The sequence below is a fragment of the Apodemus sylvaticus genome, chromosome X, assembly GCF_947179515.1.
Source record: "Apodemus sylvaticus chromosome X, mApoSyl1.1, whole genome shotgun sequence".
Classification (NCBI taxonomy): domain Eukaryota; kingdom Metazoa; phylum Chordata; class Mammalia; order Rodentia; family Muridae; genus Apodemus; species Apodemus sylvaticus.
In genome coordinates, this window is record NC_067495.1 from 20,914,632 (window position 1) to 20,986,720 (window position 72,089).

Sequence of the window (72,089 nt, forward strand, 5' to 3'; positions counted from 1 at the left end):
AAGGTCCCGCAGCAGCATAGACCATCAACACTCACTGAATGAGCAAACGGGCACCACCTGGTTCACACAGACAACCTGGGGCAAGGCACACTAGGGCTGAAAGGGCACCTAAGAGGAGGTCAACACATTAGCAATCTGTAACAGGGCAAACCCTGCCATCCAGTGTTGCAGAAATAGCCATATAGCCTCACAGGAGGCACAAATACCAGCCAGAGACAAGACCAAGTAATGCCAGAAATAACAAGATGGCAAAGGGCAAATGCAGGAATGCTACTAACAGAAACCTAGGCAATATGGCAGCATCTGAACCAAACTCTCCAACATCAGCAAGTCCTGATTACACAAACACACCAGAAAAACAAGATTTGGATTTAAAATCACTGGTCATGATGCTGCTAGAAGAACACAAAAAGGACATAAATGAATCTCTTAAAGAAATACAGGGGAACATGAATAAGCTAGAAACCCGTATAATGGAAACACAAAAAACATTTAAAGAAATTCAGGAGAATAAGGCTCAAGAGATAGAAGCCAATAAAGAAGAAACACACACACACACACACACACACACACACACACACACAAACATTAAAGAAATGCAGGAGAAAGTGAGTCAAACAGCAGAAGTCATTAAAGAGGAAATACAAAAATCTCTTAAAAAATTACAGGAAAACACAAACAACAAGTGAAGGAGCTAAGCAAAACCATCCAGGATCTAAAATCAGAAGTAGAAACAACTAAGAAATCACAAAGGGAGACAACTTTGGAGATAGAAAACCTTGAGAAGAAATCAGGGCCATAGATGCAAATATCAACAACAGAATACAAGAGATGGAAGAAAGAATCTCAGATGCTGAAGATACCATAGAAACCCTTGACTCAAAAGTCAAAGAAAATGCAAAACGCTTGTATCCCAGAACATCCAGGAAATCCAGGAAAAATGAGAATACCAAACCTAAAGATTATAGGTATAGATGAGAGTGAAGATTTACAACATAAAGGGCCAGCAAATATCTTCAACAAAATTATGGAAGAAAACATTCCCAACTTAAAGGGAGAGATGCCCATGATTATAAAGAAGACTACAGAACTCCAAACAGACTGGACCTGAGCAGAAATACATCCCATCACATAATAATCAAAACCCCAAATGTACTTAACAAAGAAAGAATATTAAAGGCAGCAAGAGAAAAAGGCCAAGTAACATATAAAGGAAGACCTATCAGAATCACACCAGACTTCTCACCAGAGACCATGAAAGCTAGAAGATCCTGGGCAGATCTCATGCAGACCCTAAGAGGAGACAAATGTCAGCCAAGACTACTATACCCAGAAAAACTCTCAATCACAATAGTTGGAGAAACCAAGATATGCCATGACAAAACTAAATTTACACCATATCTTTCAACAAACCCAGCTCTGCAAAGAATAATAGGACGAAAACTGAAATACAAGGAGGGAAACGACACCCTGGAAAAAGCAAGGTAGTTACCTTCCTTCATCAAAACCAAAAGAAGATAACCACTCAAATATAAAAATAACATTGAAAATGACAGGAAGTAATAATCACTATTCTTTAATATCTCTTAACATCAATGGGCTCAACTCCCCAATAAAAAGACATAGACTAACAGACTGGATAAAGAAACAGGACCCTACATTTTGCTGCATACAGGAAACACAGCTCAATGTCAAAGACAAAAATTAAGTTAGAGTAAAAGGCTGGAAAACAATTTTACAAGCCAATGATCTAGGGAAACAAGCTGGAGTCGCCATTCTAATATCAGATAAAACTGACTTTCAACCTAAAGTCATTAAAAGAGACACAGAAAGACACTTCTTGCAGGTCAAAGGAAAAATCCACCAAGAAGAACTGTCAATTCTGAACATCTATGCACCAAATGCAAGGGCACCCTCATTCGTAAAAGAAACTTTACTAAAGCTCAAAGCACACATTGCACCTAACACAATAATTGTGGGGGACTTTAACACTCCACTCTTCTCAATGGACCGATCAGGAAAACAGAAACTAAACAGGGACACAATAAAACTAATTGAAGCTTTGGACCAATTAGACTTGACTGATAGTTACAGAACATTTCACCCTAAAACAACAGAATATACCTTTTTCTCAGCACCTCATGGTACCTTCTCTGAAATTGACCATATAATTGGTCAGAAGACAGGCCTCAACAAATATAAGAAGACTGAACTAATCCCATGCCTCCTATCAGATCACTATGGAGTAAGAGTGGTTTTCAATGGCAACAAAGACAACAGAAAGCCCACAAACACATGGAGGCTGAACAATAATCTACTCAGTGACAACTTGGCCAAAGAAGAAATAAAGAAAGAAATCAGAGACTTGTTATAATTTAATGAAAATGAAGGCACAACATACCCAAATTTTTGGGACACATTGAAAGCACTGCTAAGAGGAAATCTCATAGCCCTGAGTGCCTCCAAAAAGAGAATGGCGAGTGCATACACTAGCAGCTTAATGACACACCTGAAAGCCCTAGAACAAAAAGAAGCCCTTACACCAGTCAGAATGGCTAAGATTAAAAATTCAGGAGACAGCAGATGTTGGCGAGGATGTGGAGAAAGGGGAGCACTTCTCCACTGCTGGTGGGGTTGCAAATTGGTATAACCACTCTGGAAATCAGTCTGGCAGTTCCTCCGAAAACTGGGGATCTCACTTCCAGAAGATCCTGCTATACCACTCCTGGGCATATACCCAGAAGATTCCCCAGCATGTAATAAGGATACATGTTCCACTATGTTCATAGCAACCCTATTTATAATTGCCAGAAGCTGGAAAGAACCCAGATATCCCTCAACAGAAGAGTGGATGCCAAAAATTTGGTATATATACACAATGGAGTACAATGAATTCATGAAAATCTTAGGCAAATGGATGGAGGTGGAGAACATCATACTAAGTGAGGTAACCCAGACTCAAAAGATGAATCATGGTATGCACTCACTAATAAGTGGGTGTTAACCTAGAAAACTGGAATACCCAAAACATAATCCACACATCAAATGAGGTACAAGAATAATGGAGGAGTGGCCCCTTGTTCTGGAAAGACTCAGTGAAGCAGTATAGGGCAAAACCAAAACAGGGAAATGGGAAGGGCTAGGTGAGAAAACAGGGGGAGGGATGGGGGCTGATGGGACTTTCAGGGAGTGGGGGTCCAGAAAAGGGGAAATCATTTGAAATGTAAATAAAAAATATATCTAATAAAAAAAAAGAAGCCAATTCACCCAGGAGGAGTAAAAGACAGGAAATCATCAAACTCAAGGCTCAAATCAGTCAAGTGGAAAGAAAGACAAGCATACAAAGAATCAAAGAATCAACGAATCCAGGAGCTGTTTTTTTTTTTTTTTTTTGAGAAAATCAACAAGATAAATAGACCCTTAGCCAGTCTGACCAAAGGGCAAAGAGAAAGTATCCAAATTAACAAAATTAGAAATGAAAGGGAGATGTAACAACAGAAACTGAGGAAATTCAAAAAAAATCATCATATCCTACTACAAAAGCCTATACTCAACACAACCGGAGAAGCTGGAGGAAATGGACAATTTCCTAGACAGATGCCAAATACCAAAATTAAATCAGGACCAAATAGATCATCTAAACAGTCCCATAACCCCTAATGAAATAGAAGGGGTCATAGAAAGCCTTCCAACCAAAAAATGCCCAGGACCATATAGTTTCAGTGCACAATTCTATCAGACCTTCAAAGAAGACCTAACACCAATACTCTTCAAACTATTCCACAAAATATAAACAGAAGGAATACTACCCAATTCCTTCTACGAAGCCACAATTACACTGATACCAAAACCACACAAAGATCCAACAAAGAAAGAAAACTTCAGACCAATTTTCCTTATGAACATCAATACAAAAATAGTCAATAAAATTCTTGCCAGTGACACAGGCAGCTTGCTCTAACTAGGGCCTCAGGAGTCCCAGCCTAAACAGAGTCAGCACTTCCTGCCTCTCAAGAGGCCTGCTTTAATTCAGGTCACACAGTTTTGACTGCCTCCAAAGAGGCCTACACCAGTCGGAGACACCCACGCCAATTAACACCAGAGATAACTAGAGGACAAAAGGAAGCCCAAGAACATATGCAACAGAATCCACTGTAATTTTACACAATCAGAACACAGTTATTCTACCAAAACAAACCCTGGTTATCCTATCACATCTAAATAACAAGATTCTGACCTAAAATCCCATCTCATTAAGATGATAGAGGGATTTAAGGAGGATATAAATAACTCCCTTAAAGAAATACAGGAGAATACAGGCAAACAGACAGACGCCTTTAAAGAAGAAACAAATAAATCCCTTAAAGAAATACAGGAAAATACAGTGAACAGGTGAAAGAATTGAACATAATGGACCAACACCTAAAATTGGTAATAGAAACAATTAAGAAATTGCAGATGGAAGCAACCTTGGAGATAGAAAACCTAGGAAAGAGATCAGGAGCTACAGATGCAAGCATCACCAACAGAAAGGAAGAAATGGTAGAGATAATCACAGGCATAGAAGATACCATAGAAGGTATTGACACACCAGTAAAAGAAAATAAAAATATAAAAGTTCCTCACCCAAAACTTCCAAGAAAATTGGGATACAATGAAAAGACCAGGGCAGTGGCAGTGCAGCAGTGGCTGGTCCAGCTGAAGGGCCATCAGCTGTGCAACCAAGGTGACACAGGGTCCAGTTAGGCCCTGCGCCCATGACCACTGACCTTCGCTGGCAAGCTGGGCTGCAAGCAGCAGCAGATTTACGGTGCCTTTCACCACACAGAAGCCACTTCAGAACTCTGCCTCCCGCCAGTCACTAGAGACTCGCCTCCATCTTGGTTCTCAGACTCCAGAGAGATCAGACAGACTGAGGTATGCAAACATAAACCGAGGCCAATATCGCTGGGGTCTAAGCCCGACAGGCATTGGCCTGCACCCAGGCCCTGGGCTATTCGGGGGGCCATCGGGGTGCCAACCCAGCCAGGAGGTTTTTTTGCCCAGGCTCGACACGCACGCGGCCATTTTGCCTACAGGACACCAGAGAGCTCTAGCAGGCAAAGCCAGCTAACAGGCATAGCCCGAGGATAACATAGCAGGGGTCTAGGCCCCAACATCCGTGGACTGACCCCAAGAACTGGGCTGCCCGGTGGGCCATCTGTGTGTCAACCCGCCCAGGAGGTTGTTAGCCCAGCAGAATCTCTCGGCACTTTCAGGGAGCATGGGCACACGCCCGCCATCCTGGCCACCTGACAGACCCAATTAACAGTCATAGTCCAAGGGGAACTTTGCTCTGACCTTGGCCTCCCAGGATTTTGCCTAGACTCAGGGCCTGAGCAACCAGGCTAGCCTTGTGTGCACCAACCTGGTTGGGATATCAGCTGCCCAGCAGAGTGATCAGCGCACAGAAAAGTTCCAGGCATCATACACCCTTCGGCACTCCCTGAAGGTGCAAATGGGCACCATCTGGTTCACAGTCACAATTTGGGGCAAAGCACACCAGGGTTGAAATGTCACCCAAGAGGAGGACAGCACATCAGCAATCTGCTACAGGGGAAACCCAGCCATATAGTATTGTAGTAATAGCCCCAGAGCCTCTCAGGAGGCCAAAACACCAGCCAGAGACAAGACCAACTAAGTCCAGAGAACAAGATGGTAAAGGGCAAAGGCAGGAATGCTACTAACAGAAATCTAGGCAATATGGCAGCATCTGAACCAAACTCTCCAACATCAGCAAGTCCTGGTTATGCCAACACACCAGAGAAACAAGATTTGGATTTAAAATCACTGGTCATAATGCTGCTAGAAGAACACAAAAAAGACATAAATGAATCTCTTAAAGAAATACAGGGGAACATGAATAAGCTAGAAACCCGTATAATGGAAACACAAAAATCACGTAAAGAAATGCAGGATAATAAAGCCCAAGAGATAGAAGCCAATAAAGAAGAAACACACACACACACAAACCTTAAAGAAATGCAGGAGAACTTGAGTCAAGAGGCAGAAGTCATGAAAGAGGAAACACAAAAATCTCTTAAAGAATTACAGGAAAACACAAACAAACAAATGATGGAACTGAGGAAAACCATCCTGGATCTAAAAACAGAAGTAGAAACAACTAAGAAATCACAAAGGGAGACAACTTTGGAGATAGAAAACCTTGAGAAGAAATCAGGGGCCATAGATGCAAATATAAACAACAGAATACAAGAGATAGAAGAAAGAATTTCAGATGCCGAAGATACCATAGAAACCATTGACTCAACAGTTAAAGAAAATGCAGAATGCAAAAAGCTTATATCCCAGAACATCCAGGAAAATCAGGATACAATGAGAAGACCAAACCTAAGGATTATAGGTATAGAGGAGAGTGAAGATTTACAACTGAAAGGGCCAGCAAATATCTTCAAAATTATGGAAGAAAACTTCCCAACTTAAAGAGAGAGATGCCTATGAATATACAAAAAGCCTACAGAACGCCAAAAAGACTGGATCTGAGCAGAAATACCTCTCACCACATAATAATTAAAACCCCAAATGCACTAAACAAAGAAAGAATATTAATGGCAGTAAGAGAAAAAGGGCAAGTAACATATAAAGGAAGACCTATCAGAATCACACCAGACTTCTCACCAGAGACCATGAAAGCTAGAAGATCTGGGCAGATCTCATGCAGACTCTAAGAGAACACAAATGTCAGCCAAGACTACTATACCCAGCAAAACTCTCATTCACCATAGATGGAGAAACCAAGACATTCCATGACAAAACCAAATTTACACAATATCTTTCCACAAACCCAGCTCTTCCAAGAATAATAGGAGGAAAACTCCAATACAAGGAGGGAAACTACACCCTGGGAAAAGCAAGATAGTAACCTTCCTTCATCAAACCCAAAAGAAGATAATCACTCAAATATAAAAATAACATCAAAAGTGACAGGAAGTAAAATATCACTATTCCTTATTATCTCTTAACATCAATGGACTCAATTCCCCAACAAAAAGATATAGACTAACAGACTGGATAAGGAAACAGGACCCTACATTTTGCTGCATACAGGAAACACACCTCAGTGACAAAGACAAAAACTACCTTAGAGTAAAAGGCTGGAAGATAATTTTACAAGCCAATGGTCTCGGGAAATGAGCCGACGTAGCCATTCTAATATCAGATAAAATTGACTTTCAACCTAAAGTCATCCAAGAGACACTGAGGGACACTTCTTGCAGGTCAAAGGAAAAATCCACCAAGAAGAACTTTCAATTCTGAACATGTATGCACCAAATGCAAGGGCAACCTCATTCATAAAAGAAACTTTACTAAAGCTCAAAGCACACATTGCACCTAACACAATAATTGTGGGGGACTTCAACACTCCACTCTCCTCAATGGACCGATCAGGAAAACAGAAACTAAACAGAGACACAGTAAAACTAATTAAAGCTTTGGACCAATTGGATTTAACTGATATTTATAGAACATTTCACCCTAAAGCAAAAGAATATACCTTTTCCTCAGCACCTCATGGTATTTTCTCCAAAATTGATCATATAATTGGTCACAAGACAGACCTCAACAAATACAAGAAAATTGAACTAATCCCATGCCTCCTATCAGATCACTATGGTGTAAGAGTGGTTTTCAATAACAACAAAAACAACAGAAAGCCCATATACACATGGCGACTGAACAATACTCTTCTCAATGACACCTTGGCCAAAAAATAAATAAAGAAATAAATCAGAGACTTTTTAGAATTTAATGAAAATGAAGGCACACATACATACACAAATCTTTGGGACACAATGAAAGCAGTGCTAAGAGGAAATCTCATAGCCCTGAGTGTCTCCAAAAAGAAAATGGAGAGAGCATACACTAGCAGCTTAACGACACACCTGAAAGCCCTGGAACAAAAAGAAGCTATTTCATCTAGGAGGAGTAGAAGTCAGGAAATCATCAAACTCAGGGCTGAAATCAATCAAGTGGAAACAAAGAGTACCATAGATAGAATTAACGAAGCCCCAGGAGCTGTTTCTTTGAGAAAAATCAACAGGATAGATAAACCCTTAGCCAGACTGACCAAAGCACACAGAGAAAGTATCCAAATTAACAAAATTAGAAATGTAAAGGGGGATATAACAACAGAAACTGAGGAAATCCAAAAAATCATCAGATCCTACTACAAAAGCCTATACTCAACACAACTGTAGAAACTGGAGGAAATGGACAATTTCCTTGACAGATACCAAATACCAAAATTAAATCAGGACCAAATAGATCATCTAAACAGTCCCATAACCCCTAAAGAAATAGAAGGAGTCATAGAAATTCTTCCAACCAAAAAAGCACAGGACCAGATGGTTTCAGTGCAGAATTCTATCAGACCTTCAAAGAAGACCTAACACCAATACTCTTCAAACTATTCCACAAAATAGAAACAAAAGGAACACTATCCAATTACTTCACCGAAGCCAAAATTATGCTGATACCAAAACCACACAAAGATCCAACAAAGAAAGAAAACTTCAGACCAATTTCCCTTATGAACATCGATGCAAAAATAGTCAATAAAATTCTTGCCAACCGAATCCAAGAACACATTAAAACGATCATCCACCATGATCAAGTAGGCTCTATCCCAGGGATGCAGGGTTGGGTCAATATAAGGAAATCCATCAATGCAATCCACTACATAAACAAACTCAAAGAAAAAAACCACATGGTCATTTCATTGGATGCTGAAAAAGCATTTGACAAAATTTAGCATCCTTTCATGCTTAAAGTCTTGGAAAGAACAGGAATTCAAGGCCCACACCTAAACATCGTTAAAGCAATATACAGCAAACTGGTAGCCAGCATCAAACTAAATGGAGAGAAACTTGAAGCAATCCCACTAAAATCAGGGACTAGACAGGGCTGCTTCCTTTCTCCTTATCTTTTCAATATTGTACTTGAGGTACTAGCTTGGGCAATTAGACAACATAAGGAGGTCAAAGGGATACAAATTGGAAAGGAATAAGTCAAACTATCATTATATGCAGAAGATATGATAGTCTTCCTAAGTGACCCAAAAAACTCCACTAGGGAACTCGTACAGCTGATAACCAACTTCAGCAAAGTGGCAGGTTATAAAATCAACTCAAGCAAATCAGTAGCCATCCTATACTCAAAGGATAAGTAGGCTGAGAAAAAAATAGGGAAATGACCCCCTTCACAATAGCCACAAACAGTATAAAGTACCTTGGGGTGACTATTACCAAACATGTGAAAGATCTGTATGACAAGAACTTCAAATCTATTAAGAAGGAAATGGAAGAAGACGTCAAAAAATGGGAAAACCTCCCATGCTCATGGATTGGCAGGATTAATATAGTTAAAATGGCCATTTTGCCAAAAGAAATATGCAGATTTAACGCAATACCCATCAAAATCCCAACTCAATTCTTCACTGAGTTAGAAAGAGCAATCCTCAAATTCATCTGGAATAACAAAAAACCCAGGATAGCTAAAACTATTCTCAACAATAAAAGAAATTCTGGGGGTATCAGTATCCTTGACCTCAAGCAATACTACAGAGCAATAGTGTTAAAAACTGCATGGTGTTGGTACAGTGACAGGCAGGCGGATCAATGGAACAGGATTGAAGATCCAAAAATGAACCCACACACCTATGGCCACTTGATCCTCGACAAAGGGGCGGAATACATCCAATGGAAAAAAGATAGAGTTTTCAACAAATGGTGCTGGTTCAACTGTAGGTTAGCATGCAGGAGAATGCGAATTGATTCATCCTTGTCTCCTTGTACTAAGCTCAAATCCAAATGGATCAAGGACCGCCCCATAAATCCAGACACTCTGAACCTTATAGAAAAGAAACTGGGGAAGACCCTTGAGGACATCGGTACAGGGGGAAAGTTACTGATCAGAACACCAATAGCTTATGCTCTAAGATCAAGAATTGACAAATGGGACCTCATAAAATTACAAAGTTTCTGTAAGGCAAAGGAGACCATCAAAAGGGCAAATTGGCAACCAACAAATTGGGAAAAGATCTTCACCAACCCTACATCAGATAGAGGGCTAATACCCAATATATATAAAGAGTTCAAGAAGTTAGACTCCAGAAAAGTAAATAACCTTATTAAAAAAATGGAGTACAGAGTTAAAGAATTTTCACCTGAAGAACTTCTGATGGCGGAGAAGCATCTTAAAAAATGCTCAACTTCATTAGTTATTAGGGATATGCAAATCAAAACAACCCTGAGATTTCACATTACACCAGTCAGAATGGCTAAGATTAAAAATTCAGGAGACAACAGATGTTGGTGAGGATGTGGAGAAAGAGGAACACTCCTCCACTGCTGGTGGGGTTGCAAATTGGTACAACCACTCTGGAAATCAGTCTGGCGGTTCCTCAGAAAACTGGGCATGTTACTTCCGAAAGATCCTGGTATACCACTCCTGGGCATATACCCAGAGGATTCCCCAGCATGTAATAAGGATACATGAGCCACTATGTTCATAACAGCCCTATTTCTAATAGCCAGAAGCTGGAAAGAACCCAGGTATCCCTCAACAGATGAGTGGATGCAAAAAATGTGGTATAGTTACACAATGGAGTACTATTCAGCCATTATAAACAATGAATTCATGAAATTCTTAGGCAAATGGGTGGAGCTGGAGAACATCATACTAAATGAGGTAACCCAGACTCAAAAGATGAATCATGGTATGCACTAACTAATAAGTGGTTGTTATCCTAGAAAACTGGAATACCCAAAACATAATCCACACATCAAATGAGGTACAAGAAGAATGGAGGAGTGGCCTCTTGTTCTGGAAAGACTCAGTGAAGCAGTATAGGGCAAAACCAGAACAGGGAAGTGAGAAGGGTTGGGTGGGAAAACAAGAGGAGGGAAGGGGGCTGATGGGACTTTCGGGGAGTGGGGGTCCAGAAAAGGGAAAATCATTTGAAATGTAAGTAAAAAGTATATCAATAAAAATAAAACAGTTAAAAAAAAAGAAAAGACCAGAACTAAGAATAATAGGAATTAAAGAAAATGAAGATTCCCAGTTCAAAGGGCCAGAAAACATCTTCAGCAAAATCATAGAAGAAAAACTTCCCTAACTTAAAGAGATTGCCATAAATATACAAGTAGTCTACAGAACACCAAATAGATTGGGCCAGAAAAGAAAATCCTCCTGCCATATAATAATCAAAACACTAAATGTACAGAACAAAGAAAGAATATTTAAAACTGTAAGGGAAAAAGCCATGTAACATATCAGACCTATCATAATTACTTACTTCTCAAGGGAGACACTAAAATTACAAAGATCTTGGATCGATGTCATTCAAACCCCAAGGGACCACCCAATAGCACAACAATAATAGTTGAATGGGACTCTGCCCTAAAATTATGATTTCTACCATACTTAGGCTATGCTTGCTATGTCACAGGGTGACCTTGAACACAGGAGACTGCTGTCCTTTGTATGTTCCTGCTTCTGTCAAGCTGGATTATTAATAAATCTGCCTTTGTTCATTTAGATTTGTAGAAACTCCTCACAATTTATATTGCATCCCTATATTTCACATAGTTGAGAAATTATATGTTTTTGATCTTATGTATCTAGAGCTCTTTCCTAAAGAATTAAGGGCAGTCCAAAGGTCTCAGCATTAACTATTTTTCTGAGATACTAGCCAAACCTTCACCTCCTGAACTTTTGCTGTTTCTAAGTCTCCTAATTCCTCATTAATATTAAGAAGGAGAACATTTGTAGGAAGAATGTGAAAATATGTACATAATTACACAAATAAGCCATTTTCCAACAGCAGTCATCAACACTCATGATGGCTCACAGGTAGACCCTGTCCTAGGGACAGAGACCATGTACCTTTTTCTACAAGAGGGCCACACCAGGCTCCATAGCTCTTGGAGGCTCACATCTGGGAACTTTCCCAGGTGCAGGCACCATGTTATGTCTCCACCAGGGGCAACAAAGGGTTAGCACTATACATAAGTGACCCCAATAATTCTTAAAGAGAAATCCTACAGCTGATAAACAACTTTATCAAAGTGGAAGGATATAAAATTAACTGAAACAAATCAGCAGCCTTCCTTTATAAAACTGATAAATTGGATGAGAAAGAAATTAGGGAAACAACACCCTTTACAATAGAAAGAAATAATATATGCTATCTTGGTGTAACTCTAACCAAGCAAGTGAAAGAAATGTATAACAGAGTCTTAAAGAAATTGAAGAAGACCTCAGAGGATGGAAAGATATCCCATGCTCATTGATTGGTATTATTAATATAGTGAAAATGGCTATCTTAACAGAAGCAATCCACAAATTCAATGCAATCCCCATCAACGTTCCAAAAACAATTCTTCACAAAGATGGAAAGAGCAATTCTCAACTTCATATGGAAAAACAAAAAACCCAGGATAGCAAAAAATTTCTGAAAAAGAAAAGAATTTCTGGAAGAATCACTGTTCCTTACCTTAAGCTGTACTATAGAGCAGTGATTATGAAAACACATGATATTGGTACAGAGACAAATAAGTATATCAATAGAATAACATGAAAGACCCAGAAATAAACCCACACACTTGTGTACATTTGATCTGTGATAAAAAAAAAAAGCCAAAACTATACAGTGGAAAAAAGAAAAGCATCTCCAACAAGTGGTGGTTGTCTATCTAGACATCTACATGTCAAAGAATGCAAATTCTTTCATATTTTGATCTTATATTAAGCACAAGTCCAAGTGGATCAGGGACCTCAACATGAACCCTGAGATACTAAATATAATAGAAGAGAACATATGAAATAGCCTTTGGCACAGGGGAAAATTTTTTGAAGAGCATACCAATGGGTCAGTCTCTAAGATAAAAAGCTCCCAAATGGGTCCTCATGAAAAGCTTCTGTAAGGCAAAGGTCACTGTCAATAAGACAAGAAAGCAACCTGCTGATTGAGAAAAGATATTGGGTAACACTGTATCAGACAGAGGGATAATATCCATAATATATAAAGAAACAAACAAGTAAGAATCCAGAAAGCCAAATAACAATTTAAAATGAGGTACAGAGCTAAACAGAGAATTCGCAAGAGAGGAATCTTGAATGGCAGGAAGTGCCTAAAGAAATGGACCACATCTTATACCATTAGAGAAATACAAATCATAAACGACACTGAGATTCCACATTACACCAATTAGAATGGTTAAGATCACAAAACTCCGGTGATAGTGCCTGCTGGCAATGATCTGGAGAAAGAGGAGCACCCCTCCATTGCTGGTGGGATTGCAAAATGGTACAATATTTATGGAAATCAATCTGGTGGTTTCTCATAAAATTGAAAATATTTCTAATAGAAGACGCAGTTACACAGCCCCTGAACATATAACAAAAAGATGCTCCACGATACCACAAGGACACATGTTCCACTATGTTCATAGCAGTATTTTTCAGAAAAGTCAGAAACTGTAAACAACCACAGATGTCCCTCAACAGAAAAATGGATACAAAAGTGTGGTTCATTTGCACAATGAAATACTATTCATCTATTAAAAAAGGACATTATAAATTTTGTAGGCAAATGGATGGAACTAGAAAACATCATTCTGAGTTCAGTAACCCAGACCAAAAGTGACATGCATGGTATGTACTCACTGATAAGTGAATATTAGACAAAATGTACAGAATACCCATGATACAAACACTATTTAAAAAAAAAAAGATAAGAAAAAGCAAGACCCACAAGAAGATGTTTCAATCCCAATTAGAAGGCAGGACAATATAATCATGGGAGGTAGAGAGATGGAGAGACATGGATAGGAGAGAGGAGGTATAGAAGAAGAGGGGGCAGGATCAGGTATGCAGGGAAACAGAAGAGCTGCTCAGAGGGCCAGGAGGTCGAATAGAAATATACATCTGCATGGGTTGGGAGCAAGGTTAATATATAGGTGGTCCCAGACACATGAGATGGGAGAGGTTCCCAGGGCTCAGTGGTGTATCATTAGGGAGTCCCAGGCACTTGGGATTGGAGAGGTTTACAGGACTCAATGGTAGATCTTAGCTCTCCATTTTCAGTGACGATTTTGTGTTCCTAAATTCTTTTGTCTAAGTGCTGTGACTTTATACTTGTTCAATATAATTTTCAGATTTCCCAGTGTGAAGGAGTACATCTACAATCTGAATGACCTCCTTAGCAGCTTATCAGATTTCCTGTTTGAAATACTCATTGCAAGCATCTTATGCTGGTTGTTCCTGTGGGAATTTGATAACAATTTTATGCAGTTTGTGCACTTTGGAGTGTGATACGTGTATTATCTTCAACAGTTTAACATCTCTGGGACACTAACCAAGATGCTGGCTTACAGTCTTATTGATTCAACTTGGAACATTTCAACTGAATTTTTGTATGCACAGAACCTGATAGTGTGGGAAATTTTTATGAAGCCCTTGGTTCTGGTTTTCAGTACAATGACCATTAAATTCACCTGTATGAAAGACCCACTTGTGGAGATACAGATATGTTGCTACAAGAACTCTGCCTTAATTTTGTCTGTTAGCATGTTCACATCTGTTTTTGTGACCTGGAACTACATGGCAGATCTTCAAGACTAAACCACTTTTGATTTTTCACCTGATTTTCTGTTAAGAAAGAAGTATTCAGATGGCGGAGAAGCATCTTTAAAAATGCTCAACTTCATTAGTCATTAGGGAAATGCAAATCAAAACAACCCTGAGATTTCACCTTACACCAGTCATAATGGCTAAGATTAAAAATTCAGGAGACATCAGTTGTTTGTGAGGATGTGGAGAAAGAGGAACACTCCTCCACGGCTGGTGGGGTTGGGATTTTGATGGGGATTGTGTTGAATCTGTATATTGCTTTTGGCAAGATGGCTATTTTAACTATATTAATCCTGCCAATCTATGAGCATGGAAATTTTTTCCATTTTCTGAGGTGTTCTTCAATTTCCTTCTTCAGAGATCTGAAGTTCTTGGCGTATAGTTCTTTCACGTGTTTGGTTAGAGACACCCCAAGATACATTATGCTGTTTGTGGCTATTGTGAAGGGTGTCATTTATGTAATTTCTTTCTCAGTCTGCTTATCCTTTGAGTATAGAAAGTCTAGTGATTTGCTTGAGTTGATTTTGTAACCACTAGATTTGCTGAAGCTGTTTATCAGCTGTAAGAGTTCTCTGGTAGAGGATTTTTTTTTTTTTTGGTCACTTAAGTATACTATCATATCATCTGCAAATAGTGATAGTTTGACTTCTTCCTTTTCAATTTCTATCCCTTTGACCTCCTTATGTTGTCTAATTGCTCTACCTAGGACTTCAAGAACTTTATTGAAAAGATATGGAGAGAGGGGGCAGCCTTGTCTAGTCCCTGATTTTAGTGAGATTGCTTCAAGTTTCTCTCCATTTATTTGATATTAGCTACCAGTTTGCTGTATATTGCTTTTACTATGTTTAGGTATGGGCCTTGAATTCCTGTTCTTTCCAAGACTTTTAGCATGAAAGGATGCTGAATGAAAGGATGTTTTTTCAGCATCTAATGAAATAATCATGTTTTTTTTTCTTTGAGTTTGTTTATGTAATGGATTGCATTGATGGATTTCCATTTATTGAGCCATACCTGCATCTCTGGGATGAAGCCTACTTGATCATGGTGGATGATCATTTTGATGTGTTCTTGGATTCGGTGGGCAAGAATTTATTGAGAATTTTTGCATCGATATTCATAAGTGAAATTGGCCTGAAGTTCTCTTTCTTTGTTGGATTATTGTGTGGTTTTGTCATCAGCATAATTGTGGCTTTCTAGAACGAGTTGCGTAGTGTTCCTTCTGTTTCGATTTTGTGGAATAATTTGAACTGTATTGGTGTTAAGTCTTTGAAGGTCGGATAGAATTCTGCACTAAAACCCTCTGGTCCTGTGCTTTTTTTGGTTGGAAGGCTTTCTATGACCCCGTCTATTTCTTTAGGTGTTATGAGACTGTTTAGATGATCTATTTGATCCTGATTTAATTTTGGTATTCGGGAACCTGTCTAAGAAATTGTCCATTTCATTCAGATTCTCCAGTTGTGTTGAGTACAGGCTTTTGTAGTAGGTTCTGATAATTTTTTTCTTCAGTTTCTGTTGTTATATCTCCCTTTTCATTTCTATTTTTTTTAATTTGGATACTGTCTCTGTGCCCTTTGGTCAGTCTGTCTAAGGGTTCATCTATCTTGTTGATTTTTTTCAACGAACCAGCTCCTGGTTTTGTTTATTCTTTGTATGGTTCTCTTTGTTTCTACTTGGTTGATTTCAGCCCTGAATTTGATGATTTTCTGTCTTCCTCTCCTCCTGGGTGAATTAGCCTCTTTTGGTTCCAGGTCTTTCAGTTGTGCCTTTAAGATTCTTTTTGTTTTTTTTTTTTATTCGATATATTTTTTATTTACATTTCAAATGATTTCAGCTTTTCTAGCCCCCCACTCCCCGAAAGTCCCATAAGCCCCCTTTTCTCCCCCTGTCCTCCCACCCACCCCTTCCCACTTCCCCGTTCTGGTTTTGCCCTATACTACTTCACTGAGTCTTTCCAGAACAAGGGGACACTCCTCCTTTCTTCTTGTACCTCATTTGATGTATGGATTATGTTTGGGGTATTCCAGTTTTCAATATAGTTAAAATGGCCATTTTGCCAAAAGCAATATACAGATTCAATGCAATACCCATCAAAATCCCAACTCAATTCTTCACAGAGTTAGAAAAAGCAATTAACAAATTCATCTGGAATAACAAAAAACCCAGGAGAGCTAAAACTATTCTCAGCAACAAAAGAAATTCTGGGGGAATCAGTACCCCTGACCTCAAGCAATACTACAGAGCAATAGTGTTAAAAACTGCATGGTATTGGTACAGTCACAGGCAGGAGGATCAATGGAACAGGATTGAAGATCCAGAAATGAACCCACACACCTATGGCCACTTGATCCTCGACAAAGGGGCTGAAAACATCCAATGGAAAAAAGATAGAGTTTTCAACAAATGGTGCTGGTTCAACTGGAGGTCAGCATGCAGAAGAATGCGAATTGATCCATCTTAATGGATCAAGGACCTCCACATAAAGCCAGACACTCTGAAGCTAATAGAAAAGAAACTGGGGAAGACCCTTGAGGACATTGGTACAGGGAGAAAATTTCTGAACATAACACCAATAGCGTATGCTCTAAGATCAAGAATTGACAAATGGGACCTCATAAAATTACAAAGTTTCTGTATGGCAAAGGACACCATCAAAAGGACAAATCGGCAACCAACAAATTGGGAAAAGATCTTCACCAATCCTACATCAGATAGAGGGCTAATATCCAATATATATAAAGAACTTAAGAAGTTAGACTCCAGAAAACCAAACAACCCTATTAAAAATGGGGTACAGAGTTAAACAGGGAATTCTCACCTGAAGAAATTCAGATGGCGGAGAAGCATCTTAAAAAATGCTCAACTTCATTAGTCATTAGGGAAATGCAAATCAAAACAACCCTGAGATTTCACCTTACACCAGTCAGAATGGCTAAGATTAAAAATTCAGGAGACAGCAGGTGTTGGAGAGGATGTGGAGAAAGAGGAACACTCCTCCACTGCTGGTGGGGTTGCAAATTGATACAACCACTCTGGAAATCAGTCTGGTGGTTCCTCCGAAAACTGGGCACCTCACTTCCAGAAGATCCTGCTATACCACTCCTGGGCATATACCCAGAGGATTCCCCACCATGTAATAAGGATACATGCTCTACTATGTTCATAGCAGCCCTATTTATAATTGCCAGATGCTGGAAAGAACCCAGGTATCCCTCAACAGAAGAGTGGATGCAAAAAATGTGGTATATCTACACAATGGAGTACTATTCAGCCATTAGAAACAATGAATTCCTGAAATTCTTAGGCAAATGGATGGAGCTAGAAAACATCATACTAAGTGAGGTAAACCAGACTCAAAAGGTGACTCATGGTATGCTTTAAGATTCTAATGTATGCTCTCTCCATTTTCTTTTTGGGGGTACTCAGGGCTATGTGTTTTCCTCTTAGCACTGCTTTCATTGTGGCCCATTGATTTGGATATGTTGTGCCTTCATTTTCATTAATTTCTAAAAAGTCTTTGATTTCTTTCTTTATTTCTTCCCTGACCAAGCTACCATTGGGTAGAGTATTGTTCAGTTTCCATGTGTATGTGGGCTTTCTGTTGTTGTTTTTTATCTTGAAGACCTTTTTACTCCATAGTGATCTGATAGGAGGCATGGGATTATTTTGATCTTCTTATATTTGTTGAGGTCTGTCTGGTGACCAATTATATGATTGATTTTGGAGAAGGTACCATGAGGTGCTGAGAAAAAAAAAGTATATTCTTTTGCTTTGGGAAGAAATGTTCTATATATATCTGGTAAATCCAATTGGTCCAAAGCTTCAATTAGTTTCACTGTGTCCCTGTTTAGTTTCTGTTTTCCTGATTGGTCCATTGAGGAGAGTCGTGTGTTGAAGTCACCCACAATTATTGTGTTAGGTGCAATGTGTGCTTTGAGCTTTAGTAAAGTCTCTTTTATGAATGAGGGTGCCCTTGCATTTGGAGCATCGATGTTCAGGATTAAGAGTTCTTCTTGGTGTACTTTTGCTTTGACCAGCAAGAAGTGTCCTTCCATGTCTCGTTTGATGACTTTACATTGAATGTGAATTTTATCTGATATTAGAATGCCAACTCTGCTGGCTTGTTTCCTGAGACCATTTGCTTGTAGAATTGTCTTCCAGCCTTTTACCCTAAGGTAGTATTTGTCTTTGACACTGAGGTGTGTTTCCTGTGTGCAGCAAAATGTAGTGTCCTTTTTACATATCCAGTCTGTTAGTCTATGTCTTTTTATTAGGGAATTGAGTCCATTGATGTTAAGAGATATTAAGGAATAGTGATTATTGCTTCCTATCATTTTTAATGTTAATTTTATATTTGAATGGTTATCTTCTTTTTGGTTTGATGAAAGAAGGTTATTATCCTGCTTTTTCAGGGTCTAGTTTCCATCCTTTTATTGGTGTTTTCCCCCTATTATCCTTTGTAGGGCTGGGTTTGTGGAAAGATATTGTGTAATTTTGGCTTTGTCATGGAATATCTTGGTTTCTCCATCTATAGTGAGAGTTTTGTTGGGTGTAGGTATCTTGGCTGGCATTTGTGTTCTCTTAGAGTCTGCATGAGATATGCCCAGGATCTTCTAGCTTTCATGGTCTCTTGTAAGAAGTCTGGTGTAATTCTGATAGGTCTTCCTTTACATGTTACTTGGCCTTTTTCTCTTTCTGCCTTTAGTATTCTTTCTTTGTTTAGTACATTTGGGCTTTTGATTATTATGTGACAGAAGGTATTTCTGTTTTGGTCCAGTCGGTTTGGAGTTCTGTATACTTCTTGTATATTCATGGGCATCTCTCTCTTTTGGTTAGGGACATTTTCTTTCATAATTTTTTGAAGATACTTGCTGGCCCTTTAAGTTGTAAGTCTTCATTCTCATCTTTGCCTATAGTCCTTATGCTTGGTCTTCTCATTGTGTCCTGGATTTCCTGGATGTTTTAGGTTACAACCTTTATGCATTTTGCATTTTCTTTGAGTCCATGTTTTTTCCGGTATCTTTGGCATCTGAGATTCTTTCTTGTATCTCTTGTATTCTGTTGTTGTTATTTGCATCTATAGCCCCTGATTTCTTCCCAAGGTTTTCTAACTCCAAAGTTGTCTCCCTTTGTGATTTTTTGTTTCTAGTTCTGTTTTTAGATCCTGTAGGTTTTTTTTTCTCTGCTGCTTCACTTGTTTGTTTGTGTTTTCCTGTAAATCCTTAAGAGATTTTTGTGCTTCCTCTTTCATGACTTCTGCCTGTTGGCCAAGGTTCTCCTGTATTTCTTTAAGTGATTTTTGCCTTTCCTCCTTTTTGGCTTCTATCTTTTGACCCATATTCTCCTGAATTTCTTTAAGTGATTTTTTTTTGTTTCCTTTGTGTGAGCTTCTAACTTTTGATCTTTTTTCTCCTGAATTTCTTTAAGAGATTTATTTATGTCCATCATGTGTTCCTCTAACAGCATCATGACCAGTGATTTTAAATCCAAATCTTGTTTTTCTGGTGTGTTGGGGTATACAGGACTTGCTGTTGTTGGAGAATTGGGTTCAGATGCTGTCATATTGCCTTGGTTCCTGCTAGTAACATTCCTAGGCTTGCCTTTAGCCATCTAGTTCTCACTGGTGTTTGTTGTTGTTGTTGTCACTGTCTGGTGCTTCAACCTCCTGTTAGCCTGTAAGGCTATTTCTGTGACACTGGATGACTGGGTTTCCTCTGGCACAGATTGCTGACATGCTGCCTTCCTCTTGTGTGCTGTTGGAGCCCTGCTGTGTTTTGATACAAGCAGTATTATACTTGGGTTGTCTCAGTGAACCTCATGCTGCCTGACTGCTGTCATGGAGCAAAGTTGGTGGCAGGGAGTCCCACCAAATGCTGATCATTCCGTAGGGCACAGGACCCATGACAAGTTGGCACAGAGATGAACAGCTGATCTGCCCAGGTCCTGGGCACAGGCAGACCTCCAGCGCTTTGTGCCCACAGAGATCTTAAACTCAGGATATCTTAGTACTTGGTGCTGCCCTTCTGCTTTGTGAGGGAGCAAAGATGGTTGGATGGAGTCACTCCCTGTGCTGATCCCCATGTAGGACACAGGCCCCACAACAGGCTGGCATACAGACGAACCGCCTATCTTCCCAGGTCCTGGGTGTAGGCAGACCCCTGGCGGTTTGCACCCCCAGAGATCTTAAACTCGGAATATCTCAGTACCTGTTGCTGCCTTTCACCAAAGTGAACATTTAATGGCTATGTTGCCAGTAGGTCTTCTGATATCCACCATGTCACCCTTTGGTGTGATCATGTTTGTCTTTGAGATATGCTTTTTAAAATTACAGAGTGCTGTGAAGGCCAAGTATGCTTCCAAAGGGCCTTTCTTGAAGCCTAATGTGAGGCCTTCTGCACTTGTAACATCTGTGACAATGTTCCCTGAGACTTTTCTTATTCCTACAGGTGACTCATGTTGTCCTCAACTCATTCTAAATAAATTTGTTCTACATCAAGTATCAATTGATTCTCAGAGTATGTTTAAGCTTACTTCATTCTCTGTATCACTTAACTCCTTCTTTTCTTTAAATATTTTTCATATCCAAATGCTGAGGCCTATGATAATGTGTTGCAAACAAACAATATTAGGCAACTGCACTTCTGAAGTGAAATGTATGTTTCAAAAATAAACCAAGTGAGTGCCAAGAGACTTCTTTTCATAAGGAAATTGACACCTAAGCAAATGGTACCCACATACCTGTGTGGAGAACACCAGGTGTAAACAACAGCAAAGGCCTTGTTAAAAACCTTTGGAAATCCAATAATGTAGAACGTTCATAAATATGTACATATTTGCAAGGAATTAAAACACTGTCACAACATTATGGGTGTGATACTTCCCAAATTAGACATATTATTCCTCAATTAAAACCCCAGTAAGCAGGAATGGTTTGCATTATTTTGAGCCATTGGTGAACAAGATTCCCTAAACAGTATGCTTCCTGAAACAAAAAATAAAGAGAGATACATAATATGATATTTCAATGCCATTAATGATTGTTCACAATTTGATGTTTTGGCCCTCTTGCAATATTGCTTTTTCCCTGAACATGAACACATAGATCTCATGCCAGATACAAGCCTTACACACCCTACTGATTTATATGCATGTTAATGAAAGTTAGACTAGTTCCTATTGTCAATATAAAACAGGTGCACATCCTGAGAACTACAGTAGTGATCTGCTTGGAGATGTATTGTTATGATAACGTCACAAATTTTATGTTAGTTACCACCATAATTTAAATGTATTTAAGACTCATCCCATGAGATGTCACTTATAGAATATATACTTAAGTGAAAGAAGCCTGATATTAAATAGATATAGAAAACCCCTAATATTCTGCTCAAGGATGATTGGAATAAAATGAATTTTAAAGAAATACTGATATACACATAGAATAGGGCCATACACATGAAACATCATAGCAGAGTGTTAATTAAGGTTAAATAAAAAAATATTACCAAGGCCAAGTCAGTGTATCATCATCTACGTATCTACATGTAGGTTTGAAAGTAAGGGGAAGACTCTAGTAAGTATGGTACAGAGTTCAGCAGAGAACATCAGCATGTTATTTTTGCACAAAACTCAAGTCTATACAAGTTCCATCTGGTGCAGATGAGCTAAGTTTTGATCAAATTCACAAGGAATATATGATACATGTGGCACATGCATGCATAGAACTATGCATTCTGTTACAAAAATGACACACTTTGTTTAATTAGAAAACATAGCTGAGAATTGTGCTACAAGACTTCATGACTGAAGCTCTTGTTTGGTAGAGTGACAGTGGCTAAAGAAATTGATATTTCCATTGTAGATCCATATTTTTAGGACCTGAACTGGAGAGACAGGCCATCTATATGTGCACCTGGGGTTAATGGCAAGAAAATAGGGAACACAACAAGACCTGGAACTATGTGAATAATTCTGGCGCTTATCCTTCCAGCTCATCACATGAATCTGTAAACAATGTGTGCCTGAACAGTAATGTCTCAGAGTGACCTTAGATCAAGGCCACTTGAGAACTGCTTAGTGCTGAAACTGAGTTAAGGGGCAGTGTCACCAGAGGAAGGTGAGGAAAAATTTTGCATGTCTCCATCAGCAAAATATCTGGAGAGCATTATGAAGAAATTTAATACCTTATCTTTTCCCCTAGGGATAGGAAATGCGTTTGTGGAGATTATACAGGCAGGGTTTGGATTCAGTAATCACATGGGATGGTGGTGAAGAGCTGTCTTATCAAGAAGACTAGATTTGTGAAGGTATCGATGGCTCTGGCTCTGGTGAGTAAATTCATGTTCAGTTAGTTGCAATTCATGATCAAATCTAATACATGATCTCTTCCTCCATAGTGAGGACAGGGCATGTACACATGATACAAGCAGGCCTATTTTCATGGGGTATCATGGCCATCCAGCTAGGAAGTTACAAGATAGGAGCTAGGAAACTGGCAGTGGAGCTGGCATTAATGGTTCCCTGGGCATTAATGGTTCACACAGGAAGATCTATCAATGTAATTGATCATATAAACAATCTGAAAGGGAAAAAAACTTACAATCCTCTACGTGCTGAAAAAGATTCTATCAAAATCCAAAATTCCTTCATAATAAACATCTTGGAGAGATGAGGAATACTGTTGTGGTTTTTCCAGATGGTGTTTATAGTCTGATGTTAATTCTGCTTCCTCAAGAGTGGTTGTCCTTGAAGGGCATTCCATCAGGTACTGAGGTGATATCATGTGAACCTTCTCCCCATTTTAAGTGGTCAATAAAGGCTAGAGCCTGTCTTTAGGTAGTCGAGGGGATAGGTGTGACTAGAGGTTTGAGAGAGGGGCAGGTAGAGAGGAGAAGAGGATGAGAAGGATAGAAATTCAGAAACAAACTGGCCTGCCTCCATATGGCTCAGAACCCATCTAACCTGAGAAAAACAATCACCCATCCCAATATGAACAACTCGGGCTGTTGTCTAAAGCTTCGGCAGGGTGGAAATACAGCCCTGGCTGGGGTCAAAGGGTACTACAGAGAACTAATGGAGAAGCTCCCTCCTAAAGCCCCAAGAAAACCTAGGCAACCAGAGGTCACACCCCAGCTCCGAGATGGGACTTATGCAGAACCAGGGTCATTGCATGGTTAAGCTTCCCTGAGCTGAAACAAGGACCATGGAGCTTGGTGTGTGAATGCCAGTGAAGCAGTCTTCACAGCTGAGGAGATACAACTGAACAAAATGGCAGCTAACTTTCAAATCCTTTTCACGGGCACCAAGTCTGTTCCAGGGTTCTCTGCCCAATCCAGCCTTTCAGTGCTCACTTTCCCATATTTTTTCTGTCTAAAAAGGACATAGGGTTGCCAGACCTGATTTACCAACTGCTTGCACTGCAGGCTTCCTGAGATTAGCACACAACTCAAATGAAGGGAGAGACAATTCAGAATCATAGAACCCTAAGGAAAATACTCAGGTGGAGACAGAAGATAAAATTAGAGAAAGCCAACCAAAGGTTGTTAGAAGACAAACTTTAGTTTATCTGGTTAGTATACAGTAAATATTAGCAGAGGATGAAACTCCACAGAGTTATCAAGAATTCAAATGACAACCCATAGATGTATTAGAACTAAGAAAATTTAAGGAAAGAGTCACTAATTTTAGAATGTATTGACCATTAGTAAAACAAATCCTGATGTCTTTGGATATTAAAAATAAAATAATTCCCCATGACTGGAAGGATACACCAAACACAATATTAGAAATGGGATCACATTTACAATGGTTCTCATGGTAGAGAGAAGAGGTGAAGGAGATAGCACTACAAAACAAAGTCAAAGGTAGAAATATTTCAAAAGGTCACTTGCTTCATAAGAATCATTTTGTTGAGGTAAATATGATGAAGAAACCTTGATATTATGTTGCTTGGTAGCCTGGAATGCCTGTGACAAGGTAATGGAAACAGGGAAAAACCTTGAAACATTTTCTCAAGTTATGCAAGGTCCAAAAAAAAAAAAAGACATTCTCTGACTTTTGGCAAAGGTTGACCTCCCCTATAGAAAGGAGTATATGGGATCCATCAAGAAGAAAGACATTAATTGAGTCTTTAGATTTTGAAAATGTGAATGATGAATGCAATGAAGTAATCATATCATTGAGGTTAGGTCAGCATCAATAGATGACTAGATTAGATATACAGATGATTTTAGACCTCCTTCACCTGACATGACTATAATAAAAGAAACTGATAAGAGAAGACTGGAGATAACCGAGAATTTCATATGTCATAGTTGTGTTGAGCAGGATCATGTCAAAAGAAACCTGCAAAGAAAACCAAATTAATCCCCAAAGTGTGCCTATGTGTCCTGGAATATTTAAAAGGTGTGGCAAAAGCCAATATTTGACGAGGGAATTTAAATCAACAACAGAAAGATGCTGTAACACTTTTCCAAAATATATTCCCAGTAGGGGTGTCTTGCAGGCCTCAATGCCAAACAAGTATAGTTCTCTTCCACAGGAAAATTATACACCACTGCTCTGAAAACATGTTCATCTTTATTATTTTATAAATATTTTTATTAATTATTTTTATACACTACAAATTTTATTCCCCACCATGTCAAGCCCTGTCCACACTCTGATTGTTCCACATTCCATACCTCCTCCCCTCCCCCTGTCTCCACATGGAGGGCCCTACCCCTCATCCAAGCAGACATCTAAACTCCCTGGGGCCTCCAGTCTCTTGAGGGTTAGGTGCATTTTCTCTGAATGAACACAGACCCAGCAGTCCTCTATTGTATATGTGCTAGGAACTTCATATCATCTGGAGTATGCTGCCTGTTTTGTGGTCCAGTGTTTGAGAGAACCTGGGGGTCCAGACATTTGATGGTCCTCCTACAGGATCACTCTCAGCTTCATTTAGCCTTCCCAAATTCTACAACAGAGGTCAGCTGCTTCGGTCCATTGGTTGGGTGTAAATATCTGCATCTGACACTTTCAGCTGCTTGTTGGGTCTTCTGGAGTGCTGTCATGCTAGGTCCCGTCTTGTGAGTGCACTATAGCCTCAATAATAGTGTCAGGTCTTAGGGACTCCCCTTGCACTGGATTCCACTCTGATCTACATAGAGTTCATTTTGGTATGTCTTTTTTTGTTTTGTTTTGTTTTGTTTGCTTTTTATTTTTATTTTTAATTTTTATTTATTATATTCTTCATTTACATCTCAAATGTTATCCCTTTCCTGCTTTTCCCCTTCCCAGGTAACCCCCATCCCTTCCTCCCTCCCCCTGCTTCCATGATGATGCCCCTCCACCCAACCCACTCTCACCTACCCCCTTGATTTCCCCACACTGGGGCATCTATCCAGCCTTCATAGGATCAAGGACTGTGGAAAGCCGTGGCAGTATTCGCCATTACAAGATGGCGCCGGCTTCCACTGTGTCAGCTCTGCTTTCTTAGTAAACAAGTTATCTGCGCATGTGCAAGAGTATTTTCGCACCAAATCTCTGCCCATCCCGGGGCATTCTAATGAGGTGATGAGTGAACAGCCAATTAAGTGTGTACACGCCACACCAAGGGGTATATAAGCAGCGCCCATTTTGGGCTCGGGGTCTTCCTCCACGAAAAGCGTCAATAAAGGCTTGGCTGCAGAAGGATCCTAGTGTCCTGTGTGCGTTCTTGCTGGCGAGACGAAAGCACAGGACAAAGGACCTCTTCTCCCATCGATCCCCAACAAGGCATTCTTCTGCCACAAAAGCAGCTGGAACCATGTCTACTCCTTGGTTGATGGCTTAGTCTCTGGGAGCTTTTGGGCTAATATCCACTTATTAATGAGTGCATACTATATGTGTTCCCTTGTGATTGTGTTACCACACTCAGGATAACACTTTCTTGTTTCATCAATTTGCCTAAGAATTTCATGAAGTCATTGTTTTTAATACCTGAGTAGTATTCCATTGTGTAAATATACCACATTTTCTGTATCCATTCCTTTGTTGAAGGACATCTGGGTTCTTTCCAGCTTCTGCCTATTATAAATAATGCAGCTATGAACATAGTGGAGCATGTGTCCTTATTACATGTTGGGGCATCCTCTGGGTATATGCCCAAGAGTGGTATATCTGGGTCCTCAGGTAGTACTATTTGTAATTTTCTGAGGAACTGCCAAACTGATTTCCAGAGTGGTTGTATAAGCTTGCATTCTTGCCAGCAATGGAGGAGTGTTCCTCTTTATCCACATCCAAGCCAGTATCTGTTGTCCCCTGAGTTGTTCATCTTAGTCATTCTGACTGGTGTGAGGTGGAGTCTCAGTGTTGTTTTGATTTGCATTTCTCTGGTAAGTAAGAATGTTGAACATTTCTTTAGGTGCTGCAGAGCCATTCCAGCTTCCATAGTTGAGAAATTTCTATTTATCTCTGTACCCAATTTTTAATAGGGTTATTTGACTCTTTGGAATAAAACTTATTGAGTTCTTTGTATACATTGGATATTAGCCCTCGATTGGGTGTAGGATTGGTAAAGATTGTTTCCCAAGCTGTTGGTTGCTGTTTTCTCCTACTCACAGTGTCCTTTGCCTTACAGAAGCTTTGCAGTTTATGAAGTCCCATTTGTCTATTCTTGTTCTTAGAGCATAAGCCATTGGTGTTCTGTTCATGAAATTTTCTTCTGTACTCATGTATTTAAAGCTCTTCCCCACTTTCACCTCTATAAGCTTCAGTGTATCTCATTTTATGTGGTGGTACTTGATCCATTTGGACTTGAGATTTGTACAAGGAGATAAGAATAGGTAGAAATAGATAAGAATTTTCTACATGCTGGTCTCCAGTTGATCCAGCACCTTTTGCTAAAAATGCTGTCATTTTCCCACTGGATGTTTCTATCTCCTTTGCCAAATATCAAGTGACCATAGGGATATGAGTTCATTTCTGGGTCTTCAATTCTATTCCATTGATCTACTTGCCTGTCTCTGTATGAATACCATATAGTTTTTATCATGATTGCTCTGTAGTAGAGCTTGAGGTCAGGGAAGGTGATTCCCTCAAAAGTTCTTTTGTTGTTGAGAATATTTTTCCCTATTCTGCATTTTTTGTTATTCCAAATGAATTTGCAGATTGCTCTTTTTAGCTCTATTAAGAATTGAATTGAGCCTCTTTGTCGAGGATCAAGTGGCCATAGGTGTGTGGGTTCATTTCTGGATCTTCAATCCTGTTCCATTGATCCTCCTGCCTGTCACTGTACCAATACCATGCAGTTTTTAACACTATTGCTCTGTAGTATTGCTTGAGGTCAGGGGTACTGATACCCCCAGAATTTCTTTTGTTGCTGAGAATAGTTTTAGCTATCCTGGGTTTTTTGTTATTCCAGATGAATTTGATAATTGCTCTTTCTAACTCTGTGAAGAATTGAGTTGGGATTTTGATGGGTATTGCATTGAATCTGTAGATTACTTTTGGCAAAATGGCCATTTTAACTATATTGATTCTACCGATCCATGAGCATGGGAGGTTTTCCCATTTTTTGAGGACTTCTTCCATTTCTTTCTTCAGAGTCCTGAAGTTCTTGTCATACAGATCTTTTATATGTTTGGTAAGAGTCACCCCAAGATACTTTATACTGTTTGTGGCTATTGTGAAGGGGGTCATTTCCCTAATTTCTTTCTCAGCCTGCTTATCCTTTGAGTATAGGAAGGCCACTGATTTGCTTGAGTTGATTTTATAACCTGCCACTTTGCTGAAGTTGTTTATCAGTTGTAGGAGCTCTCTAGTGGAGGTTTTTGGATCACTTAGATAGACTATCATATCATCTGCAAATACTGATAGTTTGAATTCTTCCTTTCCAATTTGTATCCCTTTGACCTCCTTATGTTGTCGAATTGCCCGAGCTAGTACCTCAAGTACAATATTGAAAAGATAAGGAGAAAGGGGGCAGCCCTGTCTAGTTCCTGATCTTAGTGGGATTGCTTCGAGTTTCTCTCCATTTAGTTTGATGCTGGCTACCGGTTTGCTGTATATTGCTTTTACTATGTTTAGGTATGGGCCTTGAATTCCTGTTCTTTCCAAGACTTTAAGCATGAAAGGATGCTGAATTTTTTCAAATGCTTTTTCAGCATCTAATGAAATGACCATGTGGTTTTTTTCTTAGAGTTGGTTTATGTAGTGGATTGCATTGATGGATTTCCGTATATTGAACCAACCCTGCATTCCCGGGATAAAGCCTACTTGATCATGGTGGATGATCATTTTGATGTGTTCTTGGATTCGGTTGGCAAGAATTTTATTGAGTATTTTTGCATCGATGTTCATAAGGGAAATTGGTCTGAAGTTCTCTTTCTTTGTTGGATCTTTTTCTGGTTTTGGTATCAGTGTGATTGTGGCTTCATAGAAGGAATTGGGTAGTGTTCCTTCTGTTTCTATTTTGTGGAATAATTTGAAGAGTATTGGTGTTAACTCTTCTTTGAAGGTCTGATAGAATTCTGCACTGAAACCATCTGGTCCTGTGCTTTTTTTGGTTGGAAGACTTTCTATGACTCCTTCAATTTCTTTAGGCATTATGGGACTGTTTAGATGATCTATTTGGTCCTGATTTAATTTTGGTATTTGGTATCTGTCAAGGATATTGTCCATTTCCTCCAGGTTCTCCAGTTGTGTTGAGTACAGTCTCTTGTAGTAGGATCTGATGATTTTTTGGATTTCCTCAGTTTCTGTTGTTATATCTCCCTTTTCATTTCTAAGTTTGTTAATTTGGATACTTTCTCTGTGCCCTTTGGTCAGTCTGGCTAAGGGTTTATCTATATTGTTGATTTTCTCAAAGAACCAGCTCCTGGTTTTGTTGATTCTTTGTATGGTTCTCTTTGTTTCTACTTGATTGATTTCAGCCCTGAGTTTGGTGATTTCCTGCCTTCTACTCCTCCTGGGTGAAATAGCTTCTTTTTGTTCCAGTGCTTTCAGGTGTGTCATTAAGCTGGTAATGTATGCTCTCTCCATTTTCTTTTTGGAGGCACTCAGGGCTATGAGTTTTCCTCTTAGCACTGCTTTCATTGTGTCCCATAGATTTGGGTATGTTGTGTCTTCATTTTCATTGTGTTCTAAAAAGTCTTTAATTTCTTTCTTTATTTCTTCCTTGACCAAGGTATCATTGAGTAGAATATTGTTCAATTTCTACGTGTATGTGGGTTTTCTGTTGTTTTTGTTGTTATTGAAGACCACTTTTACTCCATAGTGATCTGATAGGAGGCATGGGATTAGTTCGATCTTCTTATATTTGTTAAGGTCTGTCTTATGACCAATTATATGGTCGATTTTGAAGAAGGTAACATGAGGTGCTGACTCTGAAGTTAATAGAAAAGAAACTGGGGAAGACCCTTGAGGACATCGGTACAGGGAGAAAGTTTCTGAACAGAACACCAATAGTGTATGCTCTAAGAGCAAGAATTGACAAATGGGACCTCATAAAATTACAAAGTTTCTGTAAGGTAAAGGACACCATCAAGAGGACAAATCGGCAACCAACAAATTGGGAAAAGATCTTCACCAATCCTACATCAGACAGAGGGCTAATATCCAATATATATAAAGAACTCAAGAAGTTAGACTCCAGAAAACCAAACAACCCTATTAAAAATGGGGTACAGAGTTAAACAAAGAATTCTCACCTGAAGAACATCGGATGGCGGAAAAGCATATTAAAAAATGCTCAGCTTCATTAGTCATTAGGGAAATGCAAATCAAAACTACCCTGAGTATATATACAGAAAATTCACCTTACACCAGTCAGAATGGCTAAGATTAAAAATTCAGGAGACAGCAGGTGTTGGAGAGGGTGTGGAGAAAGAGGAACACTCCTCCACTGCTGGTGGGGTTGCAAATTGGTACAACCACTCTGGAAATCAGTCTGGCGGTTCCTCTGAAAACTGGGCACCTCACTTCCAGAAGATCCTGCTATACCACTCCTGGCATATACCCAGAGGATTCCCCACCATGTAATAAGGATACATGCTCTACTATGTTCATAGCAGCCCTATTTATAATTGCCAGATGCTAGAAAGAACCCTGGTATCCCTCAACAGAAGAATGGATGCAAAAAATGTGGTATATCTACACAATGTAGTACTATTCAGCCATTAGAAACAATGAATTCATGAAATTCTTAGGCAAATGGATGGAGCTAGAGAACATCATACTAAGTGAGGTAACCCAGACTCAAAAGATGAATCATGCTATGCACTCACTAATAAGTGGATATTAACCTAGAAAACTGGATTACCCAAAACATAATCTACACATCAAATGAGGTACAAGAAGAAAGGAAGAGTAGCCCCTTGTTCTGGAAAGACTCAATGAAGCAGTATTCAGTAAAACCAGAATGGGGAAGTGGGAAGGGGTGGGTGGGAGTACAGGGGGAGAGAAGGGGGCTTACGGGACTTTTTGGGAGTGGGGGGGGCTAGGAAAGGGGAAATCATTTGAAATGTAAATAAAAAATATATCGAATAAAAAAATTAAAAAAAAATCAAAAAAACCCAAAAAACAAAAAACAAAAAATAATTGAGTTGAAATTTTGATGGGTATTGCATTGAATCTGTATATTGCTTTCAGCAAGATGGCCATTTTTACTATATTGATTCTACTAATCCATGAGCATGGGGGATCTTTCCATCATCTGAGATCTTCTTTGATTTCATTCTTCAGAGGCTTGAAATTCTTTTTTTTTTAAATATTTTTATTTTCTATATTCTTTGTTTACATTCTAAATGATCCCCCCCCCATATGTCCCATAAACCTTCTTCTCTCCATCCATTCTCCAATCACCTCCCTCCTTTTTCTCTGTCCTTATATTCCCCTCCAATGCTAGATCAATCCTTTCTAGGATCAGGACCCTCTCCATACTTCTTCATGGGAGTCATTTGTTATGCGATTTGTGCCTTGGGTATTCAGAGTTTCTGGGCTAGTTAATATCCACTTATCAGAGATTGCATTCCATGTGTATTCTTTTGTGATTGGGTTACCTCACTTAGGATGATATTTTCCAGATCAAACCATTTGCCTAAAAATTTTGTGAATTCATTGTTTCTAATTGCTGAGTAGTATTCCATTGTGTAAATATACCACATTTTCTGTATCCATTCCTCCTTTGAGGGGCATGTGGATCCTTTCCAGCTTCTGGCTATTATAAATAAGGCTGCTATGAACATAATGGAGCATGTGTCTTTATTGCATGCTGGGGAATCCTTTGGGTATATGCCCAGGAGAGGTATAGCAGGGTCTTCCGGAAGTCTCATGTCCAGTTTTCTGAGGAACCGCCAGACTGATTTCCAAAGTGGTTGTACCATCTTACAGCCCCACCAGCAGTGGAGGAGTGTTCCTCTTTCCTGGAGATTTATGTAGGAGGGAATCGAGAGGAACATGCCACAGTCCAGAGTGCCTTTCCACCTCTTTTTTTTTATTCGATATAATTTATTTACATTTCAAATGATTTCCCTTTTCTAGCCCCCCCACTCCCCGAAAGTCCCGTAAGCCCCCTTCTCTTCCCCTGTCCTCCCACCCACCCCTTCCCACTTCCCCGTTCTGGTTTTGCCGAATACTGTTTCACTGAGTCTTTCCAGAACCAGGGGCCACTCCTCCTTTTTTCTTGTACCTCATTTGATGTGTGGATAATGTTTTGGGTATTCCAGTTTCTAGGTTAATATCCACTTATTAGTGAGTGCATACCATGATTCACCTTTTGAGTCTGGGTTACCTCACTTAGTATGATATTCTCTAGCTCCATCCATTTGCCTAAGAATTTCATGAATTCATTGTTTCTAATGGCTGAATAGTACTCCATTGTGTAGATATACCACATTTTTTGCATCCACTCTTCTGTTGAGGGATACCTGGGTTCTTTCCAGCATCTGACAATTATAAATAGGGCTGCTATGAACATAGTAGAACATGTATCCTTATTACATGGTGGGGAGTCTTCTGGGTATATGCCCAGGAGTGGTATAGCAGGATCTTCTGGAAGTGAGGTGCCCAGTTTTCGGAGGAACCACCAGACTGCTTTCCAGAGTGGTTGTACCAATTTGCAACCCCACCAGCAGTGGAGGAGTGTTCCTCTTTCTCCACACCCTCTCCAACACCTGCTGTCTCCTGAATTTTTAATCTTAGCTATTCTGACTGTTGTAAGGTGAAATCTTAGGGTTGTTTTGATTTGCATTTCCCTAATGACTAATGAAGTTGAGCATTTTTTAAGATGCTTCTCCGCCATCCGAAGTTCTTCAGGTGAGAATTCTTTGTTTAACTCTGTACCCCATTTTTTAATAGGGTTGTTTGATTTCCTGGAGTCTAACTTCTTGAGTTCTTTATATATATTGGATATTATCCCTCTATCTGATGTAGGATTGGTGAAGATCTTTTCCCAATTTGTTGGTTGCCAATTTGTCCTCTTGATGGTGTCCTTTGCCTTACAGAAACTTTGTAATTTTATGAGGTCCCATTTGTCAATTCTTGCTCTTAGAGCATACTCTATCGGTGTTCTGTTCAGAAACTTTCTCCCTGTACCGATGTCCTCAAGGGTCTTCCCCAGTTTCTTTTCTATTAGCTTCAGAGTGTCTGGCTTTATGTGGAGGTCCTTGATCCATTTGTATTTGAGCTTAGTACAAGGAGACAAGGATGGATCAATTTGCATTCTTCTGCATGCTGACCTCCAGTTGAACCAGCACCATTTGTTGAAAAGGCTATCTTTTTTCCATTGGATGTTTTCAGCCTCTTTGTCGAGGATCAAGTGGCCATAGGTGTGTGGGTTCATTTCTGGATCTTCAATCCTGTTCCATTGATCCTCCTGCCTGTCACTGTACCAATACCATGCAGTTTTTAACACTATTGCTCTGTAGTATTGCTTGAGGTTAGGGATACTGATTCCCCCAGATTTTCTTTTGTTGCTGAGAATAGTTTTAGCTATCCTGGGTTTTTTGTTGTCCAGATGAATTTGATAATTGCTCTTTCTAACTCTGTGAAGAATTGAGTTGGGATTTTGATGGGTATTGCGTTGAATCTGTATAGTGCTTTAGGCAAAATGGCCATTTTAACTATATTGATTCTACCGATCCATGAGCATGGGAGGTTTTTCCCATTTTTTGAGGTCTTCTTCCATTTCCTTCTTCCGAGTCTTTAAGTTCTTGTTATACAGATCTTTCACATGTTTGGTAAGTGTCACCCCAAGATACTTTATACTGTTTGTGGCTATTGTGAAGGGGGTCATTTCCCTAATTTCTTTCTCAGCCTGCTTATCCTTTGAGTATAGGAAGGCCACTGATTTGCTTGAGTTGATTTTATAACCTGCCACTTTGCTGAAGTTGTTTATCAGCTGTAGGAGCTCTCTAGTGGAGTTCTTTGGGTCACTTAGGTAGACGATCACGTCATCTGCAAATAATGAAAGTTTGACTTCTTCCTTTCCAATTTGTATCCCTTTGACCTCCTTATTTTGTCGAATTGCCCGAGCTAGTACCTCAAGTACAATATTGAAAAGATAAGGAGAAAGGGGGCAGCCTTGTCTGGTCCCTGATTTCAGTGGGATTGCTTCAAGTTTCTCTCCATTTAGTTTGATGCTGGCTACCGGTTTGCTGTATATTGCTTTTACTATGTTTAGGTATGGGCCTTGAATTCCTGTTCTCTCCAAGACTTTAAGCATGAAAGGATGCTGAATTTTGTCAAATGCTTTTTCAGCATCCAATGAAATGACCATGTGGTTTTGTTCTTTGCGTTTGTTTATGTAGTGGATTGTATTGATGGATTTCCGTATATTGAACCAACCCTGCATTCCCGGGATAAAGCCTACTTGATCATGGTGGATGATCCTTTTGATGTGTTCTTGGATTCGGTTGGCAAGAATTTTATTGAGTATTTTTGCATCGATGTTCATAAGGGAAATTGGTCTGAAGTTCTCTTTGTTGGATCTTTTTGTGGCTTTGGTATCAGCGTAATTGTGGCTTCATAGAAGGAATTGGGTAGTGTTCCTTCTGTTTCTATTTTGTGGAGTAGTTTGAAGAGTATTGGTGTTAACTCTTCTTTGAAGGTCTGGTAGAATTCTGCACTGAAGCCATCTGGTCCTGTGCTTTTTTTGGTTGGAAGACTTTCTATGACTCCTTCTATTTCTTTAGGCATTATGGGACTGTTTAGATGGTCTAGTTGGTCCTGATTTAATTTTGGTATTTGGTATCTGTCAAGGAAATTGTCCATTTCCTCCAGATTCTCCAGTTGTGTTGAGTACAGGCTCTTGTAGTAGGATCTGATGATTTTTTGGATTTCCTCAGTTTCCGTTGTTATATCTCCCTATTCATTTCTAAGTTTGTTAATTTGGATACTTTCTCTGTGCCCTTTGGTCAGTCTGGCTAAGGGTTTATCTATCTTGTTGATTTTCTCAAAGAACCAGCTCCTGGTTTTGTTGATTTTTTGTATGGTTCTCTTTGTTTCTACTTGATTGATTTCGGCCCTGAGTTTGATGATTTCCTGCCTTCTACTCCTCCTGGGCGAAATAGCTTCTTTTTGTTCTAGGGCTTTCAGGTGTGTCATTAAGCTTGTAATGTATGCTCTCTCCATTTTCTTTTTGGAGGCACTCAGTGCTATGAGTTTTCCTCTTAGCACTGCTTTCATTGTGTCTCATAGATTTGGGTATGTTGTGTTTTCATTTTCATTGTGTTCTAAAAAGTCTTTAATTTCTTTCTTTATTTCTTCCTTGACCAAGGTATCATTGAGTAGAGTATTGTTCGGTTTCCACGTGTATGTGGGTTTTCTGTTGTTTCTGTTGCTATTGAAGACCACTTTTACTCCATAGTGATCAGATAGGAGGCATGGGATTAGTTCTATCTTCTTATATTTGTTGAGGTCTGTTTTGTGACCAATTATATGGTCGATTTTGGAGAAGATACCATGAGGTGCTGAGAAAAAGGTATATTCTTTTGTTTTGAGGCTTGAAATTCTTGTCAAACAGGTCTTTTACTTGTTTGGTTAGAGTCACACCAAGATATGTAATATTATTTGCGACTCTTGTGAAGGGAGTCATTTCCCTAATTTCTTTCTCAGCTTGTTTATTCTTTGAGTAGAGGAAGGCTACTGATTTGTTTGAGTTAATTTTATATCCATTCACTTGTTGAAGCTGTTTATCAGGTTTAGGATTTCTCTGGTGGAATTTTGTGGGTCACTTAAGTATATAATTATATGATCTGCAAATAGTGATATTTTGACTTCTTCCTTTCTAATTTGTATCCCTTTGACATCCTTTTGTTGTCTAATTGCTCTAGCTAGAACTTCTTTTATAGTGAATAGATAGGGAGAGAGCTGGCATCCTTGTCTGGTCCCCGATTTTAGTGGGATTGCTTCGAGTTTCTGTCCATTTAGTTTGATATTTGCTACTGGTTTGCTATATATTGCTTTTACTATGTTTAGTTATGGGCCTTGAATTCTTGATCTTTCCAAGACGTTTAACATGAAGGGATGCTTAAAATTGTCAAATGTTCTTTTCAGCGTCTAATGAAATGATCTACGGTTTTCTTCTTTTTGTTTGTTTATGTAGATGAACCCACCTGTGGATTCCAAAGAGGTTCCTGAGGTGTGGAGTGTGGACCGAGGAGCAAGAGTCACAAGAAATGGAGACAAGACAGGATTCTGACCAAATCTTGTTTAATGCAGGTTCACATAGCCGTTACATGGTAAAGCATTTGCCCGAAAAAAATAAAACAGAATGTGGTAAGCAACCAGCAAAGATAAACAACCTGACATTTACAGAGAATCTAATCTAAAGTATAAGTCATCACACTATGTCACGTCAAGAGCTCAGGGTACAGTCAGGTGTACCCTGAACAGTTCCAGACTGCCCACCCTCCTCCTGTGACTAATGCTGTCACCTTGACCCCACTTAGGTGTGAGAAAGACATGTCTGACTCCAACAGTCTACATGTTCCCTTTCTATAAAATAAAATAAAATAAAATAAAATAAAATAAAATAAAATAAAATAAAATAAAAGCAAAAGGATGAGTGCCTGCCTTAGGTTTCCCTGTAAACAGCTTCAGTTCTTTTTTGTAGCTAGCTATCTCTGAATGAACATCCAGCAAAGAAATGCCTTCTGTCTTAGCTCAATAACATGATGCTCCCTGTAAAGCTGTCACCATGAGGATTACCTGTCATTGACTACTCATCAACTAAGGCTAGATGCTGATAATGATCTTGTATAGGTTTAGATTGAATTTTGTCAATCTCTTGTTTCAGAACGTTCATCAGATTATTGAACAAAACTGGAGCAAGGGACAATAGGATGAGCATACCTAACAAGGCCCAAGCAGAAAAGGTAGAAGAACAGTAAGCCATGAGGAAGTGCTGAATCAAGTCTGAAACCATCCTGCATCTTTTTCCCTCAACTTCTTATGAGCCTCTAACCCTTCATGTGTGTTTGCTAGAGAATCTTCTATGACTCCAGTGTGATCAGCATAAAAACAACAATCTTCCTTTAGGGCAGCACATAAGCCTCCTTGCTGCAAAAATAATAAATCTAAACGACATCTATTTTGAAGAACTACCTCAGATAAGGATGTTATAGAATCTCTCATAAGAAACATAGCTGCTTCTAAATTCGATAAATCTTCATCTATGGCTACCCGAAGTTCATTATGATTGGTTTTCAGAACAAGTGAGGAAATACCAGTGCCAATTCCAATAACTCCCAACCCCAGCAATACAGCCATACTCACAGTAGTGACAAGTTCTCTGGTCGTTCTACTAAGGACCATGGTGTCATGGGGGTCACAGGCATCTGAAAAATCCTGATCAGAAAAAAAAAGAACTGTAACATGTGGAACAAGTTTCACTAGAACACAAAAGTCATAGTTTTCAATAAATTTAAAGAAACATGGGGGTAATGCCACTGTTGCAAACCCACCAGCAATTTTCTGCCGGCACCAAATAGCTAGTAGTATTGAACACTCTATGGGTGGCACAAAAATTATCATAGACTCTGTGTAACTGACCAATGCATAAACCAGTCCCCACTATAGACAAAAGGGTAACTCTATCATGAGTTTGATGCTATCGACAAGCAGCTTGATCAGAAGCTAGCCTGATAGTTCCATTAGAGGCTACTATAGCTTCATAAAATGGAGGATTAGAGGAGATGCAGAGCCAACAAACGTTATTAATGTTAGGTTGAGAAAAATTCAGTGCTGAAAAGGATCCACTGAGAAGCTTAAAAAATCCCTCATGGAAAGAGGTCAAGGGTGCCTGAGGGGGATCAGGGTAGGATGACTCACAGAAAATGTATTTGGAGTAAGTAATGTGGATGCAGTAAAGGTGGAACCAGAAGTTCATTCAGACCAAGGCCCTGCATAGGTGAAGCAGCCTTCTTGACCTGTCTGATTCTGAAAATATTATCAGCATCATAACTCCTGATATGTAGACTATAATACCCTACACAAAACCTCCTGACCAATTATCCCTCTTACCCTTGTCAGTGAATGAAATACCTAAGGTGGGATAGACAGTGTTGCTTCCTTTACAAGAACAGAGATAATTCACGGACACAAAGTACTTACATATCATAGAGATACCAGAATCTTGTCCCCTGAGATACATAGTAATCAAGTCTTCACTCTTAGCCTTCCAATAGATACGGCCAGAAGTTTCACAGTCCTAAGATGCACAATAAAAAGAAACCCTAGAATCATAAGATTTTTCATCAGAATAATGAGCAGGACATATGTAAAAATGTCCTTGGAGTGACTGAGTCCAAGTGGCCCAGCTAAACAAGTCCGTCCCAGAGAGGGTGATTTCCAGAAACCAGGTTCCAGGAGTCATTGTTCTTGTCACTGATTTCTTCTATTTCTATCTTCTATGATCCATGTCAGCTCCATTGGTTCATGCAGTGTAGGTATGTGGGCAGCCTCCACAACCATCTGGATCGTGACCATCAGCATGATGCTCTTCATTTGAAACTCATAAAAGATATTTCCTCAGGGACTCAGCCCTGGATCAATCATTAATTTGTTTCACCAATCTTTCAGGTGGCCATCTTGCAGAGTTAACTTGGTTATCAAAAGTTCAAGCAGATTCTCCACTCTATATGAAGACAGGGGAGGGTCCATTCCAAAATCCAGACAATGGGTCCTTCCACATGACCCTTGCATAAGTCGATTTGGAATCTGCATGCCAAAACAATCAGCTGCAGATCCTTGTCCATATTTAAAAAAATTAAAATGAAAAGAGAATGATGAAGTATGTTTTGAGGTCTTCTTTAGGGGTATCATTTCCATGTTTTAATTTAATAAAAGGATGCTTTAGAATGGCATTGACTCTTTCCACAATACCTTGGCCTTGTGGGTTATAAGGTATGCTTGTTTTTAAAGTAATCTGTAATTTAGTACAAAAGCTCTTTAAACTATGAGAGCAATAAGCAGGTACATTATCAATCTTAATACAAGAAGGTAGACCTATTATGGAAAAACAATTTAAGAGATATGCAATGACATTATTCACTGCCTCTCCTGTATATAGGGAGCCTAAAACAAATCCACTAAAATTATCTACACAGACATGAAGAAATTTTAATTGTCTAAATTCAGGAATATTAGTAACATCCATTTGCCATAAAGCATAGTATGTCTGTCCTTGAGGGTTAACTCTCAAATGAGGGACAAGTAGCAATTTTGCACAATTTGTGTATTGTTTAACAATTTGACCACTCTGATCTTGAGTTAGCCTGAATTGAAGCCATAATGCTCTAGAATTTAAATGATGTAATTTATGAGCCTCTCGAGCTTCCTGTAATTTGGCAAGGAAAGCATTTCTAGTGGAAGCATCAGCTTTGGCATTGCCAAGAGATAAGGAACCTGGGAGAATAGTGTGGGCTCTATGATGTCCCAAGGAAAACTTTTGGTACGTGCTCTAATAGCATCCACACACTGCAAAATTATAGGAGCAGCTGAATTATCAGACTTAAAATTGCCTAAAGTCTCCAAAAAGGCAACAGAATGAACTACATAATTAGAATCAGAATAGACATTAACAGTGGTATCAGCAAACTGCTTAAATACCACAAAGAGCTCAGTTATTTGAGCAGAAGATGTATGAACATCTAAAATAACACTATTATCTTCATAATGAAATACATCCTTGCCATCAGCAGAGCCATTAGTAAATATTGTTAAAGCATTTATCAAAGGAGAAAAAGAAGTGATAAGAGGAAATAAAAAGTAATGCTCATTAGTACATTTAAGTAATTTGTCTGGAGGGTAATATTTATCAATATCACCATTAAAACTGATACAAGATAACAACCATTGCTGATCATTAACTATAAGTCATTGTACTTGTTATTTATTAAGGTGTACAATGATTTTTGCTGGTTCTTTGCCAAATCATTTTATCCTCTCAGTTCTACCTATAATAATAAGGTCAGCAACTGATAAATAATAGGGATAAATGACTCTCTTAGGTGAGAAAGGTAAATGAAGCCATAGCAAAGGTCCTTCATACCATAAGAGTCCTGTGAGTAAGAATTATGTATTGCAAATAATTAATATGATTGGAAGGTCATAATTGGTATATTAGACTTGATTTTGAATAGCTTGGTTTACTAACTCTAAAGCCTGCTTAGCTTCTATGGTCAGGGTTCTAACAGATAAAGGATCAGAATCACCTTCTAAAATGTCAAATAAAGACTGTAGCTCTCCTGTCAATAATTTTAAGTAAGGTCTCAACCAATTAATGTTCCCTAACAATTTTTGAACGTCATTTAGAATATATAAATGCTCACTTCTAGTCTTAATTTTAAGAGAACATGTATCTTGAGGAAAAAGCTGAAAACCTCAGTATGAATAGGGATATTGTAATTGAATTTTTTCTTGAGCAACTACTAACCCAAATTCAGCTAAATGAAATTTCAGGTCCTTAAAACATGTTTGTAAATCATCATAATTAAGATGAGCTAGTAATATGGCATCCATATGATGAATTATATATGCATCTATACATTTTTCACGAACTGACTGAATAGCAGCAGCAACAAATTTTTGATAGAGGGTAGGACTGTTAGCTATCGCGTGAGGCAATACTTTCCATTGAAATCTATGCATAGGTTCTTTAAAATTTATAGCAGGTAAAGAGAATACAAATCTCTTCTTATCCTCTTCAGCAAGAGGAATTATAAAGAAGCAATCTTTTAAATCTATAATAATTTTGTGAACATTTTAAGGAACTGCAACAGGTAGGGGTAAACCCAGCTGCAAAGAACCCATGAAACCCATGGTGCTATTCATAGCTCAAAGATCCTGAAGCAATCTCCATTTACCAGACCTTTCTTAATGAGAAAATTTGGTGTATTCTAGCAGGAGTTATTGACTTCAAGGTGACCAGCTACCAATTGTTCCTGTACTAGCATATGAGCAGCTTCTAGTTTTTCTTTAGTTAGGAGCTACTGATCAGTCTACACTGCATTGTTACTTTCCCAAGTTATATGATCAGCATGGATTACAGGATATCAGCAGCTCCTAGAATGAATGTCCAAGTCCTTTGGTGTCAATTTGACCTGAGGGAAAAATAGGCTCAGTAATCCTTTTCTGGTCCTTGCCAAGTCCTTTTCCAGGAACAAATACTGTTTTAAGCTTTTGAGCTGTAACTACATCTTTGGGACTTTTCATAATAATACACTGTTGAGATAATAGATCTTGTCCCCAAAGATTAATGGTCACTCCATCTAGCACATATGGTTGAAAGGATTCCTGATTTCTATCAGCATCTCTGCATACAAATAACTCTGCACTCTGATGAGGATTTTGACTCTGACCAATACCTTTAAGATGTGTAATAGTGTTAACGACCAAGAGGAGGGTCATTTTTACTATACCATCAGCTCCAGTGTCAATGAGCCCAGAAAATCTTTTTTCCATTTATCCTGATATTTAATAGAGGCTTTTCCAATACAATGTGAGTAACCCAATAAATATTTGAGGATCCAAATCCTCCACATCCTCAAGTTTATATTCTGAGGGTAGTAATAGCACCAATAATTACTGTGCAACCTGATGACCAGCATTAATAGTTATTATGTCTTTAGTAGCAGTGGCCATAATTTTAATTTCCCCTTTATAGTCTTGGTCAATGACTCCAGGAAACACCTGAAATTCCTTCATGGTGGAGCTACTTCTACCTAAGATAAGACCAAAAACTCCCTCCTTTAAAGTGCCAAAGGCTGTTAAACTGTTTGCTTACATACATCATAATATTCTGACTTTCAAAGAAGAAAATCACTCCCACTCAAGACAGCCTTAACCAAAGTATGCCAATCTTGATGTGTGAGCCATTAAGCTGTGCTACTCTCTAAAAGGGCCATAGTAAAAGGAGCATTGGGACTATATTGAGAGACTGCAGTTTTAATTCCCTTATGAATTTAAAACTGAATCCATGAACCTTTCAGACCACTGTGCCATCTGACTGTATAGTCCCCATAACAGGGAAGACTAGCTGATTCTGATGTCTATTCTTAGCAGTGTGAGTGGCACCCATCTGTTCTGGTTCCTTGCTAGCAGCATTACCTTTGTGAATAACATATAATTCTTTAAGTAATGCCTGGCTCTCCTTTTCTAATTGGATATGCATATGGAGCTGCTGATTTTGTTGATGGAGTTCCTTATGAAAATCTACAGCTCCTACTACTGGCCCATGAGGGCTATAAGGAGGTGGCCAATTAAAAGGAGGTCAGTTTCATTATGATATCTGAAAGCCTCTTCTAACTCCTGTGCATTTTCTGGGTCTCAGTCACTTTCTTCTGAAGTTTCAGAGTCCCTAATGGCCTCAAGCAACTGTCTTCTTTTTCTTATTAATGTTAGAAACCTTCTGCTTGCCTTGCCTGGTGCCAACATGCCTTTCAACATTATCTTTGTTTCCAGCCTTTGAAGGTTGTGAGCTCTTAAGACTAACCTCCAGTTCTTTTAAATGAGGGGAACTATTTTGTTTTGATTTCTTTTTCTCAACTTCCCTTTTTGATTCTGCAGACTTAGACTGGCTCTTCGTGACAGCCTCAACTTCACTATCTAAACTAATCAAATCTAAGTCTTTTTTTTTTTGAGTCAGAAATGGACTTTTTTTCTGTGATAATTTCTGACCCTTTGCTACAGCTGCCTAGACTGAAACAGATGGATTTTTAAAAAAAGTGATTAATTAGACTCCAATAGCTGTTACAGGGATTTTATCAGGTCCCATAATTCTATAATAATCTTGAAAAGTGTCTCTTACTTGCTCCCAAAGTTTTGGATTAATTGTACCTTCATCGGGTAATCAAGGACATGTTTCCTTAACAAAATAAAAAAAATTCTTAAATCCTTAATTTTAACCTTTACTCCTCACATCTGAAGAGTTTCCTTTAACTGTCTCATGTACATTCATCCTGACTTGTATCTTGCCCCATGATTTTTGGCACAAAGAAATTATCAGGCTAACAATCACTTACTTACTTTCACTTTTGTCCATGTGGCCAGACTTTCTCAGAAAGTCTTCAATTCCCCAATAAAAAGATATAGATGAAGAAATATTTTTCATGTAAATCGTCAATTTTATCAAAAAATGTTTGTAATTCACCTTTCAATTGATTTAGTAATGGTTTTTAATTGTACCATTTTATCTACATTATTTTTCATGATAATCTTTAATTTTAACATGTTTTCCTATATATTTCTTCTTTTTATCAGAAATGTTTTCCATGTAAATCTCTGATTTTAACACAAAATGCTTTTAATTCCACCTTAAATTAATTTAGAAAGGTTTTTTATATCTACCACGTTATCTGTATATTTTCCATGAAATAGTCAATTTTAATGTGTTTGTCTATATATTTTCTTGAATTTTATGAGAAATATTTTTCATGTAAATCTTCAATTTTACTTAAAAATGTTTATAATTCCACTTTCAATCAACTTAGAATTATTTTTATGCCTACCATTTTAACTGTATAATTTCCATGATAATCTTCAATTTTAACATGTTTTTCTATATATTTCTTCAATTTTGTCAGAAATATTTTTCAGGATGTCTTGGGTTACAAGCTTTTTGCTTTTTGCATTTTCTTTGACTGTTGAGTCAATGGATTCTATCATATCTTTGGCATCTGAGATTCTTCTATCTCTTGTATTCTGTTGTTGATATTCACATCTATGGCCCCTGATTTCTTCTCAAGGTTTTCCATCTCCAAAGTTGTCTCTCTTTGTGATTTCATAGTTGTTTCTACTTCTGTTTTTAGATCATGAATGGTTTTGCTCAGTTCCTTGTTCGTTTGTGTTTTCCTGCAATTCTTTAAGAGATTTTTGTGTTTCCTCTTTCATGATTTCTGCCTGTTGACTCAATTTCTCCTTCATTTCTTTAAGTGAATTTTGCATTTCCTCTTTATTGGCTTCTATCTGTTGACCCATATTCTCCTGAATTTCTTTAAGTGATTTTTGTGTTTCCATTGTAAGGGCTTCTAACTTATTCATGTTTCCCTGTATTTCTTTAAGAGATTTATTTATGTCCTTTTTGTGTTCTTCTAATAGCACCATGACCAGTGATTTTAAATCCAAATCTTGTTTTTCTGGTGTGTTGGGGATATCCAGAACTAGCTGTTGTTGGAGAATTGGGTTCTGATGCTGCCATATTGCCTTGATTTCTGTTAGTAACATTCCTGCATTTGCCTTTTGCCATCTGGTTATCTCTGGTGCTAGTTGGTCCTGCTGTCACTGGCTGGTGCTTGAACTTTGTGTGGGCCTGTACGACTATTTCCACACCACTGGATGATGGGGTTTATCCTGGCACAGATTGCTGATATGCTGCCCTACTCTTGGGTGCTGTTTACATACAAATGATTTATTTACATTCCAAATCATTTCCCCTTTCCAGGTTCCCCCCTCCCTATATGTCCCATAAGCCCTCTTCTCTCTACCCATACCCCAAACACCCCTCCCATTTCTCTGTCCTGGTACTCCCCTACAATGCTAGATCAAGCCTTTCCCGGAAGATGGACCTTTCCTTCCTTCTTCATGGGAATTATTTGACATGTTAACTGTCTTTTGAGTATTAAAAGCTTCTGGGCTAATTAATATCCACTTATCAGTGATTGGATTCCATGTGTATTCTTTTGTGATTGGGTTACCTCACTTAGGATGATATTTTCCAGTTCCAACCATTTGCCTAAAAATTTCATGAATTCATTGTTTTTAATTGATGAGTAGTATTCCATTGTGTAAATATACCACATTTTCTGTATCCATTTCTCCATTGAGGGACATCTGGGTTCTTTCCAGCTTCTGGCTATTATAAATAGAGATGCTATGAACATAGTAGAACATGTGTCCTTTTTGCATGCTGGGGAATCCTCTGTGTATATGTCCAGAAGTAGTATAGGAGGGTCCTTGGGAAGTGTCATGCCCAGTTTTCTGAGGAACCACCAGACTGATTTCCAGATTGGTTGTACAATCTTACAATCCCACCAGAAATGAAGGTGTGTTCCTCTTTCTCCTCATCCTTGCCAACACCTGCTATCTCTTGACCTTTTAACCTTAGCCATTCTGACTGGTGGGAGGTGAAATCTCAGGGTTGTTTTGATTTGCATTTCTCTAATGACTAATGATGTTGAACATTTCTTAAGGTGCTTCTCAGCCATCTGAATTTCTTCAGGTGAAAATTCTTTGTTTATCTCTGTACCCCATTTTTTTTTATTCTACATATTTTATTTACATTTCAAATGATTTCCCCTTTTCTGGCTCCCCTCTCCCCGAAAGTCCCATAAGCCCTCTCCCTCCCCATTTTCCCCATTCCTCCCCTTTGCACTTCCCGGTTCTGGTACTGACCTAAAGTGCTGAACTGAGCCTTTCCAGAACCAGGGGCCACTCCTCCTTTCTTCTTGGACATCATTTTATATGTGGTTTATGATTTGGGTGTTCCAAGTTTCTAGGCTAATAGCCACTCATCAGTGGGTGCATACCATGATTGATGTTTTGAGACTGGGTTACCTCACTTAGTATGATGTTCTCCAGCTCCATCCATTTGTTTAAGAATTTCATTAATTCATTGTTTCTAATGGCTGAGTAGTACTCCATTGTGTATATATACCATGTTTTTTGTATCCATTTCTCCATTGAGGGACACCTAGGTTATTTCCAGCTTCTGGCTATTATAAATAGGTTTATTTGGTTCTCTGAGGTCTAACTTCTTACATTCTTTGTATATATTGGATTTTAGCCCTCTGTTGGATGTAGAATTGGTGAAGATCTTTCCCCAATTTGTTGGTTGCTGTTTTGTCCTTTTGACACTGTCTTTGCCTTACAGAAACTTTGCAATTGTATGAGGTCTCATTTGTCAATTCTTGATCTTAGAGAATAAGCTATTGGTGTTCTATTCAGGAACTTTTCCCCTGTGTCCATGTCCTCAAGGGTCGTCCCCAGTTTCTTTTCTATAAGTTTCAGTGTGTCAGGTTGTATGTGGAGGTCCTTGAGCCACTTGGAGTTGAGCTTAGTACAAAGAAATAAAAATGGGTCAATTCTCATTGTCTGCATGCTGACCTCCAATTGAACCAGCACCATTTGTTGAAAATGCTATCTTTCTAACAATGGATGTTTTCTGCTCATTTGTCGAAGATCAAGTGACCATAGGTGTGTGGGTTCATTTCTGGGTCTTCAATCCTATTCCATTGGTCCACTTGTCTGTCACTGTACCAATACCATGCAGTTTTTAACACTATTGCTCTGTAGCATTGCATGAGGACTGGGATACTGACTCCCCCGGAAGTTCTTTTATTGTTAAGAATAGTTTTAGCTACCCTGGGTTTTTTGTTATTCCAGATAAATTTGAGAATTACTCTTTCTAACTCTATGAAGAACTGAGTTGGGATTTTGATGGGGATTACATTGAATCTGTAGATTTCTTTTGGCAAGATGGACATTTTAACTATATTAATTCTGCCAATCCACAAGCATGTAAGAATTTTCCATTTTCTGAGGTCTTCTTCGATTTCCTTCTTCAGAGACCTGAAGTTCTTCTCATACAGATGTTGTATTTGTTTGGTTAGAGTCACACCAAATACTTTATATTGTTTGTGTCTATTGTGAAGGGTGTCATTTCCCTAACTTCTTTCTCAGAATGCTTATCCTTTGAGTATAGAAATGCTACTGATTTGCTTGAGTTGATTTTGTAACCTGCCACTTTGCTGAAGTTGTTTATCAGCTGTAGGAGTTCTCTGTTGGAGTTTTTTGGGTTACTTAAGTATACTATCATATCATCTGCACATAGTGATACTCTGACTTCTTCCTTTCCAATTTGTATTACTTTGACCTCATGTTTTCTAATTTCTCCAGCTAAAACTTCAAGTACTATATTGAAAAGATATGGAGAGTAAGGGCAGCTTTGTCTAGTCCCTTATTTTAGTGGGATAGCTTCATGTTTCTCTCCATTTAATTTGATTTTGGCTACCAGTTTGCTGTATATTGCTTTAACTGTGTTTTGGTATGGGCCTTGAATTCCTTTTCTTTCCAAAATTTTTGGCATGAAAGGATGCTGAATTTTCTCAAATGTTTTTTTCAGCATCTATTGAAATGATTATGTGGTCTTTTTCTTTGAGTTTCTTTATGTGGTGGATTGCATTGATGGATTTCCATATATTGATCCATCGCTTCATCCCTGGCATGAAGCCTACTTGATCATGGTGGATGTTCATTTTGATGTGTCCTTGGATTCGGTTGGCAAGAATTTGCCTGAGTATTTTTCCATCGATATTCATTAGGGAAATTGGCCCAAAGTTCTCTTTCTTTGTCGGACCTTTGTGTGGTTTTGGTATCAGCGTAATTGTAGCTTCATAGAACTAGTTGGGTAGAGTTCATTCTGTTTCTATTTTGTGGAATAATTGAAGAGTATTGGTGTTTGGCCTTCTTTGAAGGTATGATAGAATTATGTACTAAAACCATCTGGTCCTGTGCTTTTTTTGGTTGGGTGACTTTCTATGACCCCTTTAATTTCATTAGGGTTTATGGGACTGTTTAAATGATGTAATTGATTCTGAAATAATTTTGGTATTTGGTATCTGTCTAGGAAATTGTCCATTTCCTCCAGATTCTCCAGTTGTGTTGCATATAGGTTTTTGTAGTAGGATCTGATTATGTTTTGAATTTCCTCAGTTTCTGTTGTTATATCTCCCTTTTTATTTCTAATTTTGTTAATTTGGATCTGTCTCTGTACCCTTCGGTTATTCTGGCTAAGGGTTTATTTATCTTGTTGATTTTCTCAAAGAATCAGCACCTGATTTTTTTGATTCTTTGTATGGTTCTTTGTTTCTACTTGATTGATTTCAGCCCTGAGTTTGATGATTTTCTGTCTTCTACTTCTCCTGGGTGAATTAGATTCTTTTTGTTCCAGGGCTTTCAGGTGTGCTGTTAAGCTGCTAGTGTATGCTCTCTCCATTTTCTTTTTGAAGGCATTTAGGGCTATAAGTTTTCCTCTTAGCACTGCTTTCATTGTGTCCCATAGATTTGGGAATGTTGTGTCTTCATTTTCATTAAATTCTAAAAATTCTTTGATTTCTTTCTTTATTTCGTCCTTGACCAAGGTATTAATGGAGGTATTAATCAAGGAGTAGAGTATTATTCAGTTTCCATGTGTATGTGGGTTTTCTGTTGTTTTTGTTGCTATTGAAGACCACTCTTACTCCATAGTGATCTGATAGGAGGCATAGGATTAGTTCGATCTTCTTATATTTGTTGAAGTCTGCCTTATGACCAATCATATGGTCGATTTTGGTGAAGGTACCATGAGGTGCTGAGAAAAAGGTATATTCTTTTGCTTTAGGATGAAATGTTATATATATATATAATCCAGTTGGTTCAAAGCTTCAATTAGTTTCACTGTGTCCCTGTTTAGTTTCTTTTTTCCTGATCATTCCATTGAGGAGAGTGGAGTGTTGAAGTCACCCACAATTATTGTGTTAGTTTACTAAAGCTTTGAGCTTTAGTAAAGTTACTTTTACGAATGAGGGTGCCCTTGCATTTGGAACATAGATGCCCAGAATTGAAAGTTGTTCTTGGTGTATTTTTCCTTTGCCCTTCCATGTCTCTTTTGATGACTTAAGGTTGAAAGTCAATTTTATCTTATATTAGAATGGCTACTCTGGCTTGTTTCCTGAGACCATTGGCTTGTAAAATTGTCTTCCATCCTTTTACTCTAAGGTAGTGTTTGTTTTTGACACTGAGGTGTGCTTCCTAGTGCAGCAAAATGTAGGGTCCTGTTTATGTATCCAGTCTGTTAGTCTATGTCTTTTTATTGGGGAATTGAGTGCATTGATATTAAGAGATATTAAGGAATAGTGATTAGTATTTTCTGTCATTTTTGATATTTTTTATATTTTATTTGTTATCATCTTTTGGGTTTGTTGAAAGAAGGTTACTATCTTGCTTATTCCAGGGTGTAGTTTCCCTCCTTGTTTTTTGTGTTTTCCACCTATTATCCTTTGTAAGGCTGGGTGTGTGGAAAGATATTGTGTAAATTTGGCTTTATCATGGATTATCTTGGTTTCTCCATCTATGGTGATTGAGAGTTTTGTTGGGTATAGTAGTATTGGCTGGCATTTGTGTTCTCTTAGATTCTACTTGGGATCTGCACAGGATCTTCTAGCTTTCATGGTCTCTCATGAGAAATCTGGTGTAATTCTGATTGGTCTTCCTTTATATGTTACTTGGCCTTTTTCTCTTTATGCCTTTAATATTCTTTCTTTGTTTAGTATATTTGGGGTTTGATTATTATGTGACAGGAGGTATTTCTGGTCCAGTCTGGAGTTCTGTAGTCTTCTTGTATGTTTGTGGGCATTTCTCTTTTTAGGTCAGGGAAGGTTTCTTCTATAATTTTGTTGAAGATATTTACTTGCCCTTTAATTTGTAAATCTTCATTCTCTTCTATACCTATAAGCCTTTTCATTGTCTCCTGGATTTCCTGGATATTTTGGATTACAAGCTTTTGTATTTTACAGTTTCTTTGACTATTGAGTCAATGTTTTCTATGGTATCTTCAGCACCTGAAGTTCTTTCTTCCATTTCTTGTATTCTGTTGTTGATGTTTGCATCTCTAACTCCTGATTTCTTTCCAAGGTTTTCTATCTTCAAGGTTGTCTCCCTTTGTGATTTCTTAGTTGTTTCTACTTCTGTTTTTAGATCCTTGGTGTTTTTGTTCAGTTCCTTCACTAGTTTGTTTACCTTTTCCTGTAATTGTCTAAGGGATTTTTGTGTTTCCTCTTTCAGGCCTTCTGCCTGATTCCCATGTTGTCCTGTATTTCTTTAAGCATTTTTTTTGTCTCCTTTTTAAGGGCTTCTTCTTTTTGATTAATATTCTCCTGTATTTCTTTAAGGGAGTTATTTATGTTCTTCTTGAAGTCCTCTAACAGCATCATGCCATGTAATTTTAAGTCCAGGCTTTGCTTTTTTGTGTGTGTTGGTGTATCCAAGCCTTGCTGTTGTTGGAGAATGTGGTTCAGATGGAGCCATGTTGCCTTGGTTTCTGTTGTTAATGTTCTTGTGTTTGCCTTTTGTCATCTGGTTGTCTCTGGTGTTAGATGGTGTTGCTGTTTCTGACTGTGGCTTCTCTTTGCTCCTGGGAGACCCATTCTCTCTGTGTATACCGGTATATAAGTACTTCTGTGAGACCTGCTCTCTTGTAATTGTATTTGGGTATGTAGCCCCGATCTATTCTGGGTGCAGGTAGTAATCAGAAGGCTCCCAACCCAGGCTGTTTCTAGGCTCTTGTGTCCTCAGGGTTTCTGCCTGTTTCATCTGAGCATCAGAGGTGGTCCTTCTATACTGCCTGGCCTCTCTGCACTCCTGAGTGGTTAGCTACCTCCTTGTGTCGTGTGGATATGGTACATGGTGGCACAGGGTGGTCCCATGCCAGAAAAGGATACTGGAGGGATTCTGCCAGAGGGTTCAGGATGGGATTCCTTGAGCTGCAGGGCAGGTCTCATCTGTGCTGACTGCCTGCTTTGCTCCACTGGGTGGATAGCTAGCTTCTTGCTCCACTTGGAGATGGTGTGCTGTGGCAAAGGATGGCCCCAAGCTCTGAACGCAGGACTCCCTCTAACAGCGGGACTCCCTGCAAGTCAGATGTTCCCTGGCAGGATAGGTGCCCAGATGGCTCTGGGGCTGCCCAACTTCTGGTTTCATGTGGAGCCCTCACAGCCACTGTCCCAAGAGATCTTTCATTCTGGCATTCTCTTCGTATCTGGCTGACCTGTCTGCTTGGTCACAGGAACAAAGATGGTGGCAGCCTCATCTCTGAACACGGGACTCCCTGCATTTCAGATGTTCCCTGGCAGGATAGGTGCCCAGATGACTGTGGGGTGCCCAGCTCCTAGGTGCAGGTGGAGCTCTGGTTGGCTGTGTCCTGAGCAATCTTTCACTCTGGTGTTCCCTGAGTACCTGGCTGACCTGTCTGCTTGGACAAATGAGCAAAGATGGAGTGCCTTCGTTTTCATTAAATTCTAAAAAGTCTTTATTTCTTTATTTTTTCCTTGACAAAGTTATCATTAAGTAGAGCATTGTTCAACTTCCATGTGTATAGACTCAACAGTCAAAGAAAAGGCAAAATGCAAAAAGCTTGTAACCCAAAACATCCAGGAAATAAAGGATACAATGAGAAGACCAAACCTAAGGATTATAGGAATAGAAGAGAGTGAAAATTTCCAACTTAAAGGGTCAGTAAAAATTTTCAGCAAAATTATAGAAGGAAACCTCCCAAATCTAAAGAAAGAGATGCCCATGAACATAAAAGAAGCCTACAGATCTCCAAAGAGACTGGACCAGAACAGAAATTTTTCCTGTCACATAATAATCAAAATACCAAATGCACTGAACAAAGAAAGAATATTGAAATCAGTAAGGGAAAAGTTCAAGTACCATAGAAAGGTAGAGCTATCAAAATTATACCAGACTTCTCACCAGAAACTATGAAAGCTAGAAGATTCTAGGCAGATGTCATACAGACCCTAAGAGAACATAAATGTCCATCTAGGCTACTATACCCAGCAAAACTTTCAATTACTATAGTTGGAGAAAACAAGACATTCCACGACAAAATTAAGTTAACACAATATCTTTCTATAAACCCAGCTCTACAAAGGATAATTGGTGGAAAATATCAGTATAAGGAGGGAACGTAAACCAGAGAAAAAGCATGATGGTAATGTTTCAACAAATCCAAAAGAAGTTAGCCATACAAATATAATTTCACTATTAACAACAAAAATAGCAGGAAGTAACAATAACTTTTCTTTAACATCTCTTAATATCAATGGACTCAATTCCCCAACAAAATGTCATAGACTAACAGACTGGATATGTACACAGGACCCAAAATTTTGTTGCATACAAGAAACCCACCCCAGTGACAAAGACAGTTACTACCTCAGAGTCAAGATTGTAAAACAATTTTCCAAACAAATGCTCCCAAAAAACATTCTGGAGTGGCCATTCGTACAGATAAAAATCAACATTCAATCAAAAGTTGTCAAAAAAGATAAGGAAGGACACTTCATAATGGTCAAAGATAAAAATCTTCCAAGATGAACTCTGAATTATATGCTCCAAATGCAAGGGTACTTACGTTCATAAAAGAAAGTTTTCTAAAGCTCAAAGTGCACATTGCACCCCACACAATAATAGTGTGAGACTTCAACACCTTGCTCTCAGCAATGGAAAAATAATTGAAGCAGAACCTAAACAGAGACACAGTGAAACTAATAGAAGTTATGAACCAAATGGATCTAACAGATATTTATAGAACATTTTATCCTGAAGCCAAAGAATACAACTCCTCCTCAGCACCTTATGGTATCTTCTCCAAAGTTGATCGTATAATTGTTCACAAAAGAGCCCTCAACAGGTAGAGGAACATTGAAATACATATGGAAATTGAACAGTGTTCTATTCAAATGGTATTTTTCCATTTTATGCATTTCCTGGCTTCATATACTGTTACTTGAAGTATTTTAAACACTAATTCATAGACTACTTATAAGTAACTATGTAAAAATGAGACAGTTCGTAAGATCTTAGTGATCCTTGAACTGTGACTTTTTGTTTTCAAATATTATTTTGTGTCCCTGCCTTGACTTTATACTTGTTCTATATCATCTTCAAATTGTACAGTGGGAAGGAGTTCATCTACAAGCTGAGTGGCCTGTTTAGCAGCTTATTAGCTTTTGTATTTGAAATACTCATTGCAAGCAGCTTATTCTGGCACCTGTGGGAATTTGACAACAATGTTGTATAGTTTGTGTACTTTGGACTGTGGGAAGCATATTGCCCTCAACAGTTTAACATCTCTGGAACACTAACCAGGATGCTGGTGTACACCACTATTAATTCAACTTGGAATATTTCAACCGAATATATGTATGCACAGAACCTGATAGTATGGGCCATTTTGATGAAGCCCTTGGTTCTGGTTTTCAGTGCCATGGCCATTAAGATCAGCTTCAAGAAACATCCATTTGTGGAGATGCAGATATATTGCAACAAGATCTCTTGTAGCATATTCACATTTGTTTCTGTGACCTGGAACCACATGGTAGATCTTTATGTTCAAACCACTCTTGATTTTCCATCTGATTTTCCTGTTAAGAAAGAAGTATTACAAAGTAAACATTTAATGGCTGTGTTACCAGTAGGTCTCCTGATATCTACCATGTCACTCTTTGGTGGTATCATGTTTGTCTCTGAGATAAGCTATTTGAAACTACAAAGTCCTGTGAAGACCAAGTATGCTTCCAAAGTGGCCCTTGAAGAGGCCTGAAGCAAGGCTTTCTGCATTTGCAACATTTGTGATAATGTTCCTTGAGAAATTTCCTATTCCTACAGTAAACTCATGTTGTCCTCAACTTGTTCTAAATAAATTTGTTCTATATCAAGCAAAAATTGATTCTTAGAGGATGTTTAAGCTTTCTTAATCCTCTATATTGCTCAAGTCCTTCCTTTCTTTAAATTGTTTTTATATCCCCAAATCTGAAGGCTATGATAAGGTTGTCAACAAGCAGTAGTGAACAAATTAATACTAAGACGCAAGTTGCAACAATAAAGAAAAACATTTCATGTGACACCTAAAAAAAGAAGTAAACATATTCCTGTGTGGAGACCCCCAGGTAAAAATGACAACAAATGCCTTTTTAAAACATTAAGCAGCATGTATCTTTATAACATGTAGGAGCATCTTCTGGGTATATGTCCAGGAGTGCTTTAGCTGGGTCAGCTAGTAGTACTATGTCTAATTTTCTGAGGAATCACCAAACTGATTTCCAGAGTGGTTTTACCAGCCTGCAATCCCACCAACAATGGGGAAGTGTTTCTTTTTCCCCACATCATCTCCAACATCTGCAGTTCTCTGAGTTTTTCATCTTAGCCATTCTGACTGGTGTAAGGTGGAATCTCAGTGTTTTTTGATTTGCATTTCCCTAATAACTAAGGATGCTGAACATTTCTTTAGGTGCTTTAGAGCCATTCAATTTTCCTCAGTTGAGAATTCCCTGTTTAGCTCTGTACCCCATTTTTCAATAGGGTTATTTAAATCTCTGGAGACTAACTTTTTGAGTTCATTGTATACATTGGATATTAGTCCTCTATAGAATGCAGGGTTAGTAAAGATCTTTTCCCAGTTTGTTGGCTGCTATTTTGTCCTATTGATCGTGTCCTTTGCCATACAGAAGCTTTGCGGTTTTATGAGGTCCCATTTGTCAATTCTTGTTCTTAGAGCATAAGCCATTGGTGTTCTGTTAAAGAACTTTTCCCCTGTGCCCATGTTCATACCAAGAAGTGTATAGCAAAAGGGGAATGCAATGGTTGTTTCCAGAGGGGCCCTGCCAGAGACTTATAAATACAGAGGCAGATGCTAGCAACCAACTATTGGAATGGGCATGGGGTCCCCAATGGAGGAGCTGGAGGGTGGTCCAGAAGAGCTGAAGAGGCTAACAGCCCCATGGGAAGAACAATGATTTCAGCCACCCAGATACCCCAAGACTCCAAGGGACTGAACCATCAACCAAGGGGCACACATGGTTCCAGCCAAAACTGTGGCAGAGGAAGGCCTTGTTGGGCATCAGTGGGAGGAATGGTCCTTGGTCAGGTAAAGGCTCAACAGAGTCCACAATAAAGGAAAACCAAGGGCGGGAGAAGTGGGAGCATGTCAGGTGAAGGGGCATATATATGGAGGGGGGAAGAGGGGTTGGAGGGTCTTTGGGGAGGGGAGAAATTGGGCAATGTTTTACTATGGCAATAAAAATGAAGATAATATTCAATTAAAAAATAAAAATAAATAAAACTTAAAAAAATTAAGGATATCCAATAATGTAGAATCCTCTTAAATATATATGTATGTATATATATTATATATATATATATATATATATATATATATATGTATGTATTATGTATGTATATGGAATTTTAAAAATATCACAACATTGTGGATGTGATGACTCTCAAACTAAATATGTCATGCCACCTATAAAACCTGTTGACTGGAAAATAATATATTATTTTGAAATGTTGGCTGATATGGTTCCATAGACAATAAAAAGGTTTTTGTAATGTAAAGGATATTGTCAATAGGATAAAACTGCAATCCACACATTGGGAAAAGATCTTTACCAACCCTACATCCAACAGAGGTCTAATATCCAATATATACAAAGAATTCAAGAAGTCACACACCAGAGAACCAAGTAACCCTATTAAACATGGAGTACAGAGCTAAAAAAGGATTTATCAACTAAGGAATACCAAATAGCTGAGAAGCACCTAAAGAAATGTTCTTCATCCTTAGCAATCAGGGAAATGCAAATCAAAACTTCACACCAGTCAAAATGACTAATATCAAACACTCCGAAGTCAGCAGGTACTGGTGAGGATGTGGAGAAAGAGGAACACTCCTCCACTGCTGGTAGAATTGCAAACTGGCACAACCACTCTGGAAAACAGTTTGGCAGTTCCTAAGAAAATTGGTATAATACTACCTGCTACACCACTCCTGGGCATATACCCAGAGGATTCTCTAGCATGTAATAAGGACACACGATTTTCTATGTCCATAGCAGTCTCCTTTATAATAGGTAGAAGCTGGAAATGACCCAGATGTTCTTCAACAGAGGAATGGATGCAGAAAACATGGTACATATACACAATGCAATACTACTCAGCTATTAAAAAATGAATTTATGAAACTCTTAGGCAAATGGATGGAACTAGAAAATAATCATCTTGAGTGAAGTAACACAATTACAAAAGAACACACATGGTATGCACTCATGTATAAGTGGATATTAGCCCAGAAGCTAGGTGTATCCAAGATACAATTCACTGACCAAATGAAGCTCAAGAAGAAGGAAGAACAAAGTATGGATACTCTGGTCCTTCTTAGAAAGGGAACGAGAGGAGATTCAAGCACTAGCCAAAGACAACAGGACCAACTAACGCCAGAGATAACCAGATGGCAAAAAGAAAACACAGGAAAATTACTAACAGAAATCAAGGCATGATGGCAGCATCTGAACCCATTTCTCCAGCAACAGCAAGTGTTGGATACCCCAACAAACCAGAAAAACAAGATCTGGATTTAAAATCACATATCATGATGCTATTAGAGAATTACAAGGAGGAAATAAATAAATCTCTTAAAGAAATACAGGAGAACATGAATCAAAACATAGAAACCCTTACAAAGGAAACATAAAAAACATTTAAAGAAATTTGAGAGAATATGTGTCAACATATAGAAGCCAATAAAGAGGAAATGCAAAGATAACTTAAAGAAATGTAGGAGAACTTGGGTCAACAGGCAGAAACCATGAAAGAGGAAACAAAAACCTCTTAAAGAATTACAGAAAAACACAAGCAAATAAGTGAAGGAACTGAGGAAAACCATCCAGGATCTAAAATCAGAAGTAGAAACAACTAAGTAAACTCAAAGGGAGACAACTTTGGAGATAGAAAACCTTGGGAAAAAAATCAAGGGTCAGAGATGCAAATATCAACAACAGAATACAAGAGATAGAACAAAGAATCTCAGATGCTGTAAATAACATACAGTCAAAGAAAATGCACAATGCAAAAAGCTTGTAACTCAAAACACCCAGGAAATCCAGGACACAATGAGAAGGCCAGGCCTAAGGATTATAGGTATAGAAGGGAGTGAAGATTTACATCTTAAAGGGCCAGCAAATATCTTCAATAAAATTATGGAAGAAAACTTCCCTAACCTAAAGAGAGATGACCATGAACATACAAGAAGCCTACAGAACTCCAAACACACTGGACCAGAACAGAAATACCTCCCATCACATAATAATCAAAACCCCAAATGTACTAAACAAAGAAAGAATATTAAAGGCGGTAAGAGAAAGAAGCCAAGTAACATATAAAGAAAGACCTATCAGAATTACACAAGAATTCTCACCAGAGACTATGAAAGCTAGAAGATCCTGGGCAGATCTCATGCAGACTCTAAGAGAAGACAAATGCCAGCCAAGACTACTATACCCAACAAAACTCTCAGTCATCATAGATGAAGAAACCAAGATATTCCATGAAAAAAACCAAAGATACACAATATCTTTCCACAAATTCAGCCCTACAAAGGATAATAGGTGGAAAATGTCAATACACGGAGGGAAACTACACCATAGAAAAAGCAAAATATAACCTTCTTTCATCAAACCCAAAAGAAGATAACCACTCAAACATAAAAATAACATAAAAAATAACAGGAAGTAATAATCACTCCTCTTTAATATCTCTTAACATCAATGGACTCAATTCCCCAATAAAAAGACATAGACTAACAGACTGGATAAGGAAACAGGACCCTACATTTTCCTGCATACAGGAAACACACCTCAGTGTCAAGGACAAACATTACCTTAGAGGAAAAGGCTAGAAGACAATTTTACAAGCAAATGGTCTCAGGAAACAAGCCAGAGCAGCCATTCTAATAACAGATAAAATTGACTTTCAACCTTAAGTCATCAAAAGAGACATGGAAGGACACTTCTTGCTGGTCAAAGGAAAAATCCCCCAAGAAGACCTGTCAATTCTGAACATCTATGCTCCAAATGCAAGGGCACTCTCATTCGTAAAAGGATCTTTACTAAAGCTCAAAGCTCACATTGCACCTAAAACAATAATTGTGCATAACTGCAACACTCCACTTTCCTCAATGGACTGATCAGGAAAACAGAAACTAAACAGGGACACAGTGAAACTAATTGAAGCTTTGGACCAATTGGCATATATATATATATGTGTGTGTGTGTGTGTGTGTGTGTGTATGTATGTATGTATGTATGTAACATATATATGTATATGTATGTTATCGTGTTCTATAAATTTGGGTATGGTGTTCCTTCATTTTTGGTAAATTCTAAGAAGTCTTTGATTTCCTTCTTTATTTCTTCCTTGACCAAGGTATCTTTGGCTAGAGTATTGTTCAGCTTCTGTGTGTATGTATGCTTTCCGTGGTTTTTCTTGCTATTGTAGACCAATCTTACTACATAGTAATCTATGTGTATCTATCATATCATATATAAGTAACCTTTCATTCTAAAGCAGAAGAATATACCCTTTTCTCAGCACCTCATGGTACCTTCTCCAAAATCGACTCTATAATTGTTCACAAGACAGACCTCAACAGAAATAAGAAGATCAAACTAATCTCATGCCTCCTATCAGATCACTATGTGGTAATTTAAAGTCTTACAACCAAAAAAAAAAGCACAGGACCATATGGTTTTAGTGCAGAATTCTATTTGATCTTTAAAGAAGACTTAACAGCTGTATTCTTTAAACTATTCCACAATAGAAAAACAGAAGGAACACTAATCAACTTGTTCTATGAATCCACAATTACACTGATACCAAAACCATACAAAGATCCAACAAAGAAAGAGAAATTCAGACCAATTTCAGTAATGAATATCAATGAAAAATACTCAATAAAATTCTTGCGAACTGAATCCAAGAACACATCAAAACGATCATCCACCATGATCAAGTAGGCTTCATCCCAGGAATGCAGGGATGATTTAATATGCTGAAATCCATCAATGCAATCCACTACATAAACAAACTCAAAGAAAAAAAACCACATGGCCATTTCATTAGATACTAAAAAAGCATTTGAGAAAATTCAACATAAGTTCATGCTAAAGTCTTGGGAAGAACAGGAATTTGGGGCCCATACCTAAACATAGTAAAAGCAATATACAGCAAACCAATAAACAACATCAAGCTAAATGATGAGAAATTTGAAGCAATCCCAGTAAAATCAGGAACTAGACAAGGCTGACACCTTTTTTCATATCTTTTCAATATAGTACTTGAAGTTCTAGCTAGAGCAATTAGACAACATAAGGAAGTCAAAGGGATACAAATTAGAAAGGAGAAAGTCAAACTATCACTATTTGTAGATGATATGATAGAATACTTAAGTGACCCAAAAAACACCACCAGAGAACTCTTACATCTGATAAACAACTTCAGCAACGTGGCTGGTTATAACATCAACTCAACTGCCAGACCCAACCATTTGCCTAAGAATGTCATAAATTCATTGTTTATAATTGCTGAGTAGTATTCCATTGTGTAAACATACCACATTTTCCGTATCCATTCCTCCATTGAGGGACACCTGGGTTCTTTACAGCTTCTGGCTAGTACAAATAGGGTTCCTATGAACACAGTGGAGCATGTGTCCTTATTGCATGCCAGGGACTTATCAGTGATTGTATTCCATGTGTGTTCTTTTTGACTGGGTTACCTCACTTAGGGATCTGTAAGGCAAGGACACTGTCAAGCAGACAAAATGGCAACCAACAAATTGGAAAATGATCATCACCAACCCTCCATCTGACAGAGGCCTAATATCCAATATATTCAAAAAAATTCAAGAAGTTAGACTCCAGAGAGCCAAGTAATCCTATTAAAAATGGAGTACAGAGCTAAACAAAGAATTTTCACCTGAAGAAATTCAGATAGTTGAGAAGCACCTTAAGAAATGTTCAACATCATTAGTCATTAGGGAAATGCAAATCAAAACAACCCTGAGTTTTCATCTCATACCAGTCAGAATGGCTAAGATTAAAAACTCAGGAGACATCAGGTGTTGGTGAGGATGTGGAGAAAGAGGAACACTCCTTCACTGCTGGTGGGATTGCAAACTGTTACAACCACTCTGGAAATCAGTCTGGTTGTTCCTCAGAAAACTGGGCATGACACTTCTGGAGGACCCTGTTATACCTATCCTGGGCATATATCCAGAGGATTCCCTGGCATGTAATAAGCACACATGGTCCTCTATATTCATAGCAGCCTTATTTATAATATCCAGAAGCTGGAAAGAACCCAGATGTCCCTAAATGGAGGAAGGGATACAGAAAATGTGGTATATTTACACAATGGGATACTACTCAGCTATTAACAACAATGAATTCATGATATTCTTGGGCAAATGGTTGGATCTGGAAAATGTCATCCTAAGTGAGGTAACCCAATCACAAAACAGTACACATGGAATACAGTCATTGATAAGTGGATATTTGCCAAGAAACTCTGAATACCCAAGACACAACATATGAAATGATTCCCAAAAAGAAGGAAGAAGTGGGTGTTGGTTCTGGCAAGGCTTGATCCAGTATTGTAGGGGATTACCAGGACAGAGAATTTGCAGGGATTTGATTGGGGAATGGGCAGAGGGAAGAGGGCTCATGGGACTTATGGCGAGAGGGTACTGGGAAAGGGGAAATCATTTGGAATTTAAACAAAGAATGCAGAAAATAAAAAAATGTAAAAAAACCAAACAAACAAACAAAAAAAAACACCTCAATTTTTACAAAGAATAAAATCGACCCAGTTAATTCACAAAAAAGGGGGGAAAAGGAAAAGAAAAAAAAAGAAAAGAACGGGACTTTCAGGGAGTGGGGGGCTAGAAAAGGGGAAATCATTTGAAATGTAGATAAAAAATATATCGAATAAAAAAAAAGAATATATAAAGAAAAAAAAAAAAAAAGAAAAGAGGGCAAAGGTGAAAGCCAATATTTTGGCCCTGGTTCCCAGATCAAAGAGTTCCCCCAGGAGACAGTGGAACAGCTCTATACAAGACCTATATGTCTAGTAAGTCATAGTAAGTCACCTGATTTATTTTTCAAAAAATTCAAAATAAACATATTTTGAGAAATAAAAAAAACAAAAACAAAACACCACACACAGATAAATGTCAAGATACTATAAAATGACAACTTTGCTCCTAATTTTAAAAAAAAAAAAAGAAAATATGGGGGAACAAAATACCCATAAGAGGAGAAACAGAGACAAAGTTTGGAAACAAGACTGGGGGAAAGACCATCCTGAGACTGCCCCACCTTGTGATCCATCCCATATATAGTTACAAAACCCAGACACTATTGTGGATGCCACCAAGTGCTTGCTGAGAGGAGCCTTATATAGTTGTCATCCAGGAGGCCTGCTAGTGCATGAGAAATACAGAGGGGGACACTCTCAATCAACCATTGAACTGAGCACAAGGTCCCCAATGGAGGATCTAGAGAATGGACATAAGGATCTGAAGGGTTTGGCAGTGCCATAGGAGGAACAACAATATGAACCAACCAGTACTCCCAGAGCTCCCAGGGACTTAACTACTAACCAAAAAGGACACTTGGAGGGACCCAGGGCTCCAGTTGCATATGCAGCAGAAGATGGTGTTGTTGGACATCAAAGGGAGGAGTGACCCTTGGTCCTGAGAAGGGCAGATGCTCCAGTATTGGGGAATGTCTGGACAGCAAATTGGGTGTGGGTGGATTGGTGAGCCATGGGAGAGAAAATGGGCTAGGGGATTTTTGGGGAGTAACTAGGAAACGAACAAAATTTGAAATGTAAATAAAGAATATATCTAATAAAAATTTTTCCAACAAAAAGTATTTGTGCTTGTTACTCTCATATGTTTATTATGTTTGTGCATTGAAAATAGAGATGATAAAACATCACACTTCATGTGATAATACATATTCTCTTTTCTAACTATTAATTCCAAATGCTAATATTCTTAGTTAACAAATACTTACAGCTTATTATTTGACAGACACACAGAAACTGTGAAAGAATACCACTTGTAGATGGTAATCCTGTGATTGTCATGGAGTTTTCAGGCTTCTTATATTATTAGTTGTAGTATGTTAAACACTAATGCATAGACTACTTAAATGCAACTATGTGAAAAAAGAGTCAGTTTATAAGATCTTAGTGCTCCACATACAGTGACTATTTTGTTTTGTCAAGTTCGTGTCCCTTCCTTGAATTTATATTTATTAAATGTCATCTTCAGATTTACCAGTGGGAAGAAGTGCATTTACAAGACGAGTAGCCTCCTTTGTAGCTTATCAGCTTTACTGTTTGAAATACTCATTGCAAGCAGTTTATGTTGGCTCCTGTGGGAATTGGCAACAATGTTGTGCACTTTGTGTCTTTTGGACTGTGGGAAGTGTACTATCCTTAACAGTGTAACATCTCTGGGACACTAACCAAGATGCTGGTGTACAGCCCTATTGATTCAACTTGGAATATTTCAAGTGAGTTTTTGTATGCACAGAACCTGATAGTATGGGCCATTTTGATGAAGGCTTGGTTCTGGTTTTCAGTGCTATGGCCATTGAGATCAGCTATAAGAAACACTCATTTGTGAAGACGCAGATATATTGCTACGAGATTTCTGCTTTAATTTTGTCTGTTAGCAGTGTGTTCACATTCATTTCTGTGACATGGGACCACATGATAGATCTTTATGGCCAAACTGCTTTTGACTGTCTATCTGATTTTCCTGCTAAGAAAGAAGTATTATGAAGTAAACATTTAATGGCTGTGTTACCAGTAGGCCTCCTTCTAACCACCATGTTACTCTTTGGTGTAACCATGCTTGTCTTTTGGATAAGCTATTTGAAACTACAGAGTCATGTAAACGCCGAGTGTTCTTCCAAAATGACATTACTCAAGACATGAATTGAGGGACTGTTCATTTGTAACATCTATGAGAAAGTTCCTTGAGAAGTTTCCTGTTCCTACAGGAAACTCATGTAGCCCTCAACTCATTCTAAATAATTTTTTTCTATATCAAACTTCAATTGATTCTCAGGCTGTCTTTAAGCTTACTTCATCTTCTATACCTTTTACCTTTTTATTTCGTTATTTTTTTTTTATCCCAAACTCCAAAGGCTATGATAATGTGCTCAGCTTTTGCCAACAAGAAAATATAGGAAAATTTACACCTTTAATGCATGTTGCAAAAATAAATAAATGCCAAGTAAAATCACTTCATAAGGAAATTGATGCTTAAAGAAAGAAAAGTAACCACATCCCTGGGTGGAGAAGCTCAGGTCCTAACAACTAAGACCCTTTAAAAATATTATGGAAATCTACAATGAAATACCTTCTAATACATGTACACATATGCAAGGAATTTAAAAAGCATTACAACATCATTCGTTAGATAACTCCAAAACTAGACATCTTATTTTTCCAATAAATTCTCCATTGAGAGGATAGAATACATTAGCTTTAACCATTGGTGAATAGCATTCATAAACAATAAGATTCCTGAAACAAAACAAAGCAAACAGAAACTCCCAACAATGTGACAGGCTTTTTCAATGCTATTCATGATTCTCTACAATTTGACATTGTCCCCCTTTTTTGGAGAGCAATGGTTTTTATGTAATTGAACATGGAGCACCAAAACTCATGGTAAATTCATACATCACACCCTATTGATAAATATTTGTGGTAATCGATGCTAGAGTACTTCCTATTTTCAACATCAAACATCTGCAAATACTGAGAACTACAAAAGTGACCTGCTTGGTGATATTTTGGTATAATATTGTCACAAATATTATATGAGTAACCACCAAAATTTAAATGGATTCAAGGCCCATTTTATGAGATCTAACCCGTAGAATATATGCTGAAATGGAAAGGGGCCTGATATTAGATATACTTTATATTTTATATTTAATATTTTATTGTTCTGCTCAAGGAAGATTGAAATAAAATTACTTTTAACTAGATTAGTGCCTTACAAACAACACTTAGTAGAAGAGTATTAATTAATGCTAAAAAAAGAGACCATCATTAGAGCGATTCTGTGCCATCATTTGCTTATCTATAAGAAGGCTTGGGACTGAGGGGAATTCACTAATGAGTAAGGAACAGAGTTCAGGAGAAAAAGCTAACTTAAGGAAGGGCACTTCATACTGGTCAAAGGAAAAATCCACCAAGAACTCTCAATTCTGAATATCTATGCTCCAAATGCAAGGGCACCCTCATTTGTAAAAGAAAATTTACTAAAGCTCAAGGCACACATTGCACTAACACAATAATTGTGGGTGACTTCAACACTCCAGTATCCTCAATGGACCAATCAGGAAAAGAGAAACTAACAGGGACGCAGTGAAACTAATTGAAGCTTTGGACCAATTGAATTTAACATATACATATCATATATACTGGCTAGTTTTGTGTGTCAACTTGACACAGGCTGGAGTTATCACAGAGAAAGGAGCTTCAGTTGGGGAAGTGCCTCCATGAGATCCAGCTGTGGGGCATTTTCTCAATTAGTGATCAAGTGGTGAGTGCCCCTTATGGGTGGTTCCACCTTTGGGCTGATGCTCTTGTGTTCTATAAGAGAGCAGGCTGAGCAAGCCAGGGGAAGCAAGCCAGTAAGAAACATCCCTCCATGGCCTCTGTATCAGCTCCTGCTTCCTGACCTGCTTGAGTTCCAGTCCTGACTTCCTTTAGTGATGAACTGCAACATGGAAGTGTAAGCTCAATAAACCCTTTCCTCCCCAACTTGCTTCTTGTTCATGATGTTTGTGCAGGAATAGAAACCCTGACTAAGACAAATTGGTACCAGTATAGTGGGGTATTCCTGTGACAACTTGACCATGTTTTGGGGAGGACTTTGGAACTTTGGGCTAGATGATCCATTCAAGGTTAAGAGCTCTGTGGAATGTTCTGTAGGTACTTGGAAGATAATGTTGAAAACAGTGCAGAAGATAGAGGCCTGGCTTGTAAAATTTCAGGGGGAAGATTAAAGACTCTTACAGTGGCCATGTTTTGATTGTGAAGATTATGTGGCTTTGGTTAGCTGGGGCTGAAGCATCAGCTGTGAGTAACAAGACACCAGAACCACTAAAGCAAACCTTTGTGTTACTGGGACTATTGATGCTGGTTAGCTGGAGCTGAGAAATTAGCATTGACTTAGAAGAGACCAGCATCATTGAGGTGAAATCTTCTGGGAAGTGTTTCCTGAGAGCACAGAGAGTGTGTTCCAGAGATAGCCACAGATATATTTTGTGCTGTGCCAGGACTTGGTACTGTGTAAGATTCACCCAGATGGCACTGGTTTTGAAGGCATGAAGGGGTCATGAAGAGCATGTGAGTCTCTTGGCACAGTGAGAGGCCACGGAAGGCCATTGGTGAAGGTGCAGCCTCAGTTGCAATTGATGGCCCAGGACTTGAAGAGGTCATGCATAGGAACAGAGGCTTGTCACCATGAAGAGAGCCTATGTGAGGTTATTGGTGAAGCCTAATTACAGTGGAAGCTAGCAACGTTTTGGAGATGCCAGTACCATGCAATGACCACCAAGAACATCAGCAGCAGTGGAGAACAGGGAGCTGGAGTCTAGAAGACAAGCTGCGTGATACAAAGGGCAGAGCTGGAGAAGTGACCCACGCCCTTGGAGGAGCCCGGAAGATTGTGAGTTGGATCCCAGACATTGAACCATAGGAGTTTGAGTTTTGCTTTTGGTTGTGACTGTGCCCTGATATGTTTCCCTCTCAAAGGAAGAACATATTTTAGTGGAGCCCATAGTTAAAAGACTTTGAACTTTAAAAAAGACTTTGAATTTTAAAGATATTGGACATTTTAAGGTGATTGAACTTTTAATATGTAAAGACTGTGGGACTTTTAAAGTAATTTAGATCTTGAGGATGAATAAGAAAGTAAGGGTTGAGGCTTAATAGTGATGTGTTTGTGTGTCAAGTTGTCAAGGGGTCAATTGTAATGGCTAGTTTTGTGTGTCAACTTGACACAGGCTGGAGTTATCACAGAGAAAGGAGCTTCAGTTGGGGAAGTGCCTCCAGGAGATCCAGCTGTTGGGCATTTTCTCAATTAGTGATCAAGTGGTAAGGGCCCCTTGTGGGTGGTTTCACCTTTGGGCTGGTGCTCTTTTGTTCTATAAGAGAGCAGGCTGAGCAAGCCAGGGGAAGCAAGCCAGTAAGAAACATCCCTCCATGGCCTCTGCGTCAGCTCCTGCTTCCTGACCTGCTTGAGTTCCAGTCCTGAGTTCCTTTAGTGATGAACTGCAACATGGAAGTGTAAGCTCAATAAACCCTTTCCTCCCCAACTTGCTTCTTGGTCATGATGTTTGTTCAGGAATAGAAACCCTGACTAAGACTATGTATGTGTATATATATATATATATATATATATATATATATATATATATATATATATATATATATATATATATCTCCTACCAGATCACTATGGAGTAAGAGTGTTCTTCAATAGCAACAAAATCAAAGTCAATTTTATCTGATATAAGAATGGCCACACCAGTTTGTTTCTTGGAACCATTTGCTTGGAAAATTGTTTTCCAACCTTTGATTCTTAAATGGAGACTCTCTTTTTCATTGAGGTGGGTTTCTTCTATGCTGCAAAACGTTGGGTACTATTTACATATCCAGTCTGTTAGTCTATGTCTTTTTATAGGGTAATTGAGACCAGGCCATATTGATTCTGGAGGCATTCTCCATGAAAAATGGTGGGAATTGGCTGACAGGGCTAAGACTGAGCATGAGTAGCAGCAAAAGTGTCAATGTTCTTTTGAAATAATGAAGAAAAGTTGATAGATGAATTGTGTACCCAAAGTGAGACATTCCAGAGAAGTGTGTGTGTGTGTGTGTGTGTGTGTGTGTGTGTTGCATTTGTGTGAGTGTGTGTTTATAGGTGGCAATTGGGTTTAGTGGTGCCTCATCTGGAATAGTTCACATTCTCTGTGAATCCAAATATTAATTGGATATTGTAAATGAGGTGTGTGGTTTTCTCAGGGAAGTCAAAGGAACAATGTGTTGAAGGAAGCTCATGGTCACAAAATAGACCTTGCATATGGGGATAGTGCTGCATACAAGTATCCCCAGTCAAATCATTGTTACAAATCTGCAAATATAGATAGAAAGTAAACACTTGAAAAGTTGGCAATGGTTTTCTTTGGAATAACATCATGAAAACAATTACAGTAATAAAATTACCAGAAGCAATTCTGAGATTGCAGTTATAATGCTATAGGGTGACATTAATTATTGGGTGGCAACTAGGCTAAACCAGTATGCCAGCTGGCTACCCATGCATATGCCTTCCTTACCTGCTTGACATACCTGAGCTAGCTATTGGAATATGGATAAGGTCCTAGTTGGATACTTTGTTATTAGGGCAATATAGCAAGCAACCTTTTTATACAGAAGTACACTTGGAAACAGAGAAACGGCAAAGTACAAAAATTATTAAACAGAATAGCAGGAAAGTCAATGTACAAATCTGGGTAAACAGCAGAATATGTGGATTTGCCAGTGGAAAGGTTCATTAGACCTCAAGAGTTTAAAATGTTATGAACTCTGGCCATGTGAAGTTAGAAATTGATGGAGTATGGGGTTGAAGCTGGAGAATGAGTTCCCATCATCACCAGGCCAAATTGGTATCCAATCTCTGAATCCTGATCAAGAGCATCCACAAATGACATGGTGCCAGTGTGCTTGTTTTTGTGTGACCTGACTTTTAAATTCTGTACATGAGCTGTGTGACACTGAGTTTATGGCCATGATACACAATATCTAGGAGAAGAGCACCAGGAAAACCATTCTCTCATCCTAGCATTCAGATCTAGGACTTAGACACTGACAATTATAAGAACTAATTTTGTTCTGATATATCTATGAAAGAAAATGGTTATCAGTGCTACAGGATGTAGGCATTGGAGTGAAGAGATGTTTATGCTGAACTAGCATGTAGAAAATTCAACAGTAAATGCTGAGCCCATATAAACCTTGCTTTAGAAGAATAGACCTGACACAAGTGTTCTTGGTTCTTAAAGAATTTACCAGGAAAAGTTCGTGCAGGGGTCAGTTGCCATTAGCCAGTCATGCACTGATATCCCTGCATGATGCAAGATTACAAGGCAATGGCATTGTAAATATCACCTATGTATCTAGATTATAAAGTTGTCACAGTCAGGCTTGGTCATGTCAAAAGCTCCCAAGAAAACCTAATACTGAACTTGTTTGACCAGAAGAAGACATTGTAAAACTGGATGACTCTGGTGGGAAAGGTTATGGTGAGACCACCAGTTGAGGCTGCCTAGAAGACAGCATACACTCTCAGTATTAGGATTGGTTTTCAGAATATTAAACACTGAATCCACGTGTATATGTTGTGTGTCCTTGAGGAAGCCTCAGATTAGAGGGTACAAGAAGGTAAGTTTAAACTTGCACACAAATAACATGTCTATGTAATCTGCATATACTTATCTAGGACTTCTGCTATGGTAACTACAAATGTGTGCTCTCTAGCTGTTTAAAATTTCAGTAAAATTGGTGGAGAATAGAATTCCACAAGCCAGGCATTAAAGTGTCATCAGAGCACTGGAAGGCAAATATCAGTAGATCCCAGCATAAACTCATACACATTATAGATCATAGTCAGGACTTGGTGCACAGCAAGGACAAAGTTAAGCTGGGACCTAGAGAACCAATTGGAGAAATTACCTGCAGAAGCTGAAAGAAAGGACCTAGTCCAGGGATCATGTGCATCTTCTAGACAGAGGAGAAATTAAGGGAAACTCTTTAGGCAAAGACGACAAGAAATATGCACCAAGGGTTAAGAACTACAGTGTGTTACACATTCTAATGGTGTCTTGGTATCGAAAGTATACCTTGGTTTTTGAGGGGTTCACGAGAGATTGTGCTGAAGCTATGTGACCAGATTTTGTATGGTCATACTGAGGATGACACTTGAAATAGAGTATTTGGAGAGCTCTCCAACAAGAGAAAATGGCTGAGTCATATGCCTCCAGATTAGGCTTCACCTATTGAAAATAACACAGTTGTGCTTAATTACAGGTAACTTTTGAGAAAAAGCATGGCAGGAGCTTCACTCTCTGTTACTGAGAGAATACACGTTAGGAACCAAGGAAGAATTCTGGAAGTATTACTTGAAGCAGAGAGCACTAAGGAATACCATAGTGGGTTGAGTTACATAGGTACCTCAGTCTCAGCTTGCCATTTTTGTAAAACCCAGCACCAGCTGTCCCAGACTGACAATTTCCACAGTGAGCTTGACATTACCATATGAAGCATTCCTCAAGAGAGGAGTCAACAGAATTTTCTATAGTCCATTATCATGAGGGAATATTACAAATGGAGGTACAGTTTGCTCAGATGACTCTAGATTATATCATGTTAACAAAACAATAATCATCACAATGAGACTTCATCATACTGCCAGATTTAGAAGAAATATTGCTAAATATGTGTGATGAAGCTACAATTAACATGAGCTTTAAAGTACACAATTAATCAGCAAAGAAAGAGAACTTCAGACCAATTTACTAAGAAAAATATCTTATTGATATAAAACTACACACTATAATACTAGCAAACCAACCCAAAGAGCCTATCAAAAGATAACCTCCACAGGTGGTTAGACATAGGGAAATCACTGTGATCTACCATCTGAACAAACTCAAAGAAAAAGACAGCATGATTATGTACATGATGTAAATTCCTGATAAAATTCTTGAAGAGATTGTGGACACAAGGCACCTGCCTGTATATAATATAGGGAATATACAGCAAGCCAATAACCAACATCAAATTAAATACAGAGAAACAAATCAATTCCACTACAATCAGGGACAAGAAAAGGCTGTCCCCTCTCTCCAGTTCTACTCAATTGCACTGATGCTCTAGCCAAAGCAATAAGATGACTGAACGTGATGAAGGGGCAACATTTTTTTTTAAAGTAATAAACCAAATCTCTGCTATTCAAAGATGATAAGATAGTGTACATAAGCAACAACAGAAATCCCACCAGGGAACCCCTCAATCTAGTACATAACTTCAAAATAGAGTCTGGATTCAAATTTAAGTAACAAAAATCAGAATCCCTCATAGACAGCAGCTGTCAACAGGCTGATAAAGAAACTAGGGAAGGAATATACTTAATAGTGACCACAAATAACATAATAATATGAAATATCTTTGTGTAACTATAACCAAGGAAATGGAAGACCTGTATAAGAATTTCAAGGCTTTCAACTATTCGATATTCCTCTGGTGAAAATTCTATGTTTAGCTCTACACCCCATTTTTAATCAAATTTTATCAAATAAAAATTAAAAATAGGGTTGTTTGGTTTTCTGGAGTCTACCTTCTTGAGTGCTTTATATAAATTGGATATTAGCCCTCTATCTGATGTAGGATTGGTGAAGATCTTTTCCCAATTTGTTGGTTGCCAATTTGTCCTTTTGATGGTGTCCTTTGCCGTACAGAAACTTTGTAATTTTATGAGGTCCCATTTGTCAATTCTTGATCTTAGAGCATACGCTATTGGTGATCTGTTCAGAAATTTTCTCCCTGTACCAATGACCTCTTCCCCAGTTTCTTTTCTATTAGCTTCAGAGTGTCTGGCTTTATGTGGAGGTCCTTGATCCATTTGGAGTTGAGCTTAGTACAAGGAGACAAGGATGGATCAATTCGCATTCTTCTGCATGCTGACCTCCAGTTGAACCAGCACCATTTTTTGAAAAGGCTATCTTTTTTCCATTGGATGTTTTCAGCCCCTTTGTCAAGGATCAATTGGCCATAGGTGTGTGGGTTCATTTCTGGATCTTCAATCCTGTTCCATTGATCTGCCTGCCTGTCACTGTACCAATACCATGCAGTTTTTAACACTATTGCTCTGTAGTATTGCTTGAGATCAGGGATCCTGATTCCCCCAGAATTTCTTTTGTTGCTGTGAATAGTTTTAGCTATCCTGGGTTTTTTGTTATTCCAGATGAATTTGATAATTGCTCTTTCTAACTCTATGAAGAATTGAGTTGGGATTTTGATGGGTATTGCATTGAATCTGTATATTGCTTTTGGCAAAATGGCCATTTTAACTATATTGTTTCTGCCGATCCATGAACATGGGAGCTTTTCCCATTTTTGAAGTCTTCTTCCATTTCCTTCTTCAGAGTCTTGAAGTTCTTGTCATAAATATCTTTCACATGTTTGGTAAGAGTCACCCCAAGATACTTTATACTGTTTATGGCTATTGTGTAGGGGGTCATTTCCCTAATTTCTTTCTCAGCCTGCTTATCCTTTGAGTATAGGAAGGCCACTGATTTGCTTGTGTTGATTTTATAACCTGCCACTTTGCTGAAGTTGTTTATCAGCTGTAGGAGTTCTCTAGTGGAGTTTTTTGGGTCACTTAGGTAGACTACCATGTCATCTGCAAATAATGATAGTTTGACTTCTTCCTTTCCAATTTGTATCCCTTTGACCTCCTTATGTTGTTGAATTGCCCGAGCTAGTACCTCAAGTACAATATTGAAAAGATAAGGAGAGAGGGGGCAGCCCTGTCTAATCCCTGATTTTAGTGGGATTGCTTCAAGTTTCTCTCCATTTAGTTTGATGCTGGCTACCGGTTTGCTGTATATTGCTTTTACTATGTTTAGGTATGGGCCTTGAACCCTATTAAAAAATGGGGTACAGAGTTAAATAAAGAATTCTCACCTGAAGAATTTCGGATGGCAGAGAAGCATCTTAAAAAATGCTCAACTTCATTAGTCATTAGGGAAATGCAAATCAAAACAACCCTGAGATTTCACCTTACACCAGTCAGAATGGCTATGATTAAAAATTCAGGAGACAGCAGGTGTTGGAGAGGGTGTGGAGAAAAAGGAACACTCTTCCACTGCTGGTGGGGTTGCAAATTGGTACAACCACTCTGGAAATCAGTCTGGCGGTTCCTCCGAAAACTGGGCACCTCACTTCCAGAAGATCCTGCTATACCACTCCTGGGCATATACCCAGAGGATTCCCCACCATGTAATAAGGATACATGCTCTACTATGTTCATATCAGCCCTATTTATAATTGCCAGATGCTGGAAAGAACCCAGGTATCCCTCAATAGAAGAGTGGATGTAAAAAATGTGGTATATCTACACAATGGAGTACTATTCAGCCATTAGAAACAATGAATTCATGAAATTCTTAGGCAAATGGATGGAG

At 38.5% G+C, this 72,089-nt stretch overlaps 3 pseudogenes; all 3 read left to right on the forward strand.

The window, feature by feature from the left end:
• Positions 1-11,902: 11,902 nt before the first annotated feature.
• LOC127675596 (uncharacterized) lies at positions 11,903-37,043 on the forward strand (annotated as a pseudogene).
• A 15,797-nt stretch (positions 37,044-52,840) lies between these two features.
• On the forward strand, positions 52,841-53,515 carry LOC127675597 (uncharacterized; annotated as a pseudogene).
• A 7,354-nt stretch (positions 53,516-60,869) lies between these two features.
• On the forward strand, positions 60,870-62,757 carry LOC127674388 (uncharacterized; annotated as a pseudogene).
• The last annotated feature ends 9,332 nt before the right edge of the window (positions 62,758-72,089 follow it).